Below are 54,458 nucleotides of genomic sequence, written 5' to 3' on the forward strand. Positions count from 1 at the left end.
AGGAGGGCGCCGGAGCCCGGGGAGGATCTGCGGTAGGAAAGGTGATGGAGCGAACACCCTCAGCAGCACAGCGGGGAGCGGGGACCAGCCGGGCGGGCGGCGCTGGCCGAGGCTGACGCTGAATCACCCAAAGCTCCAACGTGCGCTTGGCTCCACCTGACAAAAGAGATGAAAATGCTGCCTTGTGTTCTCATTGCCAGGCTTAGGGGAGGAAAACAAGGGGACAAAGCGGGGAAATCCGCGCTTCCCTGCGAGCGCCGGCCGGGCTCGGGCTCCTGCGCGGAAAGAACGAGTCGCGCTCCAACTTATATTAATTTTATTCACATTTCCAGAAGAAAGCGTCAGTGGAGTGCAATGACATGGCTAGTGTCGAACAGCTCAAGTATTTGGTTTAAAAGAGGCAAACGTTTCAGAGGCTGAACCCAGACAACTCGCTCCCTTCCCCTGCACGCGTTTCCAGTTCAAGCAACAGGAATTTCCAAAATAAGCTCGCTCGTCACGTGACGGGGAGGATGTCAAAATCTTTAAAGCTTTCTGTCGTGTAAAGCCCTCAGCAGGGCATGGCAGCAGCAGGCAGGAAATCTTCCACAGCTGAGCTGGCTTATCCCCCGGGCTCAGCGTCGGGTTTCTCTTTGGTTGTAGAGCGGTGCTGCCGGTGCTGCCGACGCTTCCCTGTCCTCTTCCCCGCGATTCACCGCCCAGAGCGGGATGGCTGCTGCTTCACAGGGACGATCGCTGGTCACGGCACAGAAAAACGTTAACAGGACCCTCTACCGAGGAGAGAAAAAAGGAGAAAGATGTGACCATTTTGGATTTCAAAACCAGGGGTATGGGAACAAAACCACATCCAGAAATAAGATCCATTTTAATTGAGAACTGAGAGTTCCCACGTGCACGGGAGGCTGTCACAGCTCTGGGTTGCTGCCACGTAACACATTCATATTTCTAAGTGACTTCTGGGTTCAGCGGGACCCACAGCTGGTTTCTGCTGATGCTGCACAGGCAACAAAACCTCCTAAACCAGGGGGCATTAACCAGTTTCAGCTTTCTTCACCACAGAGCTACAACTTTTGGCTTTCTGCTTCAAAGTGCACGTTTCCAACCAGACAAGAAGGCATCGGGCAATGAAAGGCACGTGCGGACCCCTGGCCCGGACAGGCCTGGCTCAGCGCCGCAAACAGCCAGAGCCGGGCCTGGCCAGGCCGAGCCGGCAGCAAAACAACTCACGGAGAAGCAGAACGGCATCAGCAACCAACGGATCCCTACGGTACAGGGCTACAAAATCAGCTGGTTTAGGTTGGTTTTTTGCCTCGTAAATATTAGGGAATTTTAAACACGTCCAGTGAAGACACTGGAAATCTTTCTGCCCTTGCATTATTGTGAAGCTGCTTGATTTCATTAGGATATAGCTATATTTGGAAAAGGAGTCAGTCATAGATGTGTGCACATTCTTGCTTGCTCTGCAAAGACAATTATTGGATTACCAAAAAAAAAGGCACGAGAAGCACATTCCTCCTGCTTCTATCCCTAAAAGGTTCCTCCTTCCTCCTGCTGAAGTGCTACTCTTGCTGTCATTGAACAAGCTCCAAGTACACATTTTCATCCCTGATCCAGCTGGCTTGGAAGCCTCCAGGATTAAAGATTTCTGTTTGAATAATTTCAGCGACTAGAATCTCATTGCTTGTTTCACCGATTCTGTTCATCCTCTATCTATATATAGTAAAAGAGATGAAACAATATTATATTTTGTTTTATTGCTGGAGGCAATCCGCTGTCCTCCAGCTCGGTTTCCCAGAGGAAGGAGGTAGAACAGAAAATCTGGCAGGACCTGCTCGCTGGAAACCAGAACAGAGCGAAACTGCCCCCAGCCCACCTGGCCGGGGCCACGCTGGGCAAAGGAGGCTCAGGGTTATTTTGGGAGCGGGTGGCGAGCCGGGAACAGCACAACCCCGCCACGGATCCTCCGCTCCAGTTGTCAGGGAACCATTTGCTGTGCCCAGAGGGCGAGTTGTGTCAGAGCCCGGGCTGTGCCGCCTGCGGTTCAGGTCTGTGCACTGGTGCCGGATGCGCAGAGCAGGATAAGGGAACGTGACTCTTTGGTGAATATCCTGGTTATCATACTAAAAATCTATTTTAATAAATTAAATTAATAACTAGTCCTTAACACTGCATCACATTTCTCTGCTGAAGTTGCCTGGCTGATATGTAACATTTTGTCTGTTAAATATCCCGCTAACCCCATGTCTTCTCTGTCAAAGGCTTTAACTCCTTAACACCTTATACAAAAATACAGAGTATGGAGACAAATTGCTCTATATATTAATCCAGGACTGAAAGGCTTCAGAGGTGTGGATTTGGCTCTATTTACAGTTTTAAGGAACTCAGGACTTCAGGCACGTCACACAGACCTTCTCAGGAGCCAGAGGGTTGGACAAGGGACACGGAGTGACTGGGGAAGGAAGACCGAGCGCGTTCCCTTTGTCACCGCCCACATGGTCACGGACAGCGCGTTCCTTCTGTTCCCGACCGGACAGCGCGTTCCTTCTGTTCCCAACGGCGCTCCCAGAAGCTGCGGGGCTGGGACTACGGCACAACACTGGTGACAGAAATGCCAGCTACAGGACGGAGTTTGAGGTGCCTACGGACGGATGCAGAGCCCTGAGAAACCCACGCAGCCCTGGGCAGGGGCTCACGGCGCGGCTGCCTCCTGCCCTCCGCTCAGAAGGGTGCGCACACATAGGATTCAGCCTGGCAGCTCTGAACGAGGGGTGAAAGGCTTTCCCAGCTAAGGTGGGTCTAGCTCAACTCCAGAACAGGCACACATCCATCAGGAAGAGCAGCCAGAGCAAGAGTGAGGAGCCAGCACGCTGCCGGGCACGGATGGAACATGGAGCGGAGCCCCAGCAGGGCCCAGCGCTTCTTCCAGGGCTTCCACGGGAAGAGAACAGCTCGGGAAGGGCCGGTGTGGAAATCCCTCACCCAGGACATCACAGTCCTGTGGGCACGTTCATATAATGATGCTCTGAGTTTGAGCAGAGCAAGAAATACTCATGCCCTGCTCCACCAGGAGAGCACGGACAGAACGCAGCCACAGGCTCGGCTTCCTCCCTGACATAGATCAATTCTCTCTTTTGAGAAGGAATTTTTCCCTCGTTTTGCTGTTTAAACCCCATCTCCCCTCCAAAATTGCCGGTGTGCTCTGCCTGCCTCGTCACTACAGCGGCAGAGGAGCCGCGTTTGCATCCACACTCACACGCTGGCTGCTGCTGGGCTTCCAACTCCTATTCCTAGCATTCACCTGACAGGGGAGGTGACGAAAACAAACCCATCAAATTCCCAGGTGCTCCCGACTGTGCCAATTTGCTGTAAGATGTTCCTGGTCCAAACAGCCAACAGGAGAATTACAGCTGACACACTGACCTTTGTCTCCCGTGGGAGACATTTCTGGAGGGATCCTTGCCCACCCAAAGCCCACCTACACTGGGCTTGTTTCCTGCTCGCTGGGGACATGAATGAGAACGTTTTACTTGTTACCAGAATGATGCAAACCATGGCTGGTGAAAACCCTTTGCCCACAGCACCTTCCTGCTGGGGCGTGAGCAGCCCGGTAGCCAAGGGCACGAGAACACCCAGGAGACACGAATTCAAAAATCAGTCCCAAAAACGTCAGCTCTGGGGTCTCAGCATTGACGGATACAGGTGAATTGCTCTGAAGTGTATCTTTTTCCTATTTTCTCAGAGTTTTCATATGGACAGACTATTAAACATGCTGGTGATAACACAGTCTCTCTTTCAGGCACTACCACTGGACACAGTGGTCACTTTACTCAGAGCTTTCTTCTCGCTGTCGCAGCTCCACCAGTGTTACCCTGGATTCCCCTTATAACCGGAGGTTTCTTCTACATCTCAAAAAGAGATTGATATAGCAAAACCAAATGCAATTACAAAATATAATAATATCCTCTTCTTGGAAGTGAAGCTGCCCCGTATTCCAGACTGTGGCAGGATTATTATGTCCTCAAAGTATTTTTAAGAAGTTCTACTCAAGTTCTTCTGAGCTGCAATCTGCCTGCTGGGCGCATTGCAGAGCCGAAGCCGGATCCGCTGGGTCCCGTGGGCTCTGCCGAAGCGCTCGTCTCAGTTGTCTTCTGCAGACTTGAACATGAGAATGGCGTTGTAGATCTTCAGGGCAGGACCCAGCTTGATGCTGAGGATCTTAACGATGTCGTTCTGGTTGAGGAGCAGGAAAGCCTCACCATCGATCTGCTGGAGGTGGAAACACACAATGAAATGAAGATTAACGTCAAGAGATAGGCAGGATTCTCACTTCAAGTGAGAAAGCGAAAAACACTACCTTGTGAAAACACAGGATGCTCCAGTTAGCAGCGAGTGAAATCATAGTGTATTAAGAAGAGGTTAAAAATTTACTTGGCTTTGCAAGAACATCCACAGAGAAAACACAGATATAATTAATATAAACCCCAAACACTGCAGGGAAGAAGCTGAAGATTAATGGACACAAACAATGTGTGTCTCCCTAAGTCATTCCATTAAAGTCCATTTACAGAGACTGACAGCGTCTCCTCCTCTCACTTGATGTTCACCAGTGCAGACGACACCACCGGACGCTCAGCTCATCCAGAATAATAATTCTCCTATGTCTGTATTCTTCACAACTAGAGCTGTTTTGGACATCAATGGCTGGTGGAAGAGGCTACGCTGAATAAACCCGGACAAACACACAATTATAGCAAAGAGCTGGGAGCCAGGAGATTCGGTTTCCCCTTCTCTAACCGCACGAGAGACCATTAGCGAGTTCCTTATCCCCCCAGCACGCGCACAGAGGTGACAGCAGCGCTCCCAGGCCACACACAGCATCCCCAAATTCTATCTGCACACTGCCTGGAGTCCACACCACCACAATGAACGTGTTAAAGTAGCTTGAGACAAATGGACTGCTGCTTAAATTAAATAATAGAGTCAAGAGAAAAGTGCTAGAGAACAGTCCTACATTTCAAAATGCTTTTGAGTCCAATATGATTACTATGCTTCATTTTCACTGCACTGCCTCAGAGGTGCTTATTTTAAACAGATCTTCCCTGAACTGGACCCAAAAACAAGTACAACCTCAGTGCCTGTGCCTTATTGTTCGTTTCTTTGTTCCATCTTCTTGGAATGGTTTTCCAAATTCTGTGCACAATTTGTTCTCTTCCCTCCTAACGTAACCGACCCCTCTCCCCGCCACGAGGAGCCTGCAAGGGATGCACTTCTCTGGAGCAGAGGCCTGATTACGGCCAACGGGCAACGCGGGCGCAGCTCTGCGGCCCTGCCGCTCGCACCTGAACTCTGGCCAAAGCCAAACCGCTCGAAGGGTTTTAATTTCAAACTGACAATTTGGTTTGAGCATAAATCTGAAAAGCAGCCCAGGCCCCCCTCATTTGGCAGAGGGAATCGTACTTTGAGGCTGCAGAAGGTATTAAAATAGAACGCGGTTATCTGCTCTCTGAACCAGAAAGCTGTCACCGTGTTCAGGGCCTGTTTAAATTATGGCCAGAAGAAATAAACCACATTGTGAACGGCTGGATTCGTTAGAAGATTTGCTAGTTACATTTTACTCACCATCTTCACTAGAAATCAGAACACACCTTTTACTATCAGCTACACCGATCGTTTCATTTGAATAAATGTCATTATTCCCACTACATTAATGAAACAGCAGCCCCCTGCACTGTCATGCTGTTAACAGTGCTTTCTGGGAGCCTCCATTTCTTTTGCTTTTTTTTTGGTGTGTGTGCATGTTTTTTAAAATAAGGGAAAATAGAACACAGATACAGAACTCCCATAGAACGCAGTACAGCCTGATCCACCCTGAGGGCAGCCGGCTTCGGGAGCCGTCCTCTGGTCCTCTGCCACAAACCCGCCCCGCGCCGCCACCCCTGCGCGCAGCGCTCGTCCTCGGCACAGAGCAGGCACAGCCCCTTCCCTCCAGCCGCAGAGCTGGGGTGACAGAAGGGAAGGGACATCTGTGCAGATTCATCAGGGGCTCATAAAGCATCTCCCAGCCACACCTGCGACGCGCCTGGAAGCCAAAGCACCCAACAAAGCCAACGTGTGGATGGTCCGAGTGAAGCAGCACGCTCACCCAGGTTTCCCAGCAGCCGCGGCGATGCCAGCACGCACCGCGGGTGGATGACCCTGGTCTTCCAACCGCCGCTCGCTGAGGAACGCTCCCCTCCTGCTCTCACCACGGCCAGCGATTCCTGGGAAACCCGCGCCCGCCAGCCTCTCCAAGAGAGGCACACGCGCTCGTTAGAGGGAGCAGATGAGATCCCATCGCCCCACTCCAACAGGACATCTTTATAGCGATGCCAAACCCTCTACACAATAGTCCAAGACAGGATGTTAAGCATAAGCTCAGTGATCGGAGCTGCAGGGGAAATTTAAAGCAGCAGAATGTAATTAGCTGTGCTCGATGCTGAAGCTGCCTCCCAAATGTCACGGGCACTGTAAGGACAAGTCTGAGCACGTCTGTGTTCTCTGGAGCTCCAGAGGAACGGGGCACAAACCCCGGTGCTGGCGGCACCGCGCGGGCCCCGGCCGCCTCGCCTTACCTCTTCCCTGAAAACAGACGCTTGCTCTTTGCAGCCCGGCAGACGCTGGATAAAGCTCACCACCTGCAACGACGTTTGGGAAAGAGAAACACGCACAATTAAAACAGGGCGTCATCGAGCAGAAACGCTGTGGTTCTGTATATGAGTTCTATAAGCAAGAATTTTTAAAACTTTGGTACTTACAGCTCTCTCATTAACGAAGGGTATGTATGAAAAACATCATTGGGCTGTTGCTGCAACCCCTGCAAAGCATATTCTGGCTACCTGTGATACTTCCTGTCTTGCCTTTGGAGCATTTATCTCTCTGTAACAGCCCAGTTCCTCCATTGCTGAAAAGGATCTTTATAAAGTATCAACAATATTTTTACAGATCAAAAGCCATATACGGCAATACTATTTTAAACCCATGCACAACTTCACTTTCTCTACAGTATTTCTGGAAAATAAATCAGGATTCAGAGTCTCCCATGATGACATGCCTTCGAGACCAGATAAATCAATGGAATGAGCACTGCAGGTTTACCAACGCACAGAAAGCAGGAGAGCCGCGGAGAAAAGGAGTTTTGGGTTTATTTAATCCCTGGTGGGCAGCACAGGATCGATGAAACCAACAGGATTAAATGAGTAAAAGTTAATTTTACATTTCACATTAGGGAAAACCTTTCTAAGCAGGAAATCTGTTACCATTTAGAATAATCTCCCCAGAGACATGCAAGCAGCCCTTGGGTTACGTTATATAACACGAAGCAGTGCAAGGAACAGCCCTGAATGCAGCGGAGGATGACTTAATACTTATTGTCTTCTCCAGCTGCAGCTTCACTGCTTCATAGGAGATTTGTATATCGAGGCATAATCAGATCAAACATCTCACGCTAATTGGATGCTCCCTCGCAGGACCAGCTCTGTTTCACGAGGCATATTCATTTGAGTTATTACAGATGTGACGTTTCTCCATGAACACACACAAACAGTTAGGAGGGGTCACTGTCAAACGCGAGCTTCCCTTCAACTCCGGATTGTCAGACCTCCTCCTAAATCCTGTCACCGCGTCTCCAGCTGATCCCGCACCTGACCAACGCTGGCTCCTCCGCTCCCTCTGCCCCGGCAGAGGCCGATTTCTGGTGAACAGCTCCGACTCCGTTGTTTCTGTTACGCAATCTGAAAGCAGAGCGTGTTTTGCCCTCATCTTCTGCTGGTGGAGACAGCCCCCTTTTAAAGGGAACCCCTAAAATCCACGTCTCCATCGGGCTGTGACTCCAAATTTTCTTCCATACAAGAGCGAACTCATAAACAAATAACAAAATATTAATTTCCTCTTGAATCCTGTGCCCCCATAATTAGAACACAAAAGCAAATCCTTCTGCAGGGTCTGGTACCTTCCAAGAGCCACTTGGAGCCCTGGGGGCAAGCAGATAAGTGCCCTTCAGAGTCTGCGGCACTGGGGGCTGGTGGAATGATCTGGGCTGCCTGGCTCCTGTGTCCTGCCCTGCGCAACTGCTGCTGGCTATTGTCACCCACAGCGAGTGACAGGCCCGTGATGTGTCCCAGACCTCGCCCGGAAGGACACGGGGAGCACTCTGCACCACACGAGCGGCCTTTAGAACAAACAGGAGCCCCGGGGTTTTCCAGAAATGGAGACAAGAGAGAGAAAGAGGAGAACACGGGAGAGCAGGGCGTGAGCCCGGCCCCGCGTTGCGCTGAGCGCAGTGACCGAGCCACGGCAGCTGAGCGGACAGGGACGTTCTGCTGCACGTGGACAAAACACCATGGGCTACAGAAAACCAACGTTCTGCGGTTCAATATCCCTCACTACCTGCGCCCTGAAAGCAGGACAGAAGCTTTTGACAAACAACAAAGCTAAAATAAAGCATTAATAACTACTCTTGTTGACGGTTCAGTGTTAGCAGAGTTTCTTCGCTTGAGGCCCCATCAATGCCACTGCTGCTCCGCCACTTCAGCTCTTCTCAGCCAATGGAGAATTGAAGCAACATTTTTTTTTCCTTAATGTGGGTTTTATAAAATAAAACCAGTTCCTCAGTCTGAAAGCAAAGGAGAATGTTACACCCCGCTGCTCTGTCTCACAGCAGCAGAGTGGCTTCCTTTGTGCAGCGGAGTTCAAAGCACTACCCAAAGGCAAATGTTTGCCCTGTAGGAAGACGTTAGGAGCCCAAATGCCGACAGATCAAATCCACTTTGGACTCACTAAAGCACAGACAGCCCTGCTGCTTTCATCTTCCAGACCTGCGGCTACGTTCACTGCACACGCTGATCCTGCGAGTGCTCAAACAGAGACCAAATTGATTCCTGTGGGAATCTGTGATGAGCATCATTTGCAAAACCAGATCCACTCTACTGAAACCCAAGCCAAAGACCTGTAATGACTTCAGCCAGTGCATCGCGGTGCTGAGACTCAGCCCTTTAATGCACCCTTCACACTCCCACTGGCAGCCGAGGCCTCGTGGGTCGCTGAGCGCACTCCGGTTCCGAACCGCTCTGCCCGGCGTGCCCTGCGTTCGTGCCCCACGGTCCCTGCCCACGCTCATCCGTTACCAAACTAATATCCCAGTTAAATTTACCCGGCGGTTGCTTCAAAGGTCAACTGCAGAGGACGAATTTTATTTGGCTTGTATCCCAACTCTCTTCTTCCATGAACCGCGTTTTATCCAAAAGAAAGAGATTGTGATTTTTCACGTCAGAGGATTAACTGCTTCTGCCTTAACTGACTTTCTAAGAGACCTTTTGGAAAAATTATTGGAAGCTTTCTCCACAGGACACTAACAGCAAAGCTTTCAGAGACTTTTTCCTCCTTGCTATGAATTTAATCCAAACTCATCTTCATCACAAAAAACCCACAAAGCCACAACAAAAAAGGACCAAGTTTTAAACCAGCCACACTAATTGCTCTGTCCCTTTCGCAAGTGCTGTGGTTCCCATCCCTGTGGCACTGCAATCCCGCCAGTCTCCGAGCGGTCCCCCAGCATCGGCAGCAAATGCAAGACTGGATTTCTCTGATGTAAGAGGCACTTAGGGAAAACGCACTTTCTAAAAGTCTCTGAAGCTCCTCTATAGGCCATGAAGAACAGCACCTTTTTCCTGCATCCCTGCAAGCGCAACATTACAGCACATTTCTCCTGAATTAAATGGCTTGCAATTAAGTGCCAGGATCCAAATCGTCACTGCTTCCCAAGCAGAGATACAAATATTACTTATGCCCAAGGCATCGAGGCAAAACCCAACTACTCAGCACACAAAAGACAGTGGCTTTTTCACACACCACCTAATTACAGGAGACACTTCCAGCGCTGGGGCTGCAGAGACATCCCCAGCCGCACAGCCGCTTCTGTCAGAAATCAGGTCGGGCTGGGGCAGCTGTGCTGGGGGAGCGGGAGGGAGGCACGGCAGGAATGGTCTGCACAGCGCGGCTCGGAAGTGTCTGCAATGTAAACGTGAATCAGCAGCAAAGTCACGGGAGAGGGAGGGAGATCAGGGGAAAATGCAATCTGCTGGCAGAGTGTTCCAGGCCTGAGGACTAAAAGATCAAGGGCTAAATAAACAGAAGGAGGGAGGGAATCTTGTTCAGGGAAATGAGCCATGGACACCAGGGGGTTAACAGGGATCCTTCCCCTCCCTCACAAAGGGACTTGGGTATAACTTCTAGCTAAGTCAGCTATTGCATATGCAAAGCAAATGGAAAAGCATTGCCTAGGAAAGGAAAAATATCCTCCAATCAGCACTCCAGAGGAGGAGGGCTCGGTCATTCCCACAGCCCGGGAAAGCGGAGCAGGGAACAGGTAACTCACCTCTTCCACACTCCATTTGGCCACGTGTTTGGCCGTGAGGCCCGAGACCTCCGGCAAGAGCTTGCAGTGCTGCTCCCAGCAGAGATGGAGCCGGTGGGTCGGGTTAGAGGCCAGGGAAGGCATGAAGATGGACTGGTGGAGGGCCTGCTGGAGGTCCAAATCCGTGTCTGGAAAGGAAACGAGACAAGTCAGAGCCAGGCTTCAAGTGGGAGCAATCACAGCAAAGCAGTAGGAAGGGTCACACTCTGGAGGGAAATGCAAGGCAGGGTGAGCACGGCTACTGCATGGCATTCCGAGCTCTCGGGGCGCTCTTCCCACCCTCCTGCGAGGGGGAAAAAAGAGATAAGATTGCCAGGCTGAAGGCTTTATCATTAGCTTCTTCCCTGGAAAATGATGTCATGCTGCTAACAGAGGAGATGTTTGCAGCATTTTATTGACAAGGTGGAGGAGTTCTGTAACAGCATCTTCGGCTGGGAACGGATGGCACCGCTCCAGCTCACAGCTGGAGCCAGCCTGCGAAGAGCAATCCGTGTGCCAGCGGCGGCCCGGGTCCCCGCAGACCCCGGCCAGGAGCGCTGCCCGTTACCTCCAGACATCAACTCCCTCCTCGCGTGCCAAGTGACGGAAGCTTTAGAAATCAAGGCAAAAAAAAGAGGAAGAAATCACCCCTCCCTAATGAGATCACTGGAGTAGTGCAGAGTCATGGTCCTACAGGGACGTGCCTGGTTATACAACAGGAAGCAAAGCAGAGGATGGAAGCAAGATGGGAAACATTCTCTGGTTTACAGCGGGTATCGGGTGCCGTTCCCTCGTCCCTCGCCCTGCCAGGCTGTGCGCAGGGTGCGCAGGCTGCTTGGCACCATCCCCTGACAACCATATTAAAAAACTCCCATTTGTTCCTGCCTTCCGAAAGGTTCGGCATCCCCAGAGTTGTACGGCTGTTTGTACAGAATTCCTGTTTTGTTCCTGCCTTCCGAAAGGTTCGGCACGCCCAGCGCCGTACGGCCACTGGGTTTGCCCGGCGCCGGCACAAAGGTTGTTAGGACGGTGTGTAAAGATCTGCAGGGTATGCCCGCCACTATGTGTAAAGCACAAAGGAAAACAGTATTCTAAAGAAAAAGCAAGTTTCCGTGATTTGCCTGCTGCTCACCAGGCCAAGTGGAAGCAGCGCTGGAGGTAACGCCTTATCCAGCCAAGGTCACTCCCCTGTCCCCAGCTGTGACACCTCACCTCAGCTCCAGATGTGGGACGCCATCACATACAGGTCTCTAATTTTGAGACCAAAAGAGGGAGGATTTTAAAAACCAGAAAATAAAGCCTGATGCTCCTGGTAACACGTCACCTGCCCCTCACCTGCCACCCCCAGCCCTGTCCCAGGAGGTCCCAGGTTTCACACGCTGCCACGTCCCTGCCGTGGGCACTGCTTCTATCACAATCTCTCTCCTATTCTTCATTAAATTCTCAGGGGCAAGCATCCAAACCACAGCCTGAACAAATTACTTTCCCTTTGAGAAGGAAGCAGGGTTCTAATAGTTTAAACAGCGATGGGGTGGGTAATTGTGAAACTACAGGCCAGTGCATTATTGTGGAGCTTTCTCCACCGACTCCACCGTTGTGCGAGGTGGACGCGAGGGCAGCGGAGAGCGCTCCGGGCCAGCTGCAACGCGCTCGGCTGGCAGAGTCCTCGCTCTCGCTGCACGAGTCAGCACTGCCTGAAAATGGGTATTAAAAAATGAGCGAGGCACCTGTCCCAGTTTGTGCCTGCTTAGCTATTTTGGATTGGAGACTTATTACTATGTTAAATCCTCCTAAAAGCCTGGTCAGCTCAGTTCTCTGAAATGGCTTTTTATAGTAAATCTGAAAGTTAAGCATATGGTTTGCCAAAGTGATATCAGAAAGCTTCTCTTCAAACTTAACCTGTCACGTACCAGAAAAAAAAAAAGGGCACTGTCCTTCCTTTTCATCCTTAGGAGAACCTATAAAAGTCACCACCCCAAAATGATCCAGGTTATGTTGCTGAAGACTCAGTGGGGTCTAACGAAAGGAGCTGATGGCCGGACCATGTGCCATGTTTTGAGCGAGTGTCCCCGGACACCCTGCCCGGCTGCCAGCAGAGCCGCCACCAGCGGCTGCGCAATGACAATCCTTTGCCCCTTCAGAAGAGCATCCGGTGGTACGAGACACGGCGCAAGCTTGTCTTCTCCGTTCATAAATACGAGGCTTCACCCTACGAAGTATTAAACATTTCACTCCTAAGTAATTTCACCCATCTTCCTCATCTTAAAAAAAGAAAGAGTACCCTTAACGTCACCTCCAGCAGGTGCTTTCTCTTGACTGTGAAATCAGTGACAGAAAGGCTGTGAAGTTTTAAATGTGACTGTGGTATATTGCACATACATGCACACACACGGAAAAATAAAGAAAATTAACCAACCTTTGCCATTGCTTTCCTGTTTCACCAGCTGGAACTTTATGTAGGCATGTGAGCAGGCAAGCCTGAAAGCATCAATGGCAAAACATTTCAGAAGATACACAAACTGAGGTAACTTTTCTCTATACAGAGGTTAACAGGACTTAGAATCATAGAACCATTTCAGTTGGAAAAGATCCACTTGCAGGAACCAAAGGATTTTCCCTGATCTCTCACTCTAAACTAAGGTCTGTGCTATTAAATCCATGGCTAGAACTCAGATTTGAGTTTACTACAGGAAAGAGAGGGCCTGAAATAATGGGAGGAAGGGAGGAGATTTACCACGTCATTCTAAAACCCTATGCTGCAAATCTCTGATCAAACTGCGCTGTTCTATGTTATAATTCACATTTGTATTTCAGATATAGCAGCAGCATCGAGAAACGCAGCTGTTAATGCATGAAAATCCACCACAAAAATCTTATTTACGTTTTGGGTTTGGCTTTGATGTCTGCAGAGGAATCCTCTTCTCCCCAGTCTCTCTCCTGACTGTTTTCAGAGTGCTCCGACGGGCTGTGAACGCTGCTCGGACACGACTTGTCACCGTCCTGCGAGGATTTGCTGCAAAGACATGTAAACGACGGTCGCTGAGCTGACACCCTCTGCTCCCTTCTCTGCAGGAGAGCAAAGCTCCTTGCAACGGAGAGTAACAACCACCATCTAGCGGCAGCAGCTTTCCTCTCCATCACCGCTGGCACCGTGTAAAGCGCTTTTCCACTCTTCAGTGCGGATTGAGAGAGATTATGTGAAATAAATCGGTCCCTGTGAGCAGAGGCTCTGATCCCACCAGCTACAAGAAGCCCGCTGAAGCATGTGTTATGGGGAAATGTAAGATTTTTGAATCTTTGATACATCGGGATAACATTTAAAAGTCTCCATGGCTGAGCTGGATGCATGAACTGAGCTACACAGCTGCCCAAGGAAGGACAAGCAGCAGGGTGCTACCAGACTTGCACCCTGAATTCAGACCTCTCGCTATCAGGAAATGAAACTTAGAAGAGCAGAAATATATTACAATTCTAGAGTATTTATTCTCAAGGAACTCCAAAGCTCCTGAGAGAGCTTTATGGAAACAGTGCAATTGAAATGCAATCAGTTCTGGTGCTGAGATAACAAATTGAGACCCCAGTGCAATTCTGGGACGGGACAAGGCAAAATTTGGCCATGGATGTTGGGGAGGGGAGAGAAATATTGCTTTATGCTGGCCAAAGGTATCTTGAAAATGTTATAAATCTAAGCAAAATAAATGAACTTTAAAATGTATAAGCCTTCATATACAACACAGACCAAAAGTGTTGCTGGAGCTCATCCTAGCGACACTGGATTTGTACAGACTAGAGGTGACAATAATAAAAGCCATCATGTCCAGGTCTGTCCCGACACAATTTAACTGCCTCCTGCAGTCCGGAAAGTAATGCACAAAAGAACAGAAAACACCTGAAGGGCTCAACTGGTTTGCCAGTGATCCACACGGGGCCGTTACACCTACCAGCCGACTCCGGGCTGGACTGCAGCTACAGTTCAATAGTGCAAAATAACCTTGCTTGACAGTTTTAGGACAGGAAACGAAGGAAAATAATATATCTTAAATTGAAACAGCAAGGAAAAAATTTATGGAGACAGAATGCAATTTCCTTTGTTGGAATGTGACCAGAGCGGGAGGATTAAGGAATCAAGAAACCCATTAAGGCACATGAGGGTATAAAGGTGCACTGCTCTGTGTTAACAGTGTCTGGGGCACGGGTCAATATTTCAGACAGGTGAACTCAACGCTCTGCTGCTTCCCTGCCAGCTCCTGTGGTTTCCAGCCCTACAAAACGCTGTTTGCTCCCCAAGAACAGGGCTCAGCTCACCCGGACTGCGGAGAGTCCTCCTGGGAAGGCTCTCCCGCTCCCGGCAGGAGCGGGGCAGGCGGCTCCGGCCTCCTGGCTTTCGGCAGGCTGCCGGGGGAAGGCCTCTCCCCGCTCAGACGGTCCTGCAGCGAGCCCTCCCTGTTGAGATTCACATCGGAATACGGGCAGCCAACTAACCTGGGTCAAAGGAAAAAAGAAAAGCCAGAGATGACCATGCAGGTTTTTAAGCTGTACAGGCGTACCAGCCTCAGGCAGACGTGTCCATCAACAAATCCAGCAACAGTGAGGACAAAACCCCTCTGGGAGATGCTGTTCCTCAGTTCTAGGTGTGGAAAACCAGGGGACTACCTGGCAGAGTCACCTCAGAGAACAAGCACTTTTCCTCTGTAACCCGCTTGTCTGAACAATATTTCATGAAACGAGAGTCCTGCAGCTTTCACTCTGAAAAATTCAAAGCTCTTTACCGCATTATATGCTACAAGATCTCCAGACCTCCCATCTGAAATGGTTTCTTGCTCTTTAAAGTAGTTTAATCAGGGAAAACGTTCATTTTCCAAGAGCACATTTCAAATCAAAAGGCAGAGCACAAAACATCAGCTATATCTCCTCACTCTTACACTCTAATAACCTACCCCGCTCTCTCCCTTTCTAACTGGCTCCCTGAATGCTGTTTGCGTATATTAGTTTACCAAAAAAAATATCTTCTGTTTAGCTGAAATGTAGAAATTGGAGTGAATTAATCTATGTTGGATTGCTCTGCAGTTGCAATGATTCTACTGGTATAAACAGAATTTACAATGAAACAGCACATTTAGACACAAGAGGGAGCTGCAATTGCAGTTATAACTATCCAGAGTAAACACCCTGAGATGATTTCAGCGCAGGTGCTTGTTGCTGTGTTATTATTACAGACAGCAGTCAGACAGAACCCGTCTAAGACCTCATATACATACGTATAATGTGTTCCGTATCGCGGTCCCCTGACGTGACCGATACCGTGGCAGCCTGGAGTAGGACACGCTTGTCCCACCGTCCCCGCTCGATCGACAGCACCTGGCAACAAGAAAATTGAACAGATTTGTCAAATCCCTGCATCTGAAGAGCAGACTGCACTTCAGAAAATTATTCAACGTGACAATATGATGTCAGCTACTTTACCTAGAGGGACTTGCAAAGCATGTCCAGTTTTTGCACACCAGCCTACTGGATGAACATCGGGGCTGTCTGCATCAACCCAGAAATCGTAATTACGATCCCAACCATCGAAATGAATCTAAAAGAAGCACAGAGTCTGGGTGAGATACAGCTAAGGACATGACTCAGCTTTTATTTTAACTTCCCCCTTTGTTTCACCTTCTCAGCTTGGGGCTGATTCATCCAAGCTTTCAGTCAAGCACAGTTGTCCTTTGTGCTCAGTGTAACTGTTTGTTTTCCTGACCCCTGCATCTATGTTTTACAGAACACCCAGATTCTGGTGACACCGTCAAATCCCAGGGCTGCAAGCAAGCACAGACTAAACCTATGCAAACAGAATTGCTTATTTAATGGGTTTGTTTTCTGAGGATCCCAAAACACCATAAAAGTCAACGAGTTCAGTGAGTTTTGTAGTGAAAAAGCTAGAATCTTCTGCTGGATGAAGGAACTAGTAATAGCGCAGATACCAGTCAGGCTAACAGAGACCAAGGGGCACTGTGGTTTAAAGGGTTATCCATGCAGCAAAGTTTCAAATGTATGAACTGAGTATCGCACTACGATATATTGGCAGAACTTGACTTTCGCTTGTAATCACAGCGATGAAACCGAGAATCAAATGGCTGATGGAGAGTGAACTCCATTCCTGCCCACACCACCGTCCTAGGAAAAACACGTTAGGGAGCTTCCAGCACATGAATGCTGCCATCACACAGAAATCACTAAAATGCTATTTCAAAATAGTTACATTAAAACAGTAACCAGCAATAGCAGGCAATTCCATCAGATTTCAACAGGACAAAACAACAGGAGTCATTTCCAGCCGGGCAGGCCTGCAGGCCAGATCATCTGCAAGGGGCCTGTTCGCTGCTCCCTATACTAAATGGGTATATTTTCTGTACTGCCAATCGCTATATTCCTCAGCACAAGGGCCCTGCACTTTGAAGCAAGGTCATACCTTAATGCGATGGTCGTCTTTGTCAACTATTGTCGCCACTCTTATCAAGATGGGATTTCTTCTGTCCACCGCCTCTAACTTCATATTAACTTGGAAGCCGTGGGCAGGACGCTGTAAAAGAGGATTGCGAGCAGAATGCTAAGAAGTCTGGGTGTTCAGAGCCAGGCACTGGCTCGGAATAAAACGCACTGAAGTTTTCAGCAACCACTCCAACGCCTCCGCAGCTCTGGCTCCTGATCCCGCAGAGCAGACCGCTTCAGAGGCTCGGAGCAGACCTTCCTAGAGGATTAAGCTGTCTGCTTGTCCTGGGAGCAGCTCCAGCGGCCCAGTGTCCCACTCGCAGCCTCCAACCTCTCAAACCGCCCTGTAAAATCCCGCCATGTTCTTTGGCCTGATGAGGGCTCTTTGCAGCACCCACAGATGTAAACCTCTTAGTAACAGGCGGCATTTACCAATTTGCCATTTATCTTTAAATGACTGACTGCAAAGTCCTCCTCTGACCTCCTCAGCTGGGGGTTATGCAGCACTGGATTCAGAACACGTCCTGCTTCGCCTCTGCATGCAAAGGTCAGGGTTTTAGCAAGAAATGATAAACTGTGTCTTTCAACAAGATCAGGTTAATGAAAAGATGATTATAATCACTCTTCCCTCACAATCTTCCTCACCCTTCCTCACTGTGGGATGTTACGAGCACAGCTCAGAAAAAGGCCAGGCCTAGGCTGGGGAAACAAATGTGTCCTAGTGACCAGTTTCACTCCCTTTCCTGCTCCACTTGTGCTGCAGGATCGAAGATGTTGCCTTCCCAACCCTGGAAAACCTTAGTCCAAGGGATGTTTTCGAGTCCAGCTGTGCTGCAGGTAACTGCAGCTGTGGCCTTACAGGTCTCAGAGAGGCAGAACCAGCCAACACCCGCCTCGCAACCTGCAACAACTCAACTGCACACCTGCTGCAATCCAGCAATTATCAAACTGGCCTGGCTGCATTTCTACCTCCCTGATCGCTGCTCCTCCCCGGTCCCAGGCAGCTCACCAACACAACGTGCGGGAGGGCGGCAGGGACCAACCTGCAGCGCTAACTTCATCGACTGAATCAAGACAAGTGTCACGATGGCACAGAAAAGCTTCTAAACATATTGCAACCTTTACAAGGTAAGTCAGCAGTGTGGAAGGAGCTGCTATGAAAAAAAACAGCTTTGAAGTAGGAGGGGGTTTTGGTGAAGTTATTTTAAAGACTTTTGTTTCTGCTCACAGTGAGCTTCCAGATAAACGCACTGAACTCCAATGCAAGAAACAAAAGCTCATGCTCCCGAGGTTGAGAGAACCAACTTGGGATTTAGTCTGCAGGATGATCTTAGTCCAGTCGTGTAGTCTGCTGTGTGTTCTGTTTGAGCAGCAGGGAGAGATGATCTTAAACTAAGGCTCGAAGTAAACACCCGGTTTCACCCTCTTGGCACAAACATGGTGAGACACCATCAAATAAAGCATCTAGCAGGAAAGAGCAGACAACAGCAGCTCCCCACCCTCCTGATCAAGGACAATCAGAGAGATTCACCAACCAGTTTGAATGCTCTTGCTGGGGCTGCCTGGGAATTAGTTTCTTCCAAGTATTTCTCCCAAGAGAAGGCTTTGGAATCCTTGTATCCTGAAAAAAAACCCAGAGAATTGACATTCAAGTAAGAAAGCCCCACATTTATTTTTACAAACAACAGAAAGGCAGCTATGTAACACATGGCTCTTATGCTAATTTAGCGCTGGAAAGCGCTCTGTTTATTCATACCCACCACTGGCAGCACCAAAGGTTTCCCTGCCTTCCACCCAGGGCCTCAACCCCGACCTCAGACACCGCGGGGGTTCCCTCCTGTCCAGCTTCAGCAATTCTTTTTCTCTAGAGAAAGCTGCCAATCAAGAGCTAGTCAGAGGATTCTGTGACTTGCGATGGCATCATTACATTAATTTCCTGTTTTATTAACTATTCCGTGTGTCTCTGAGACTGCAGAAACTTCTCTTTTCTTGCTACCTACTCACCCATTGCTGAGTAAAACCAGCAGTCTGGAGATAAAAGGCTCCATCGCCATTACCACCACCTCAGACACCTACATGGGTGTGCTACTCTAACAACAACAGGATGCCTCTGGTAGCTACATCTAAGAAACTCCTCTATTATTTCCCCTTCCTACTTCAGTACCATTTCCTTTTGGCAGGAGGGCGCAACGACTCGCTGCGAGGGCAGTCTGCAGACTGCTGCACGTAAATCTCTCAGCAGAGAAATCAGAACCGAGTGCAGATTCTGCCGGGGGCACAGGTAACCGCGGGATGATGCGACCCCCACAGCCTTGATGCACGTTCCAGGAGCAGGATCAGATGTGGTGGTGATGAAGAATAAGCACTCACACGCCCTTCCGCGTCTGCAGCAAAGGCACAGGGGCTGGTTCCTCCGCTGCTGAGGACCCTGTGGTGCCGCCCGCTCTGCTACACCTGCTATGCAGTAAGGACAGAGATTCTTGCTCCAGGGCTGTCAATCTCCAAACAGCAGACATCATTTTTTAATGTTTGTTATTTTGAAGGTGAACGAGCACTTCCGAGGCCCGAAAACAACACTGATCTTCCTGTAGGCTCTTGCCCCTTTTCATTTGCCAACATTCTCTTCATTTACTGAATTCCAGTGCAGCAGAGATGCAGCTTCAGTTACTCTCTCATTTCCAGAAATTCCATCTTATCTATGAAACTAAGATACTGACTCCTCTTTATTCCAGCTCACCTTAAAGGAAATGTTGCAAATACCTTAAAGTTCTTTCCCTTCTGAAATCAAATTCAATTACAAATTACCAAACCCCACTGCACTTTTTGAAAGAGCCATGAAACAAAACACAAGAGAGCGGCACGAAGTATGAACAGTAATAGTTTTCAGTCAGTAAGGAGCATGGAATGGAAACTGCAACTTGCAAATACGTAATTTAGTGGAAGATAAAGCCTGCAGGTTTTTTGACTGAAATAAGTCTCACTTTCAACATACCAGGTGGTGTTGTCAGTGGGGTTCCAGTTTCTTGGCAGTAGCCAACAGGACGAATATACGGGCTGCTCGCTTCACACCTGAATCAAAGAGGAAAGCTGGCACCAGTGAATATTAAAGCAAAAAGAAAAGCAGAATTTCAAATGCTGTCTGATACGCTTTGCTGGGTTAGCAGATGCTTTCAGTGGGTGTGATCACGGTGATCACAAGCATTACCTCGGCAGAATCTCTCACGCCAAGTTTTCAAGGCATCCAAGCTGCCACAATGATAGGGAAATACAGAGAATAATGTCTGGTGCTTTAAAAAACCAACAAAAAGCACCTCCACAGACCACAGCAACCACCGCTCAGCCCCGATCATCCACCCCAAAACGCAAAGGAAGCACAGAAACAAAAACCAAACCGTTGTCCCAAACTAAAATACCATTACGAACAGGAAATTAATGTTAAGGTCTTTGCCAGGAACTGCAGATTATCCACTAATTCTGGCTGAAATCTACTGGTAGCTTGTCTGGCTCCCAGTTTTATCGCAAGTTTAGATCTTTGGAGTCCTGAAGGAGGTGGCAGGTCAATGTGAGACAGCCCCTTTTGTCACGTCTGCTCCAAGGAAGGGACCAAAGCAGCCTTTCAGATCTAGGAAAAAACCCGAGTGCTTTCAGCCCAGCCCTACGCTGCAGCTTTGTCTGCTTGCGTTTCCCATTAGAATTTCCAAATTCCAAGCGAAACACGGCATGAGAACAAAGGTTCGTGGTCTAAGATGGTAAAGGAATGAGATCTGAAGTCCTGCAAATGGCGACACCGGTGTCACAAAGCTCTGCATGACGTATTTATGGCAAAGAAAGAAAAGACCAACTTGCCACCAAACTGGTGCCTGTGCTTAAAAAAACAAACAAGAGAAGGTGGGGACACGGAACACTGATCAAATCAGTGCCGGTTTGATAAGCGTGTGCCTTGTGTTGCTTACGCAGCCAAATTCAAAGAATGTTGCTCCATTTACGTAGGTTGGGTGACACGAGCACTCCCGGACCTGACCACGCTGCGTCTCCTCAACACGCCCCACGGGGCTCGGCCTGACGAGCACCCACACAACAGGGAAGCTACCGGGCAGCTGGCACTTTGTAAAAACCCAAATTAACCATTCAGATCCTTGAAAACTGATTTAAAACCCCAACTTCAGTGACAACATTTAAAATATTACATATTACCCTTACTGGAAAAGTGAAACAAACCCCAGTCTATTTGCAGATATATATTAGAAATAGCGTCTCTGTACCAGTAGTCGTAACTCTCATCCCAGTTATCGAAATGGATCAGCAGGCGGTTGTCCACCATGTCTGTGACGGTTGCAACGCACAACAGCGATGGGTTCTTCTTGTCCACGGCCTCCAGCTTCATTCCCAGGCGAAAACCAGAGGGTGTGATGGGCTGGGGAATGGGACGTCAGGAAAGGGAAATCAGCCACTGCCTAGGGCAACTACCCCGCTTCAATTAACCTTATAAACTCATTAAGAAATGAGGCTGTAACCCCAAAACCTACAGCCCAAACCACACTATAGTTAATAGCAAGAGGTCTAGAGGCAAGATTTTCACATGTTCTGGCAATGGTTGTTACTATTCCTAAAAAATAGCCGAAAATTGCAGGTCTGGCCTTAGCAGAGGAAAAGTTCGAGAGGTTTCAGGGAACACAGGCGGCTCAGCAGCAGAGCCGCACAGCCGGGCCCCGGCCCTCCTGGACTCCAGATCCAACCCGCCAGAGCACGACACGGAATGGGAACAAGTGTTGTACAGGAACTGAGGGGAACAGCCAAAAACACCAACAGCGGGTGCAGGAGGAGAAATGCTCGAGATCCATCGCCTCTAATGAATCCCATGGTGCACATGAGTGTGCTGCTGGAAACCAGAAATTATTTTGGAAATCATTAAATTAGAGGAGAAGTGACACAAATATCTTGACTGGAGGGACACAGCAAAACACTGTTGCAATATATTTAAGCAATGGGAGAGTAAATCTTTTCCTCCAGTATTAAGGAGAAAGGGAAATACAAATTCTCTCTCTGAAAAGCTGGTGACTGGGAGAAGGAAGAGAAATTGTACTCGTTTCCATCTTAAAAATCAATCACGGCAGGAAATAGCTTGCAGGGGATTGTACCACGGCTGCACCTCTGACACGGGCGTTTTAAAAACACGTAAATATTCTGGTCAAAACTCACTTAGCATCAGACCCGTTTCAAACATCTTGTACTCAATATCACCACTTACAGTGCTGAGGGTCTTAAAAAGGCTTTTTGGAGCTGCTTGAGCTTTGCAGTTCTTCAAATAGGAAGTCCAATTAAATTCTCCTTCCTTGAAACCTAGCAGGAGAGATAAAAAGATTGTTCTACACAGCCCCATTACATTCAGATTGGTTTTTCAGAAATGGAAATTACCTGGGAAGAATATGAACTGTGCATGATAACCGCCCTCCTGCAGTCGTCGGGGTGCTACACTTCAGCTAAAACAGCTCTCTTTTCCAGTATAATGTCCAATCATTAATCTCAACCCTGAAATGTTTCCAGGAAATTGAACACAGGCAAGAAGCAAACTCTGAACCCCAGAGAGACTCCTTGCGTTAAATGCTCATCCAATAAAAAGTTTCTAATCTGCCTAACACTGTCAATCTTTGGGAATATCAAAAGGAAGCTGTTCTGTCCTTTGGTGGTTCGCTGTCTTAGTTGCACCGCTTCCCTCGAAGCCTCTCAATGAAATCCAACTAAAAATGAAACGTGCAGAGCCAGGACAACTAGTTCTTAGTAGAACTTACGGTTTCTTGCACACCATTCTATTTCTTTTCTCGTACCTTTAGGAGGGAGCAGCTTATGCCCTGTTTTTTCACACCAGCCGACGGGATGGACGTCTGAGGAATCAGCGTTAACCCAGAAGTCGTAGCACTCTGGATAACCGTCAAAGTGCAGTCGCAGCCTGTACCCTTGGACCTATAACGACAGGAGCTGTGATTACCATAAAGGGTTATGAAAAAGCTAAAGCGAAACACCAATTAAACACTCCCTTGATATTTAGATCTCTAGAGAAAAGTAAATATAAGATCTCATTTATTTCTCAAAATTCTTCCTCATTTATGTCTCCTGGTTTCCATGCTGCTCCTTCCTCAACAGCTGAAAATAAAACTGGTCAGCGTAACTCCCCTGGCCTCCTATTGCACCCTCAGGCCCATATTACTGTGTGGCAATATCTGGAGTATAAGTGCAGCCCAAGGGCTTTTACGTCTGTACCAGATCAACACAGGCTCCACATAACGGAAGCAGCGTCAAAGCATTTTGACTTGCTTATATTTATGAATTCTTAGGGCCTAATTGCACTGTTTTTTCATATTTGTTCATTGCATGCTATTAATAGGTTAACTATTGTGAGTTACAATTGCGAAAATCTGTCAGTAGGGTTTCAGGCATAGAGGTTTAACTATGCAACACTATTCCCTCAGCATCACCCGGAACATCTCCTAACCTTGAAGTGTTATTATTCTTACATGGGACTTTTGGAATCAAAAATAGGAAGAGCAACTACCTCAGCCACTGTGAGAACGCAAAACCGAGATGGGTGTTCAGGATCCAGCCCTTCCAACTTCATGCCAACTTTAAATCCATTGCGACCTTGTGGGAATGATTGATACTGTGAAGGGGGGAAGAAGGAAACATTTGTTTTTAAGTCCTGAAGTCAAATATCTGTTGCAGAGCAGTCATCAGATATATTTAAGGCTTCGAATTTTCAGCTCAGAGAAGAAAATTCTACCACCAAATGATTGCTGCTTGAATAGACAGGTAGAGAGATCAATAATGACATTTCAGATTTACTTCTTATTCTAATTAATCTCTCAGAAACACTGAACCATGAGCCTGTTGCAATCAGCTACGACAGAAGGACAGGGAACTGCTGGAGAGAGTCCAGCGCAGCCACCAAGGTGCTGAAGGGAGTGGAGCATCTCCCGTGTGAGGAAAGGCTGAGGGAGCTGGGGCTCTGGAGCTGGAGGAGACTGAGGGGGGACTCATTCCTGGGGATCAATATGGAAAGGGGCAGTGTCAGGAGGATGGAGCCAGGCTCTTCTGGGTGACAACCAGTGACAGGACAAGGGGCAATGGGTGCAAACTGGAACACAGGAGGTTCCACTGAAAGAGCTGAAAAAGCAACTTGTTGGGGGTGAGGGTGGCAGAGCCTGGCCCAGGCTGCCCAGGGAGGTTGTGGAGTCTCCTTCTCCGCAGACATTCAAACCCGCCTGGACACCTTCCTGTGGAACCTCAGCTGGGTGTTCCTGCTCCATGGGGGGATTGCACTGGATGAGCTTTCCAGGGCCCTTCCAACCCCTGACACTCCGGGATTCTGTGAACACATCTGTGTTTTTCATTTGTTTGCAGCTTTAACCCATACTAAACATTTGGAGTAGAGTTAAAGGCTTAAGAAGAAATGTGAAGCGGAACTGCGAGCGGCTCGTTGCACCCACTGCAGCTCCTGACTCCTCATCGCACTCTGCAAGATGCCAACAGCCCTTGGCTTGGAGAGCTGAACTTTCCACGTGGGCTGGTGCTCTGGAGCGCAGAAGCAGCTTCACCGAGGCCAAACTCCTCCTTTCCCACCTTCAGACCGTGGATGAACACAACTACCACCCTCCCTCCACCAGCCGCTTCTCACCAAGACAACCCGCAGCATTCGGAGTTAACCGAGCTGCAGTGTTCTCCAAGGGATGGCTGCACGGGGTGCTGTACAACCACAGACAAAGCAGGGGACACAGGAAAGACATTGTGCTGTCCCTCTCCACCGTTATTTGTAGGTTGCCTCACAGCCCCTTTATCCAGAGCTACCCAAAGCAGTTCGACACAGTTACAGTGAGATGCAACCAGCATTTTTACACCCTGCTTTGGGATGAGACTCACAGGGCAGACGCTTGTTTCCACAGCGCTTCGGGGCTGGAAACAAAACCGCGGGGGTTTTAGTGCCTGTTTGCACTGAAACAACTCAGAAAACAACCTCTGGCTCTAGGGCAGTCTCCAGTCCTACCTCCGCTGAGCAACTCTGGGATGTTGCCTGAGAAAAACATAGCAAGAGAGCTGAAAAAACTGCCAACCTCTCTGAACAGTTTGAGGGGAGCAGCTGGCATCCGTTTCTCTTCTAAGTAGGAAGCCCAGTTCCATACCTTCTTCTTTCCAGGAACAACTAAGCAATCAAAAACAGAGAGAAAAATGAATGTTCTCCTCAGATCCCCCTGCTCTGCCCTCTCCTCCCTCTCCCACGCGCAGCCCAGGGCGGTTCTGCTGCGGCACCCCCAGGGAGGCAGTGTTAGCCCACCCGTGAGGGAAGCTCGGAATTCCAGCAGCAGGAAAACTGTGCTCATTTCTCATTAAATTATACATACATATATATATATCACAGGTCAAATTAATTGTGGCTCCCAGATTGCTGGCAAGCTGCCCATCGAAAGGTGCCACTGTAAATATGGATTAGATATAATAATTTAAAATGGTGGAAAATGATTCCTTCTCCTGATATTTCACAGAGGAATAAGGGGTTAGATATAAACTAAAAGACAGCAAAAAGAGGCATATAACTGCAGCTGAAATAAACCTAAAATAAAACACATGAAAGACCAAGTGCATTTTTGTTCAGTCACAAGGGTGTTTTTCTATATACATATACACACACATATATTTATAAGCTGCTAATACCACAATGCGTCTACTAGAGAGGCAGCTACCAGCACACAACAATGGAAACAACAACGTGGGCAGGTGCTTGGATTCATTCTAGTAGGACCATGTTCTAAATGCATATTAAAAATCTCCCCCCAGTCTACATACACTAACTCCTTTAAAGCATATGATTATAGCCTATGGGTTAAATTTTTTAATCACATGTTGTTTACAACTGAGTTTCTATTTAGCATTTGCAGTCTGGGGCTGTGAAGCTCTCCAAAGCCAATGGGAAAAAGGTTTTCACTGGCTTGGGTGAGCTCTGGATCCGGCTGTCTCCTCCTGCACCCTACACTGCCCGTCACGCAGGCAGATCGCGCATATTCTGCTAATATATTTCATATGACTGACTGCGGTATGAGGGTTATGGACCTACTGAGCTATTTGGAATGTGAAATGAGCTCTACTGTCCTTTCCTCTTCTCTTTACTATTATTCATTTTATAATAGCTAGTAAAAAAAATCTATAAACATTAAAGAAAAGAGACTATGAGCTTAGCTCACCTTGTTTTATTGGTTTAGTGTTTCTGCGGCTTTTCATATTATTTGATTTATTCTTCTCCTAGACACAGATATGTTAAAAAAAAGTTTAGCAATATTGGTTTTTTCCTCCCTCTTTGATCATCTCACAATGCAGGTACAATAAGGATGTAACGAGTAACTAACAGGACTATTAGCCAGCATTACTTTCTTGTGAATAACCCTGCAAGAGCATTAGTAGGGTATGTTGCATATATATCTTTGATCCTGCAGTATCCCAAAGCGCTTTACAAATTATTTAATACACGCTACTAAAGTTCGTTTAAATGTGGCTACTGAAGAGCAGCCTGGGCCCAAAATCTCCATGACAATGCACAGGATTTGCCTTCTGCAGTGCAGGACTTCCTGCCCACATCAGCAACACCACTGTAATGCTTCACGTTCCTTTCAGAGGTTCTTATGCCCATCTGTGCCAGGGAGTGGACATAGAAAAAAATCAGTTACAAAGGCCCGGCAGAAGCTTCAAGTAACTACCATCAGAGATGAACAGCCCCCGAAACGTGGCCTCCCTGCGTGACAGTCCCGGCCAGGGCGCCATTCGCGTTTCTTCTGTGGGGATTTCAAACTCATGTTTAATTCACCCAGGGTTGTCATTTCTCACCAAAAAGGGCAAAATCTGAAATGCAAAGCTGCCTGCCAAACACGGCCCAGAAGAGACGGGGGCAGAGGAGGAGAAGTGGGGAGAGACAGAACGTGAGGACTTCCGAAAACTTAGGTACTTTAAAACATCTTCTGCACGTCACAGAGAAAAGCTGAGCAATAGGTGAGTTAAACTGTTCGTGACATCAGAAGTTTCAGCCTGCGCTACCAACAAACACCTACCCGGCACCTCTGCGCTACAAAAGCGCGCGCAACAGAGCGCAGGTTTGCACAAAGAGAAGTCCCCGACGGGACTTAATGAAAGTTAAGAAAAGATGAGGTCAGGGCTGAGGAACTTGTACTCATCTGCCATTAGCACAGGTCTCTAGTAGCGCAGAGAGTGTACACGCAAGTACCTAGTAACAATAAAAAGCAATCAAACTCTGTGGTTTGACACCAATCTTCAATATCATATAACAGTACTTGACTGTAGTTAGATCAAGTATTTTTGGAGGTGTTTTGATTACTGTGAAGCACACTCGGTGCGCAGGGCTATGGCTACAACTGGAGAGCTACAGCCTGAAATCCCGACTTCACACGAGCTGCTCACCCTTCTGACTCCTCAGGCTCCAGAAATGCTCATTACTGATGTAAACCAGGATCAGACCCCAACCATTCTCATGGCCACGAACAATCTCCCTCAGTTCTGCTTGCATTGCACAGTGAAACCTGAGACACAGAGCTGTCCCTGCTCTCCACAGCTCTCTAAGGAAAACACAAGCAGCCTCATTTACCTCATCCTCATCTGCGTTTTCCTCATCATCCTCAGACTCCAGCAGCAGTCTTCTCTTCCTTCGGAGACGCTTGACAGGTCTGTCAGCCTCATTCACCTGACAGCCACTGCTGGTATTAAGATTTCTACTATTTCCCCTGTTTCTGCAATCATCTGGAATGTCTCTTGTATCACTAAACATCCAAAATTGAAAACAAAAACAAATTAAAAGTGCGACAATCCTCCTGCAGTGTACCCAGCAATTCTGCACCTCTTCAGGAGAGTGAGGATGGCTGAGAACCCAAAGCGAATCGAACTGGGCAGATACTTGTCTTTTAAAAGCACTCCGAAGTACCAGCACAGCCCTCACCGACAAAGCAGCACAGGAGGGTTTTTAATTTTGCCTTTTTACTGCTCTACAGGAAACGAAGACATCCTCCTCATCTGTAGGATGGGGAACTAAGGCATCAAGCACACAACAGCACTTCTGCAGGCTGGGAAGAGAAACGAGGACCGAGCTCTGGAGAGGAGCTTTGCTGGGTGCGGGAGCCTCACGGGTACCGGGCCGGTCACCGACAGAGCTGCGCAGGTGATACGTGCTCTGAGTTCTACTCACAGCAACGCTTCTCTTCAACACAATGTCCCCTTTAAATGTTTTTAAACACAGACCAGGAAGAATGTGGGGTGTCTTTACCTGTCCCTGTGCTGCTGGGAGCCCGGCTGAGTCCCGAACTTGCCATTCTCAAAGCAATCCATGTGCTCACAGGTTTGGAAATGGGAGCAGGGCACGTTGTCTCTGGGCACTGCAGAAGCAAAGAAAAAGCTCTTAAATTAAGATGCTAAAACTTTGTATTTTTAAACACCTTTCATGCCATCAGTTCTGTCAAAGTCCTTTATAAACTTTCATTAAGTGAACCTCGGTATCCTATGGTGAGAGAAGTAATTATTACCTGCGCACTGACACAGAAAAACCCTTTTACGTATAATATTTTCATTTCAGAGAAACCCTGCCCCCGGTAAAAGCGATAAAGGGGGATATAATCTCAAGGCTACGATCAGGACACAATGACAAACCTTTTTGTATTTCTTTATTCCTAGTAACCCTCTAACTTGAAAGACAAACGTCAAACAAGCCCATCTTGTTTGGATACTTCTAACAGTTGGTTAAGTTTAAAAAATTCAGCCTTTATATATACTTTGTGCATATGAAAATCCTTCCCAGGCAGCCTCTAAAAATAGTACATTATTGATGGGAGAACAGAAACTATTATTTCTATATCTAGCAAGGGATATATATCAATCTTTCATCTGCATAAAAGCATGAAAATCTAAGGAATAACTACAATATATCATTTATGTTTACTTGCTCCTGTGATTTGAGTTCTTCCTAGTGCAAATTAATTTATGTTCAGTATTTTAACAAAACAAAATTGCAGCGGTCCTCATGAGCAGGCACCTACACTACCCCGAGGTACCTCACATGCAGGTTGTGCAGGGGGGCTCCCACTTACACATCTTTCCTACTCCGCATTTAGTGGTAGGTTTGTGTGCGCGCGTTCCATCGGCCCATTTCGAATGCCTCATTAAACACGTTAGGAGAAAAAAAGAAAACAACCCCACACTCCATCACATCACACAATCCAGAACGCTGAGACGTGAGTCACTCTCCTCTTTGTTTAAAGCCGTTTTCATAGTCTCCTGAGCAGTGCTTGTACTCGCTCTGCTAAGACGACTGGCATTTTTCATTTACGTTTGGTTGCTCCCTATAGCCCGACGTGGCTGTGAGGGTGCTGGCTGCAGAGCACACGCACGCCTGTGCCTTCCACGACCTAAACCCTCTCCCCGTGCCACTGGGACCAATGATTCCAGGCACGGAAAAGACAAAACAGGGAACACTTACAAGAACCAAGAGCGTGGAAGAGCTCTGCTCAATGATCCCACTGATCTATGGGATGCACTCGGACTACAAGCGTGTGAAGAATTTTAGTGCGAAGTGTCCGTGTAAGAGCCGGTCTTTGCCTGATGGACTGAAATCTCCTCAGCTCGTGCAGATGAGAATGACCCAAAATCAGCAGAAGCGTAAGCAAATCTCTGTAAGTGCAAGCGAATCCACACCAGAGAGCTCACAATGAAGTTTGAGATGAGACAAGCGGGCAGGGAAAGCAGGTCCAAGGCATTCCTACCCAAAACAGAAATAGTTCCATCAAAATCCTGGGGAAGTCAACTGGCAGATGCTTGACCAGGCAGGCAACGAGAGATCGTTCTCTTCCCAAAGAAGAAATGCAAGAGCTCAGAGACTAACATACAAATATTCTGCTCTAAGCAACTGGTTTCTGGATAAACAGAGTAAGAACAGGTCTACAAAGAACTGAGGTTTTTTTTGTCCATTACATTGATATGTGTGTCCAGTAACATGCTTGTATTATCCTGTTAAAACTCAGTTTTTCCCTAATTTTAGTTACGGCAGCCTCAGAAACCTCAAAAGCCTTGTGGCCAACAGCGTGTCTCTTGTGGCGAGCCTGGTCAGAGGAGACGCTCACGGATGATCCTGCAAAGGTAACCAACGCTACTGGGGGTTCATCCCGAGCACTCTGGTCTCAAGGGCGCAGAACAGGCAGTTCAGTTTAATGCAGACTCAGGCTCAATCGCTGTCGTGACAAGTACATCACCCATGTTAGGGAGAAACATCGATGTCGTTGCTGGAAAGAAGGGGCTCCAGCTTCCCAGAACCACCACTGAAAGAGAGCCCAGGAGTTCAAGCTCAGCGTGAGAGCGATGTTTGACCACACGGACCAGCCTAGCCCAGACTGTTCCACAGCCACACTCACCTTGCACGGAGAGCACAACGCGTGCCCCAGGTACTGTTATGACTAGGCGCTAATTCACTCTAAATACGCCTAAAAATATTCCGAATGAGACAGTGACTCACTGCACACGCTGCGTCAGGGAGCACCCCGCTACTGAAACACGCATTTCAGTCACACCTGCTTCTAGAAGCTTTTGCAGAAAACTGTATGTTCTCTTCCCCAGCAAAAGGCTCCCCTTCCAAAGCAGCGCTCGAGGCAGCGGAAACACCGACAGCAGCAGGAGCAACGCTGGTTGGGCTGGCATTTACTGCTGAGGATGAAAGAGTTCTTATGGCTTCGGATTCTACTTCAGTCATGATCTCTAGCAGTCCAAACTCATTTAAACGGAACTGCAGGTAACAGAAGCAGGTCCTCATCCGCTCCCCCTCAGCCCTTATACACAAAACTCCAGCTACCTACAACCCTGCATAGCGGTGAAGAACAGCGGCACAGAGGCCAGCGAGAGCGAGCTGGGGAGGGCGGGAAGGGAGCGACGCGGAGCGGCAGCCGAGCTGCGGTTCAGCCAAAAGCTGGCCATATATTAACATTTAATGTAGCCTTGTAAATCTATAAACACTCATTTGTAGCCAACATTTTTAAGCCAGTTTCAGCAAGGGTTAAACCATCCCTTTTTAGATATTATTCTTTGCATTCAGGCTTTAAAAATAGAGAAGCTCAGACACCAAGACCATGTGCAGAGCTCCCTCTGGGACGGGGGTTTGGAAGAAACTTGGAGAGAAGGAATTAAGTTGTAAAATTTACTTAAAACTGGGGCAGGAAAACTGTCAAAACTCACAATGTAGAAAATAACCTTACACTAACCAGAGAAGACCTGATACAATAATGGCCCTTTTTCATCTCCGTATTTTGTAAATCTAGTAAAACTCCTAGAAAAATGTGATAAAGAAACTACTTTCCTTATAATGTTCCCTATCAGTAGAATCTACAATAAAATCAAGATAGCCCAATAAAAGGAAGCAATCCATGCAATTAAAAACCAGCAGAAACTAACTTGAAACATTCTGAAGAGCTGTCGCCAGGCACGAACGTTCCCATTTGTCCCCATTTGTGATTGTTTTTCATCTTTAACATCTTAAGACTCAAAAACGTGAACGCAAAAGAAGATACAGCAAAACTAAGATGAGTCATTCAGTGCCAAGTCACAGATTCAGATTTATGAAGTGATAAATGACTGCCACGCTGGCAGAGATAATGGCTCATAATTAATACGCTACCACCCAGACCTCTGTGCTTTATCTTTTGGTAGGGAATCCACAGGCAGAGGAGGTCAGAAATGCTCAGGTTTTGATCCTGCTTCTGTCGCTGAACCACCGTGCAGCCTTGGGGAGCTGCTTCATCATTAGTGTAAGAAAACAGCTGTGGCTTTTAACATCCATCTCGTCTCAGTTAGGAGACAAAAAGGAAAAAAGGCACAAGTTCATACAAACAAACAGAAGTGTGTAGGTTAAACGGGTGCACAGGGGTTCACTGTCCTTCTCCAGACACCATCAAACCTAATGGGAAGAGAAACATTTCCACAGAAATTCCATTTCAGATGCTGCCAGGTTGATTTCCAATTACATGAGGATTTCAGTATCTGGATATGAGACTAAAAGTGAGAAACACAACAGTGCAATAAACCCAAAGACTGTAAATCATGTAACATCACCCAAATTTGCAGCCCTTCTGGCTACGCCTCCACGTACCAGGAGGCAAAACTCCATCCAAGAAGCACCTGGCATCAAGAAAACGATCTGACACTGAGCTGTTCTGGGAATAACCGACTCACAAATCACCTTTCTTCCCCGAAACCAAATGGGAAACCTAGCAAAGCCGGCCATTTAACTCAGTGTAACATATGTGCGTCCAAAGCGAGCTGGCAGCCCAAGCTCCACACAGCCCCGGTGCCCCGCTCGATTCGGCCGCGGTGTCTCACACCCACCGCGATAGATCCGCCAGTCGCCCTCAAGACGTTAGCGGAGAACTGAACTGCAATTTAAACGGAAACAACAAAAATCATGACTCCTCACAGGGCACAACTAATTTGGTCTCAGGAGCTGCTCTGAACACTTACCAGGCCAGACACAAAAATCATTTGCCTGTCCTTTGCTGTGATGATGACTGATGATACTTTACTCACCCATCAAAAGCGATTACTCACCTTGGGCAAGTAATATTTTGCAAGGCTGAACTAATACCATTACCAAAAAAAAACCAAAACAACCTCACCTCCAGGAACCCCATCAGTCAGGGGCTGAAATGAACTTTCAGATCCTGCAATGGAACCACACCAGTGCCTCGAGAGAAAGCGTTAGAAGCCACCGGCAAGCGTTCAATAGTGGGGAGAAGAGTTAAGGGCTTTCACCATCTATGTCAGTGAAAGACACAAAAAAATGTAAATATAAAGGTCAGAACTGAGGAATTCCAGGCTCCATACATTGTACTTCCTATTAATTTTTGTTTCGCACACCCAGGGACTTCTCCTCAGGGCCTGAGACCGTGACCCTACTAACCCCAGTCCCACCAGTATGACACTCGCACACACCAGTGAACACCACCCAGCGCCACACCATAAAACCCACCAAATGCAGCAGCCTCACCCAGACACTGGAACTTCCGCCGCTTCTCAGTCCGATCAGATTTGTACAGCAATAGATGCAAGACATAAACACTTTCCATCACCCGTAATCAGAACTGTTTTCACACAAAACTTAATGACCTGTAAGGAAGCTGTAAGATTTGATATTCGAGATAAAGTCAAAATTGCAGCGCTGGGGGAAGAAAAGTGATTCTGCTAATGGAGAACTAGCAGCTCAGTCACAACACTGACGTGTTTAACTAAGACACAAAAAATCAATTCTGCAATAAAATATGTCCTTAAAGTGGAAGTAGTTACTGAAAACACAGAATCCCAGAGTGTCAGGGCTTGAAGGGCCCTGGAAAGCTCATCCAGTGCAACCCCCCTGGAGCAGGAACACCCAGCTGAGGTTCCACGGGAAGGGGTCCAGGCGGATTTGAATGTCTGCAGAGAAGGAGACTCCACAACCCCCCTGGGCAGCCTGGGCCAGGCTCTGCCACCCTCACCCCCAACAAGTTTCTTCTCAAATTCTGGGGTTCTGTGATTCTGTGAGATGGAGCAGCGGTGACCGTTTCCATGCCTGGGATCACCTCATGGGACAAGGGCACTGTCCCGCTACAGCCACAGCACAAATCAGGCTCATGGTTCACGAGTACATCCTCTACCTCTGCTGAGATCTACCATGCTTCGGTTAGCAGGACTCAATCAGAAATTAAAACAAACAAACAAAACCACAGACAAACAAATAAAAACCACAGGACATGAGCCAAAAGATGCTAAACCTAATAATAAAACATCCATTCCTGGGAGGTGAAGTATTTTGCCAATAAGTTGAGCCATCCTCTGGAAAGTAATCTGCCTGTCTAACGGCCGATGCTCCTGTACTGCCTTAAAATTGCAGGAAATAAAGAACTGGTGGTAAAAACGCAGCCAGCATGGCTGAGGCAAAGAAAACAGGGCCTTGGGCTGGGAGAAGCCAGCGGGCCCGGAGTCCCCTGCGGAGCACGTGTGTAACCACTCGCCCACGGCAACTTAATTATCATGGCAATAAAACCACAAAGGCAAGAGAAATTAACTCTGGCCAAGAAAAGTGGAACTGGACGGGCACGATCGGCCCGGGAGTCGTACCCAGTTGTCATCGGCAGCTCGAATTCAGGCTCCGTTTCCACCTCTGTGCTCACAACACGTTACCATTTATTTAACACACGTTCAGCCTTAATGGGATTATTTGCAACGTAAAGTGCAATCAATTTTAGGCCAAAACTAGAGCACAGAGGCCAAAAATGTCCTCTGTTTTAATTTCATCTGTAATTACTATAAGACTACAATCCAGCAAATTACCCTGGGGACTCTTACTAATTAGTATTACATACCTTACACCGCCAAGTAGAAATAAGGAAAGGACTGTCCCCACCCTCCAAAATACATAATCTAGACAGATGGGACAAAGAGGAGGGCAGCAATACACGGATGCTAACGAGACCATGTCGGACTGCTGTTAATTGCTGCGTGGTAGGAAATCTGCAGCCTCGACCACCCGTTTTCTCTTCCTTTACTTCTACTTTTTATATAACACGACATGAACCAGAGAGGCCTTACGCAGTTGAGCACAAAAGATGAGAGCTCTTTATCCCTTAATCCCAATTACAAACCAACGTGTGTATGTTTTCGTTCCTTTTTTAAACTTATCTGGGCAATATCTGAATGCATTAGAGTAAATGTTTTCATATTAATAACCTAATGCAGTTCCTTCTGGCACCAAGTGTCGCTACAACTGTCCCACCCCTTTCTGCTGAACACCAAACCACTAAGACTGACCCACACCGATCTCTACCCTGGGCACTGCTCAGTACTTCTACAGTATCACATTTATCCCTCTATTTATCTGGCACTGTCCTTCTGTCCATAAAATCTTGATATTAGTTCTAGTTTTTGAGTTTGCTGTCAGGAAGTTTGATGATGTTTTCTCCCCTCATGTAAAGAGCTATTTTCAAACCAGTGTTTCTGCTCTTGGGTAAGTCTCAAAAGTCTACTTCCAGTGCACTGTATTGCTATATATTTTCAAAACTATTTGAGTTTCCAGGCTCCCACGCAGCTCACGCCGGAGCCGGGCTGGGTCACTCCGGGCTGCGCCGCTACCGCCTGTGGACTCACTGGAAACGGGCGAAGGAAACACCACAGAACTCTAAACGTTTCGTCCTTTTGATCCGCAGCCCGTGAACAACTTAAGCTCATCTTCCGCACAGCTCCTCGGCTGAGCTTTACAGCAGACCCTCTCCTTCACAGTGCTTTAAAACGCACTTTCCCCACCCAACCGGGAGCTTTAACCCGAGGGGTTTCCCTCAGCGCCCGGAGGAGAGGAGAGCAGAGGAGACCCCCGAGAGGGGCTCGTCCTCGCCGGGGGCCGAGCTGTGAGGGGCGCGGGGCTGTCCCTCAGCCCAGAGGCGCCATTTCCCCTCAGACCCCGGGGCCGAGCCGAGACGGGCCGAGCGGAGCGGAGCGGAGTGGAGCGGCCCGGCCCGGCCCCGTCGCCCCCGCCACAAGATGGCGGCGGCGGCTTCCCGCGCTCCCGCTTCCCCCCAGCCGCCTCCACTCACCCCGGCCCAGCCGCCCGGCGCCTCTCTCGCCTACCGGGGCTTTTTCTCTTTAACTCCGGCAACAATTCGTGCCCCGGCGGCGCCGCGGGAGGGCGGAGCGCATGCGCGGCGGTGCCGCTCCGGGCCCGGCTGAGGCGGCGCCGGGGGCAGGGCGGGGAGCTGGGGCTGGGACCGGGACGGGACCGGGAAGCACTGGGACGGACTGAGACGGGGCTGAACTGGGACGGACTGGTGCTGGGACGGGGCTGAACTGGGACGGACTGGCGCTGGGACGGGGCCACCAGCTGGACAGGGAGGCAGTGGGGCCAGCAGGCACTGGGATCGGACAGACCGGGACAGGAGCGGCGGCAGGTGCGGGTCCCGGTGCGGGTCCCGGTGCGGGTCCCAGCGCGGCCCCACGCCGGGTCCTGCTCTGCTGGGCCGGCCCGTGCGGGCTCAGGCGCGTTCCCGGGGCGTGGGAGCGGGGACACAAACCCCGTCCCGCAGAGCGCGATCCTGGGGCCGCTCCATTGCCCGCGGTAACGTGGCAGCGTCCCCTCTGCCCAGCGTCTGTCACACTTGTTCTTCTCATTATTTCCCTTTGTATTTGAATACTGAAACAATAAAAGAAGTGGCGGTAAGATATTTTAATGATGCTTTGGGTCTGTTGTTTCCTGCCCCGTGGTGAGGAAGGAGAGCAAGCAGGCCCCATGCTGTGACAACTTAAATGTAATGGGATTTCATGGAAATAATAAGATTCGAAACGGCTCATTTGAAACACACATCACAACATTCCTCATCCCTCAAGCGAGGCACAGAAAGTACCCATCTTTAAAATCAGAAAGAGATGCGTTTCTCACCTTGTCTGCAGCAGCGGGCTCCCGACCCGCGGTGCTTGCGGACGGCGCTCGAGCGCTCGCCGGGTCCAGGTTTGCGGGAGCTGAGAGCTGGTGAATCACTAAACTCCCCGTGTTTATTTAGACTTGTATTTTGGTTTTAATTGCAATAATTGAGAGGTACCTATTTCGGGGCTTCTCACAACTCCATGCCACACAGATTTCTGCTTCCCTTCCTTGGACTTGGCCTGGACTTTATCATTGGCAGATTTTCTTAAAGGCATTTTTCAGCCAATTATCCCGTTAGCAAACACCTTGCCTAGCCTGGTTCGTTTCTATACTAAGATTCAGCAGCAAAAGGGATTAGAAATGTTATTATATGAGCCTAAGATGTTAAAGCACTAAATATATAGAGCTGCAAAAGGCTTTTCCTTCTAAAGAAATCAAACATCACTTCTGCAGCGCATTCTCATAGGGCAGCGGCAACGCGACACTGGGTGAGACCTGAGCCGCCCTCCCACCCCGACCCCTCCGGAACCCCCCAGAGAGCTCCTGTGTGGAGAGCAGCTCCTACGATCTGCCACCCTTTCGTCTTTTCCCTATGGAAGTACAAGTTTCAAATGATCAAATTACACAGAATCACTTGCACCTATGAAGTCAACATCCAGCTGCGAGAACAGCTGTTTTAAGTATTGTCAGTGTGAAATTTCCTGAAGAAAAGTTGCTGATAAAGCCATAAAACCTTTTTCCCTCCTCCCCACCCCCCCTAAATAAAAACCTCACAAAATCTGTTTTGCCCTTCATTTCTCAGCCCGTTGCTGGCAGGCAGAGCAGGGTGCTGGGACGGCGCTTTATTCAAAGCCACGTGTGCAACAGACGAGCTTGTGGAGAGATCCCTTGCAGCGATTTGCCAATGGACCCAGTCTGAAATGGGGATATTATTCAGGAATATCTAATATTTATTATTCAGGAATATCTGCAAATCTCCCGCCAGAGCGGCTGCCCCTCCTCCCCACCCCCAGCAGACGAAACCCAGCGAGCCACAGCACCTCATGCAAACACCGCCAAATGTCGTCAAGCAAAAATAGTCTTTATTCCGATTTCATGGAAACAGGAGTCACTGTACTTTGCAAGACAAGGAAAAATAAAATAAAAAATCTTAATATAAAACAAGGATATTGTCACAATACCATATATGGAACTATACTTCTCTTCCCTATGGATTACTGCAAGTACCTATTTTTTCCTTTTGACTGTACTATTCACAACTTTGTGAGCCCAAAACCAAAAGTAGTATGAACTGAAGACTTAGCACTTCCACTACATGTTGTACATCGAGGGGCAGAGACTGTTGAAGCCATCGTACCTACCCAGCTGTGCTCCCACGAACCCTCCGAGCCGCCGTGCTGCCTCTCCGCAAGGCTTTTCCTGGCAAACAGGGCGATTTTGGTGCTCTAGGAAGAGTGAGATTTAGAGAAACCTTTCTGTCGGACAGAAAGTGAGCGGAACAGCCTTGCGCCAGCGAGGGAGCACGGCAGCTCGCGGCAGACGCCGTCAGGGTTGTTCAGAACATACAGCATCGACGTTTCTACTTCAATCACTTGTGCTACAACTACTGAACATGTACAAAAGACTTTTCCAACTGTTCCAGGTGTGGTTGCAGCAAGATTAGGACCTGGAGCGAGACCTTGACCGTGATCGGGAGCGTGACCTAGAGGCAGACCTGGATCCAGACTTGGACCGGGATCTAGGCTTTGAAATAGATTTGGACCTGGAACGAGAATCTGATTTGACACGTGGTTTTGACTTGGAAACGGACCTAGACCTGGAGCGAGACACCCGGTGTGCAGCTCCATCCTCTCCCTCCCCTTTTGCCTCTTTTTTGTCAGAATCTGGTTTTGGACGCTCCTTTGCCTTGGAGGCTGACCTGGACCGCTCGTGGCTGTCCCTCCTTTTCTTCTTGCTACTCGCTTTGCCGTCTCGCTTGCTGCGCCTCTTGCTTTTCTCACTCTTGCTGCGGCTCCTGCTTCTACTTCTGCTCTCCTCCCTGCTCCTCTTCCTGCCTTTCCCTTGGTCCTTGCTGGGGCTCCTGCTCTCGTCCCTGCTCCTGCTCCTCGCCTTGCTCGTGCTCTTCTCCTTGCTCCCGCTCCTCGCGCCCTCCCTCGCCCCCGCCCCGTCCTCACTCCTGCTCCTACTCTTCTCCTTGCTGCGACTCCTGCTCTCTGCTTTCTCATCGCTGTTATGGAGAGCGCCCTCAGATTTGTCTTTACATTTGTTTCGGGACTTCTCTGCACTCCTGCTGCGGCTCCTACTTTTATCCTCTTTACTTGGAGTCCTGCTTTTCTCTTTCTGGCCTCTGCTACGGCTCTTGCTTCGACTACGGCTCTTGCTTCTGGAACGGGACACAGACCTGAAAGCAAAAAGGCAGGAGACAGCTGCACTTTAATGTGGCTTGGATTTGACTGGCTCTTAAATGCTGTGCATAATATGGCAGGGAAAAAACAGCGTTCCTACAGCAAATCTAGGATGCTGCTTCTCATTTGAGTGGGTAGCCCCGTTTCTTCCGCCACACAGACATACCTGGATCTCGATCTACTCTTGGAGCGACTACTACTGGCACTGCGGCTCCTGCTCTTATGAGAATGTCTGCTGCGAGAGCGAGACCTGGAACAAAAGCAACCAGCGTCACGTTAGCGCGTGCCCACGGGAGCTCACGACGCGCGTGGGCAAAACCCACGGTACTAAAGCGCCTTCCACGCAGCCGAATGGCGAGAGCGCTACACAGTGAAGTCAGACTCGGAGTGCCCTTCTCCCCACCGCTCAGCCCCTGCGGCCGGCTCTGGAAGTCGCTGATCCGGGAGGAAATATTGCACCCTTATTTGAGATAAGGAAGCAAAAACCTCTTTCAAGTCAGAGCTTGGATACAGCGAGAGACTGGGACAGAGCTTTGAACGCAGGCTTTGGTTTAATGTTCCACGAACAGCAGGAGTTTGCCTGAGTTCTGGTGACAAGTTCTACCCCAGAATGGAAAGGAGAAAATAACTCAGTGTGGTGTGCTGAAGCAGCTCTCGATCCTATAATGAAAGCAGCAAATCTCTAGGAAACAGGTGAAGGTTTCCAAGCTGAGAAAGAAGTTAGTCCTGGTGCTTATATCAGAACACAGTGTTCAGAGCCAAAGCGTTAGAAGCACCTCCTGTTTCATCCTGCAGGCTCAGCTGCACCTGCCGGGCGGCCTCATCCTGCGAGGGCTGTGGACCAGCCGCGCCGGGACGAGCGGCACGGAGCGGGGGCTCACCCAGCACCCTCTGAACAGAGGCCTCGTTGCCCTCAGTCACTTCCAGCAACTCACAAATCCTCAGAAACTTTTTGAGGACTCTGAACTCCAGTATCTGTGCAATTGCAGCTAGATTCGGTGGGAGCTGCGGCAGGAAGAGACGTACCTCGAGTGGCTTCGGCTTCTGGAGTAAGAGCGGCGCCGCCTCGATCCAGGTCTGTCTTCCACTAATCTAATCTTCCTGCCATTTACTTCTGTCCCGTCCAGCTTTTCAAGGGCTCTTTTCATGTCAGAATACGATTTGAACTCAATCACACCTTCATTTTTCCTTCCTTTGTGTGCATCTGCATATGTCACCTCCCCTGCCTGACGCATATAGTCCTGGAGGGAGAGGACAGAACAACCATCGCCTCGAATCCAGAGCCGGGCTCCCATCTCCGCAGCAACGCTCGCTTAACCCTCCTCTGTTCACATGGAGGCCAGCGAGGGTTTAACCAAAGAGCATTTGCAGTGCTAAAGCCAAGTAACACACCAGGATTTCACCCAGTCTGTGCGATTAGAATCAAGGTGGTGTCGATAGTTTGGAACTAAATGATAATTTAAGGTCTCCCATCTCAACTCTTAACAGCAAATATGCTCTGGACTGTAAGTTTCAGAGTAAAGAAGCAATTAAAGAAATAAAACACTTGCTCCCTAAATCTTGTTTCCAAAGGTTCCTTGGGAAAGGTGATAAACTTAAAGGTCAGATCTGAAGAGGAGAAGCCCACAGGCAAGCGGGCGTCCCCTCACCCTCCAGCTCGCAGGTCCCGTCCTGCAGGAGGAAACCCCCTCACCACCCACAGCTGACCTCGTCCCCACTCCGGCTTCCCCCTCACCACCCACAGCTGACCTCGTCCCCACTCCGGCTTCCCCCTCACCACCCACAGCTGACCTCGTCCCCACTCCGGCTTCCCCCTCACCACCCACAGCTGACCTCGTCCCCACTCCGGCTTCCCGGCTGCTCCGTTTCAAACCCGGAGCGCTCTGTCTATCGGGGCCGCTGCCCTGCCCGGAGCAAACCGTCCGGCGGGGCCGTGCTCAGCACCCGCGGGGCCTGGCCGCAGCGGAAACGGGCACGGAACTTGGGCTCAGGCCCTTTGCAACCCAGCGACTCCCACCTTCGGCTGACTGAAAGGAAGGCTGTTCAAAAGAGCAGCCATGGGTCCAGCAGAGGATTAATCATGCCATGCTCTACTTAAAACTTCCCATACCAGAAGCAGAGAAGCTATTGCCGGTGTGAAGCGTTAACAACAAAAGGCATTCAAAGAATCTCGGTACGTACCTGAACTACTGTTATATATTCAATTACAGACCAGTTTCTACTACGTCAAAGTTTGTTTAGACCAAATTTTACACATCCTTAAAAGAGAACCATAAAAGAAAATGTTCTTGTAACAAGTGTTTTTAACCATTGCTAAGTTTGATAAGGAAACACTCTCTTTTGGGAGCTACTATTGAATTCCGCTCCCTGTCCTGCCCCCCACCCGTGATGCAGATAATCACGAGCCAGCACTTCACCTCCAGCGCACCCTGCCCAGGGTCCCGTCCTCTCCTGCGGGCTCTGAGAAAAGAGCCGCTTGGAGCAGGGGTTTTGCGTGACTGCTCATCTGGACACATCCTTGCCCTGGGAAACTCTTTAAAGCAGCTTTACATGATGTGGAAATTCATAAGAGAGGCTGTGCAAGAACAACGCGATCGTTTCCAAATAGCTCTAACACTTCACAAGTTGATGAATAAAACCCAAAATGACGGGGTGAACTCCTCCATCCCTAGCGAATCCTACCGCTGGCACCGTTGAAGTCTGACAGGGCTTAAACATCAAACACAACCTGTACGTGGTGGCGCTTTGTGTCAAGGCAAAAAGGCTATTCCAGCACCAGTGACACCGAGCCTGCACCTGCAGCTCCCAGCGTCACGTTAATTACTTGCTATGTGCAAACACGCTGCCACAGTGACTTGACGTGTGTATTGCTCCCCAAATTGTACACATACGAGCTCACAGACTTGTTAACAAGTTGGAGTCAAGAACACAGGTGGACACCAGCTTCCCTTGTTGAAAAATAAGCTTTTTACCCTTTGTGCTCTTTAATAGAGAGGGTAAAGAAAGGGGCCTCATACCTTAAGATCTTGCCAACTGCAGCGGCTTGACAGATTTTCCACAATCAATCTGTATTCTGTACGGGTCGGAGGACCGTACTTATCTCTTCCGCTTCTTCTATAACCATATCCACCTTTAGGAGGTGACAAGCAGACAGCAGCACTTGAACCGGGGGAACGGAGCGCTCGCGCGCCCCCCAGCCGCCCTGCCCGCGCGTCCAGAGGCAGCAAACGAACCCACCCGCCGGTCCGAGCCCATCCCCTCGCACAGAACAGCCACAGAAGAAATTACTCAAGCACATAATTAAAACAACGCGCACAGCTATAATTACATTACAATTAGCATGCAATTAAGTTTAAGTTATCTTTAAAACGGTTCGAGAGAAGAAATCAAATTAAGCCAGTTTACTAATGTTACTTACATTGCTCAAAGGCTTTCTGAATATCTGACCTGAGCAAAGCTTTTCAGGCACCTATTTCAGATTAATCTCATCTGTCTCTAACCCCTGGGGTCCTCACCACCCAGGTCTAATGGGAAAAGGCTGCGGTCGTCACGTGGCTTCCTTTTATTTTTTGGTCAGCCAAGGGCCACAAAGGTCAGAGAGCCACTCATGGAAAGGTAACCCCGGGTCAGCAAATGGGACGGGCAGTCATCTTAGCCTCAAAGGACTCTTTCAATTAAAACATTGAGGTCTTTGTTAAGTCTATGTTCAACATCACAGAGCAAATAAACCATTTAAATAGTTAAACAAAATTATAATAATAAAAAATGGTACAAGAAATAGTGTTTATTAATTTATCAATTAAAATAGTTTAATACAACAAAGTTAAGAAATATTCAGATCAACAGTTACATTTACAGTTACAGAACACTATTCACAACTTCATAGCGTTTCCTTTTAAAATTACTTTATTTAAAATTACTTTTATTTAAGATAAGTCGGGACACAAATGCGTGAGTGCTTACTGCGTCCGGAACCGTACGAGCTGTCGCGGCGCGGGCCCCGGGCGTGCTCCACGATCACTCGCTCCCCGCACAGGTCCTTCCCGTTCAGCTCGTACACGGCGTCGTCCGCATCCCGCACGTCGTCGAACTCCACGAAGCCGTACCTGCGGGGGACAGGAGCGCGAGCGTAACCCCGCACGGGGCTGCTGGCCTCTCTCGGTCCATTTTAAGCTTTCTTGGTAGCTCCCCAGCCATGGCTCCAGCTCTGCCCATAACGGGACCTGAATCAACGAAATATTTCACAACCACTCCAAACGCTGCAAATAAATTTGCTGTTTCTCACGCGAGTGCTGTTGTTTCAGGGAAGGAACAAGTGTGATTGATTTATAACAACTGAAACAATCATAGTTGTTATAAAACTGCTCAAATTGGACCTTTCTTCCCTTCAATACCAAAAATAGAGCGAGCGAGCGCAAACATTTCAACGAGATCTCGCCCTAAAACCGGGCTGGCCCTCAAACACCCGCCGGGCTGGCCCCCAAACACCCGCCGGGCTGGCCCCCAAACACCCGCCGGGCTGGCCCCCAAACACCCGCCGGGCTGGCCCCGCCAACCGAGCGCCCAGAGCCGCCCTGGGCTCCCAGCAGAGCCGGACGAGCCCCTCCAGTCAACACCGTGCCCCAACTCTCAATCGTCTGCTAAGCGCTGCTAAAAATAAACCATGGAGAGAGTGAATTCACTTCTGAAGTGAAATTAACAATGAGTTCTCCTGGCCAACAATGATAAAATCCATTTTCCACTTGGCCTTCGTAAGCAAGGCTTCAGGTTGGGTTTCTTGTAAGAAGTAAAGATGCCAACACGCGTGAGGCTTCGAGTGTTGGGGGAAAAGACACCACAAAAAAGCAATTTATTTTCTCTTGGAAAATTCGCACTTGAACGCGTTGAGCAGGACCCAAACCCTCCAGCCGCCAGAACACACCCGTGGGGGGGGGGGCAGACACCCACAGCCGCCGGAACGCACCCGTGGGGGGGGGGGCAGACACCCACAGCCGCCGGAACACACCCGTGGGGGGGGGCAGACACCCTCAGCCGCCGGAACGCACCCGTGGGGCGGGGGCAGACACCCTCAGCCGCCGGAACGCACGCGTGGGGCGGGGGCAGACACCCTCAGCCGCCGGAACGCACGCGTGGGGCGGGGGCAGACACCCTCAGCCGCCGGAACGCACGCGTGGGGCGGGGGCAGACACCCTCAGCCGCCGGAACGCACGCGTGGGGCGGGGGCAGACACCCTCAGCCGCCGGAACGCACGCGTGGGGCGGGGGCAGACACCCTCAGCCGCCGGAACGCACGCGTGGGGCGGGGGCAGACACCCACAGCCGCCGGAACGCACCCGTGGGGCGGGGGCAGACACCCTCAGCCGCCGGAACGCACGCGTGGGGCGGGGGCAGACACCCTCAGCCGCCGGAACGCACCCGTGGGGCGGGGGCAGACACCCTCAGCCGCCGGAACGCACGCGTGGGGCGGGGGCAGACACCCTCAGCCGCCGGAACGCACGCGTGGGGCGGGGGCAGACACCCTCAGCCGCCGGAACGCACGCGTGGGGCGGGGGCAGACACCCTCAGCCGCCGGAACGCACGCGTGGGGCGGGGGCAGACACCCTCAGCCGCCGGAACGCACGCGTGGGGCGGGGGCAGACACCCTCAGCCGCCGGAACGCACGCGTGGGGCGGGGGCAGACACCCTCAGCCGCCGGAACGCACGCGTGGGGCGGGGGCAGACACCCTCAGCCGCCGGAACGCACCCGTGGGGCGGGGGCAGACACCCTCAGCCGCCGGAACGCACGCGTGGGGCGGGGGCAGACACCCTCAGCCGCCGGAACGCACGCGTGGGGCGGGGGCAGACACCCTCAGCCGCCGGAACGCACCCGTGGGGCGGGGGCAGACACCCTCAGCCGCCGGCCCTGGGCCCCCACCCGGCGCTCCGAGGACAGACCCAGAGCAGCCCCGCTGCTGCCACAGGGCCTGGCAATAGGGGGTCTGCCCCCCCAAGTCGGGCTTTGGGGGTGTTGCCCTGGCTCACCCTTGTGGGGGGCCTGGAGACACAAGGGAACCCCCCAGGGGACACCCGCTCCCCACGGGGTGGGGGGGCAGACACCCGGCCGCCTGACCCCCCCCCCAGCACCCCGATAACTGAAGCAGGGACCCCGCCGTTGCCATGGGAACACAGGCGTGCTGCCCCCCCAGGGCACAGCGGCCCAGGCTCCTGCCCCCGTTGCCATGGGAACCCAGGCGTCCTCTGCCCCCCCATCTCCACACCGCCCCAGGCGCCCCTTTCCTGTCCCCAGAAGCGACTCAGGTGCCGGGGAGGACCCGCCCGACCCCGCCGGACGCCCAGCCGGCCCAGCCGTCCTGCCCGCCCCTCCCGCCGCCCCCGGGTTCGGGCCGGGCCGCGCTCCTCCGGCGGGCGGCAGGAGGGGCCGGGCCGGGCCGCGCTCACCCGTTCTTGAGATCCACCTCCAGGATCTTGCCGTAGCCCTTGAAGAACCGCTCCACGTCCCGCTCCCGCGCCTGGTAGCTGAGGCGGCCGATGTAGACCCGCGGCATCGCGCCCGGCGGGACGGGCACCGGGACCGGGACCCGCGGGGCGGGGCGGAGCCGCAGACACGTCACGGCGCCGCGCGGGGCGGGAGGCAGCGATAAGTGCGGATACGTCACGGAAGGCCACGCCCCCCTCTGTGGACTCGCGGCTCTTAAAGGGGCGACGGCGCCGTGTGGAGGCTCTGAGGGGGACAGCGCGCGGGTGGGCCCCGCCGGCCGTGGGGGTCCCCGTTCCTCGTATGGAGAGAACGCATCGTCCCCCCTTCCCCATATGCAGGGCACTTATGGAGGTCCCCACTGGCCAGGGTGTGAGTGGGGTCTGCCTTCCCTATGGGTCAGGGAGCTTATGGGGTCCCCTCTCCCCATATAGCAGGTGTTTTGGGGCTCTCCCTTCCCCTGGGTTGGGGAGATGGTGGGGATCCCCCTTCTGCATGGACACGGTGATGGTGGGGGCTCCCTACCCATGGGTCAGGGGGCTTGTGGGGTCTGCCCACATGTCATGTGCTGTGGGGGCCCCCTATGTGCCACAGTAGTTATGGGGTCCCCTATATGGCAGGGCTTTGTGGGGTGCCCCCCCAATATGCCAGATACTGATGGGCTCCTCCTTCCCCAAGTGCAGGCAGGGATGGGGGTCCCATCCCCACAGCCCAGGGTGCACAGGGGTTCCCTCCATGGTGTCCCCCATCCCAGGACACCCCCAATCACACCAAACCCCAGCAGAGACCCTCGGAACCTTCCAGCACCAGCAGCCACCGCCCCCCTACCCCCCCATGACCGAAAAACTGATGCGTGCAACACCAGCCGCTGGTTTTCCAACCACGATCCTGCTCCTCTGACAAGGAGAGTTAAATCTCATTATTTATCCCTTCGTGCTCTGGTGTGGGAGTAACGCTGGGGAACATCTTGTGAAGTAAGAGAGCTCTCTAAAGCTTGTTAGGTTTTATTGGCGAATCAAATAAACAAGGTGGATAAACCTTTGCTTTAATTTTTTCTGGTTTGTGTCATGCTTAATAGTGCTCTTAATGATCTCAGAGTCATTGTGTTGCTTTTTTCCCTCTTTATTCATCGGTTGGGAAAACTCCGGGGCACCCGATGCTGCCCTGCCTGCAAAATATTGGGGGGTTTCATAGTGGTGGGAGAAGGGACAGGAGATGCTGGCAAGGGTTGTATTTAGTGGCTTCTTGGTTGTTTTTTGCCTAAGGGAGGTTTCAGTGCGCGCGGCTACAGGGGATCAAACAGCTCTAATACACCCAAGCAAACCCAGCTGCTGCCACCGGGCTGGGAGGTTTAATTGCACAGTGGTGTTTTCCATCGCACGTCACCCCGGGGAGGTCAATGAGCCGCTCGCGGCTCCTCCCGGCCACCAGCAAAAGGCACCCACACCAGGCTGGGCACAGAACGTTTATTGGCAGCATCTTAAAATATATATATGTATATTAGACATTGATTTCCAAGAGGTTCTCGTCACAATCAGTGGTGGCAGCAGCAAAACTCAATTCAAGTCCAAGTAATGCAAAAACCCTCCCCTTGTCCCCGCTGTGAGCTGCTGCGCCCGTCCTGTCCCCGCCGGGAACGCCACCGCCCAGCTGTGCCGGGGGTGACTGGGGGGCACTGGGTGGCTTGGTGTTCCTTTTGGTTTCTGCTATTTGAGCTCATTTTTGAGATGAGGTGATGCCGAGGGCTGGAAAAGCCTCTGTGCCCTCGTCCCCAGCCGGCACCGGTGGCCCCAGCGGGGCCGCCCGGGGAAAAACGACAAAAACGAATTTTAAAAGTTGGTATTTCTCTGCAATTCAATGTGGGGAGCGGTCACTTCGAGGGGGGACGTGGAGGTGGCTCAGGAGCTGCAGCAGCGCCGGGGGCAGCAACCAGCCCCGAGTGCCCGGCAAAGCCACCCCAAGTCACCAAAAATCACCTGGAGGGACGGTGCCAATGGCAGAACAGCCCCACAGCTGCTAAGCCAGGCGGGAGGCGGCTGCACAGCCCCGAAAACACAGACGTGAGGGGAACCGCTGCTCCTCAGACACCCTGAGCTGCACGAGCTGCTGCCCTGGGTTCCCTGAGATTTCTCCTGCATCCAAACTCGCCCCAGCTAAAGCCAACCCCCCTCCAGGTGCCGCTGCACACTACGCATCCACGCAGAGCTCGTAAAGCTTCGGGGGGGCACATAGTTAAAAAAAGAAAGCTCAATGCACCTGGAGGGTTTCCCCGTTTTCCCCTCAGCACCTCTGGTCCACAGGCGCAGCGGCTCGGCCGTGGGAGCAGCCCCGGGGCGCGGGTCAGAGCAGCAGGATCTGCTTGGAGCACGCGAAGGGTTTCATGGAGTTCTCCAGCGCCGCCCTGTAGTCCTGCAGCGGGACCGGCGCGCAGGCCGGCGCGCCGAGCTGGCCCCTGCGGATGAGCTGGAACAGGGCGTCCATCATGCTGCTCACGCTGTCCCGGTCTGCGCGGGAAGGACGGGGCGCTCAGCGCCTGCAGCGGCGCGGGCTGGCGGTCCCCGGGCAAACACCAACCTCCTCTAAACCCCAGGTCCCTCAGCCGCTCCCATCACACTTGTGCTCCAGCCCCTCACCAGCTCCGTTCCCTTCTCTGAACTCACTCCAGCACCTCAAGGCCTTTCTTGTTTTGTCACGACACAAACAGTACCAAGGAGGACCGTACCCATCCCATCCCATCCCATCCCATCCCATCCCATCCCATCCCATCCCATCCCATCCCATCCCATCCCATCCCATCCCATCCCATCCCTGGGCTCACCCTGAGCATGGTCCCTCCTCCACTGGCTCATCCAGAAGCCGCGGAGCCGCACGTCCTGGAAGATGAACGCTCTCTGCGGAGAGAGGGAACCACACGCCCTGGTGGGACCGGTGTCCCCGCAGTGTGACGGCAGCGGGAGGCGGCAATGAGGGCCCCTGTGCATTCGCCAGCGCTCTCGTTAGTGAGCTGGGGCACAGGGAGATGCAGAGAGGCGACTCCGAGCTGTGGACTCGGGACAGGTTTGGTGCTTGGTGTCTGCGGGGCCGCCTCCCTGCTGGAATCCACAGCAGCCCAAACCCTCCATAAATGGAGACACCCGCACTGGGAGGCAAAGCAGTTCATTCCATAATGACCCCATTGGTCGAAGGAAAAAGGCTGGAGGCTCTGAATTTGCAGGCAGGGGAGAGCGAAGCCCCCGTGCAGGAGCCGAGGGGACGGGGCATCCGCAGCGGGGCACAGGGGACGTGCCCCGAGGGGAACTGAACATCCCAGAACTCACCACAGGCACCACCACGGGCTGCTTTGCCATCCCCCCGTAGGTGACCATGGTCCCTCTGGGCCTGGAAGAGGAAGCAGGTATTTGGTTATTGGTCCTCAACGCGCAGCTCTGACCTTGCGGCCTCTCCCTGTGCCACATCCAGACCCTGCACCGCACCGGCGGGGCTGCTCGCCACCAGGGCCCCCAGCCACCCCTCAGCCTCTGTCTTCACTCATTTCCCCGCTCCAAAACCACAGTTACGCCAACATCAGCCAACGAGACCTCCGGCCACCTCCCGCACCCCAGGGAGCTCTGGAGCAGGACAGCCCGGACCGGCCGCTGCCCCCGGGCCACCACCTGCCCCACTCACTGCAGGTGCCGCAGCATCTCCGTGGTGCTTTTGCCTCCAACGCAGTTCAGTGCAAGCCGGGGCTTCGGGGTGTTCTGCAAGAGTTTATTAAGAAGGTTCTCAAATTGTAGGGCTCCTTTTGAGGATGAGACTGTGGTTCTTGAGCGAACAACTGCCTTAAACCCCCAAATGGGGGGCAGCTAAGAGTTATATGGCTAAAAATCTGGCCCTTGTGGCACCATCAGAAGCCCTGAGGGCGTGGGGCTAAATCCTCATCTGGAGAGAGGTTTGTCCTTCCCACCGTCCCGGCACCTTTCCCCCCAGCGCAGGTCAGCCCTGGATGGTGGCTCCAGCGGGATCAGCATCGAGGTACCTTAAATATATCTTTCATCTCTGGCTTTCTCAGCATCTCCTCTGTGATAACGTGGTCTGCGCCCAGGGCCACCAGCCTCTCCACCAGCTTCGGGAGATCAGCTCTGGGGAAGGGAAACACAAAAGGACTTCAGAGCCAGAAAGCAGGGTCACCTTTTCTTTTCTGCTCAGACGTGTTTGGGGACAGCAGGGCAGAGGCTGGAGGAGGCTCAGAGGAGCAAACAGGGAGAAAATCCCAGGAGGGAAGGGCAGGAGACCCGGCCCCGCAGGACACCCCGTCCCCTCCCTCGACTCACCGGTCCCGCACCACATTGATGGTCTTGATGCCAGAGGCTTTGGCGATCTGGATCACCGCCTGGCCCACGCCGCTGTTGGCAGCGTTCTGGATGACGGAGTCTCCTGCACGTAAGCACATCCAGGTTTTCATTGCAGGAGTGACCAGCAAATCCACCCGTATTTCTTTCACAGAATGGCTGGGGTTGAAGGGACCTCTGCAGGTCACCCAGTCCAATCCCCTGCTCACGCAGGGTCACAGCGCAGGTTGCACGTGGCTGGATTTGAATGTCTCAGAGAAGGAGACTCCACACACGCTCTGGGTGTGGATCCATTGATCACATCCCTCTCAGCTTCTCCAGCTCAACAGCCCCAGCTCTCTGTGTCTCCTCATCAAAGATGCTCCAGAACCCCCAGCACCTTCGTGCCCCTCCCTGGACTCCCTCCAGTGATTCCTTGTCCTTCTTGAACTGGGGAGCCCCGCACTGGACCCAGACCTGCAGGTGGGGCCTCCCCAGGCACAAGGGCACATTGCTGGCTCAAGGTCACCCCCTGTCCACCAGCACTCCCAGGTCCTTCTCTGCAGAGCTGCTTCCCAGCAAACCACCCCAACCTGTGCTGGTGCCGGGGGCTGTTCCTCCCAGCTGCAGGACCCCACACCTGCCCCGGCTGGGTCTCATCAGGCTCCCCTCCGCCCAGCTCCCGGCCCGTCCGGATCCCGCTCAAGGCGGCACAGCGCCCTGGGCCACCAGCCGCCCTCCCGGCCAAAGCCGCGGGAGCCGTACCCGGCGCCAGGCGCTCGAAGTCGGCCAGCATGCGGAAGGCCGTGCAGGGGTTGACGCTCAGCGTGGCGGCGCACAGCACCGGGACGTCGCTGGGCACCGGCAGCAGCGCCTCCTCCGGGAACACCCCCTGCGTCCGCCACGTCCCTGGTCCCGGCGGCGTCGAACACGGGCAAGGGAAGGAAAGACACACGATGAGACCCCAACTCACGCCGCAGCCTTAGAACCCATCGCGGCAGCATCGGCAGCGTGTACATCCCCGAGAGTGAATTATGAAGAGTTTTCCTGTATGGGTTCAGACAAAATATCGCGAGAGGCAGGGGACGGATCCCCCGCTGCCCGTTGAGATTCATCACCCTGCAAATCTAATTATGTCTCAGTGGGATAACGGGACCGGGGCTCCCTGGGCACAGGGCTAATGGAAATGCTCCCCACCCGATGGATGAGCCCATATATTCAAACCCAATTTAGTTACATTTACTCTCTCTTTATTTATAGCCAATTTACCCCCCTTATATCCATTTACTTTTTTAATGTTTAAAAATATCCCTTTTGGACGTTAACTAGATAGCTTGCCTTCTCCCATTAACTGAAAAAGCCTTTTAAGAAGAAACAGGCCAAGAACCGGCTGTTACACTCAACCAGAACTGACGATTTTTCTGGCCACTGGCATTTTGGAGGAGCACAGGAGACATTTGGTGGAGAAGAAACACCCGTGCTCTCCCATCAGAGCACTGCTAAGGAGAAAACTACATAACGAGAGAGAACCACGACCTCGCACAGGCTGGGGGCTTTATCCTGGCTCTTTGAAGAAGTTTTGAGTCCATCTGACAAAACGTGGTTGTTTCCAGAGCACCACAGGTCACTGCGACGCTATAAAATGGCACGGAAGCCCCATAACGGGCTTATGCCAGGAAAAGTAGATTATTTTTAAATTCTAAGTAAAATTCTAGATAAAGTTTAGCATAAGCAATAGCACCGCTACCGCTCCTCCTGCCGGTGCCCTGCGCCCCTGCGTTGCACGTGTCCCTTTCCCTGGGGACCGCATTGCCCCCAGGGCCCCTGCAGCCGAGCAGCACCCCTCGCTGTGCCCGGGGATCGGGCACGGAGCTGCTCAAACACCATTAGAAATGAAGAAACACGGCAGAAAGAACGAAACTTCAACCAAGATACAGACAGGCAAGAACTGAAGACGCCCTTGAGCAGCTCCAGCAGTTCTCCCGATGCTTCCTGTCTGAGACAATCCAACACATTAGATTCATGATTAGACTAACAGGGCACTAAACGGGCTCCAACTGCTGCTTCCCTCGCCTGGAACATTCTCTAATGGAGCTTTTTTTTCATTTTAAGCTACATCCAATTAGCTGTAATCGCTGTAAGTGTGAGGGGCACGTGGCTCTACCCACACCCAGCAAAGACGGTGCTTTGGACAGGGTCAGTTTTGCTCCGGGACCCCCAAAATCCCTGCACCAGCAACTGATGCACCAGCTCACGCAGGGTCACGGCCAAGGGTTCGCTCTTCGTGCAGACCTGGGCAGCTCCCGGCAGCCTCGAGCATCCCCAGAATCCGAGAAGGTGCCCTGCAGGGGTGGATGCAGGAGAACCGCACGGGCAGGGACACACTCACCGAGGTTGTTAACGGTCAGGATGACCCTGTCCCCGGGTTTCAGAGCCGTCACGCGTCGCCCGACCTCCAGCACCTCCCCAACGCCCTCGTTCCCGCCCACGGCCGGCAGCGGGGGCAGCGTGGGGTAGGTCCCTGCGGGGACACCAGGTGACACATGGAACCCACCACAGCCCGGCCCTCCCCATCCACTGCACCCGCACATCGGATCCTGGGGCAGTTCTGGGCCCCTCACACCAAGAAACCCTTGAGGTGCTGGAGCGAGTGGAGAGAATGGAACGGAGCTGGTGAGGGGCTGGAGCACAAGTGTGATGGGAGCAGCTGCGGGAGCTGGGGGTTCAGCTGGAGAACAGGAGCTGAGGGGAGACCTTCTGATCTCTGAACTGCCTGAAAGGAGCTTGGAGCCAGGGGGGTCGGGCTCTGCTCCCCAGGAACAAGCGCCAGGAGCAGAGGAAACGGCCTCAAGTTGCGCCAGGGGAGGTTGAGGTTGGATTTAGGAACAATTTCTTCCCCAAAGGGCTGTGGGGCATTGAACAGGCTGCCCAGGGCAGTGCTGGAGTCACCATCCCTGGAGGGCTGGACAGACGGACAGGAGGTTCTCAGGACAGGGGGCAGGCACAGGGGTGGGTTATGGGTGGACTCAATGCCCTTGAGACGCTTTTCCAACCAAAATGATTCTGTGATTCTGTCTCAGGAGCCACCTCCAAACCCCCCAACACATCCCACCAGGAGCATCTCAAAGACAATTAATACACAAAAAAGATGCAGCCGGTGCGTCACCTTGGATCACATTGATGTCGGCGGGATTGATGGGGGATGCCAACATCTTGACATGGACATCAGTGTCCCCCAGCTTGGCCACCTCGATGTCCTTTAGTCTGAGAAGGGAGACACACAGGAAAAATGCATTACTACAGGCTTGGCTGGTGCTTCTGCACCTTGGTTTAAGCTGGAAAGAGATGCCCATGTCACATATGTGTGTCAGGCTTAAATTAAACAGCATTGTATTCTCTACCCCATCTATATCGTCGTATCCTGGTCTCCTCCAGCAAAGAACTCCAGCATCCACCCATAAAGATAGATTTTTGATGGAGGCCACTAAAAGCCAACAAACCAAGCAAAGTGACGCTCACTGATATTAACAAATCCAGCAGGTTGCATAAAAAGCCGCTGTTTCAACTGGCCGGGGATTTTCCAGCTCGTCCTGCCCCGCTTTAGTGTGGGTATTTTCAGAAATCCGCAGAAAAGAGAAGTCCTAGAGCGTGAGACCGGCCTTGCACAAGCGATGGGGCGAGGGCAGCGAATCTCAGGAGCCCTCGGGGTGACAAGAACCACTGCGCAATTAAATGGTGAAAAGCAAACGCAGTCATCCATCCCCAGAATTCCCCAGAGGTTTGGTGTCTGGATGCACCCCCATCGGCACCTCCCGCGCCCCTCGGGGTTCAACAAGTCCTCGAGGTCTCCTCCCTTTAAAAAGAAAGGCTTAAAGTCTAGATAACTGTGACTGCCTCCTTGCAAAGCTTTTCAGTGGTTTGGTTATTTTGGAAGGAAAATCCTGCACCAGCCGCTGTTCCCCAAAACCACTTGTGGCACCGCTCACATGACACCGGCTTTGTCCCATAGCCGGGAAACCCCCCCAATGCGATGCAATCGAGGACGAAGTTGGGGCGCAGCGATGCCGAGGGCTCAGACCTCCCCACTGTACCCCTACAGACCCTCCCGCACCCGCACCCCCGCTTCGCCCCCCCGACTCCTGCACCCCCCACTGCAATTCGCTCCGGTAGAGCCCCCCCCCCGCAACCCGCCCAGGCACCCCCAGCCGGCACCCCCAGCCCGCACCCCCGTTGCGCTCCGCCTTACTGCACGACCGCCGGGGGGTCCCCGTGCCGCTCGAACAGCAGCCCCCGCGCGCGGGGCCCCGTCCCGGCCGAGCGCGCCCGCACCGGGAGGATCCGCGCCCGCACCGGGAGGATCCGCGCCCGCACCGGGAGGATCCGCGCCCCGCGCAGCGCCCGCGCTGCCGCCCGCTCCATGCCGCTCCGGTCCCGCTCCGCTCGGTTGAGCCCGGCGCAGCCGCCGGTGGCGTCACGAGGGTAGCCCCGCCCCCTCCGGGTCGGCCCCGCCCCCTCGCTCGCCTTAAGGCGGCGCGGCCACAGCAGCGATGAGCCGGGAGGGCTCTGCGGGTCCCGCTCCGGGGATCCCGAAACATCCTTAAAAATGCCGAATGTGCCCGTGTCAGCGCGGCGAGGGCAGCGGCAGCGCCTTGTGCACACCACGCCGGCCCCGAGGCCTCGGCGGTGGTCGCAGGAGCATCCTGCAGAGCCCGTAACGGAGCCCTGGAGGATCCTGAGCGCACCCGCGCCCCGGACGCGCCGCCACCGCTGGGACGGGCCGTCCCTGGGAAGCAGCGTTTCAGTCTGACCCCGGCAGTTGGATAACGAGGCTTCGGCGGGCTCGAAGGCGGCAGCGTCGGGCGCTCTCTGCCGGCGGGGCCGCCCGCGGTGCGCTGCGCCTGCACGCG

General features: G+C 51.5%; 3 protein-coding genes across 14 annotated transcripts; all 3 read right to left on the reverse strand.

Moving 5' to 3' along the window:
• Positions 1–299: 299 nt before the first annotated feature.
• Positions 300–35,654, reverse strand: LOC136112351 (lethal(3)malignant brain tumor-like protein 3). 10 transcript variants are annotated; one of them, XM_071799209.1, is made up of 23 exons: positions 35,539–35,654; positions 32,964–33,093; positions 32,593–32,731; positions 28,212–28,320; positions 27,540–27,711; positions 26,131–26,188; positions 25,294–25,365; positions 25,006–25,094; positions 23,454–23,558; positions 22,729–22,864; positions 22,152–22,243; positions 21,166–21,317; positions 19,896–19,972; positions 18,439–18,524; positions 16,884–16,994; positions 15,893–16,007; positions 15,688–15,787; positions 14,735–14,911; positions 13,311–13,442; positions 12,846–12,907; positions 10,412–10,578; positions 6,612–6,674; positions 300–4,266 (listed from the first exon to the last, which is right to left on the reverse strand). In XM_071799209.1, the coding sequence occupies exons 4-23, from the start codon at positions 28,271–28,273 to the stop codon at positions 4,138–4,140; spliced, it is 2,157 nt and encodes a 718-aa protein (XP_071655310.1). In that variant the 5' UTR covers positions 28,274–28,320; positions 32,593–32,731; positions 32,964–33,093; positions 35,539–35,654; the 3' UTR covers positions 300–4,137. The 10 variants fall into 10 exon arrangements, 7 of the variants coding, with proteins under 7 accessions (XP_071655310.1, XP_071655312.1, XP_071655311.1 ...); XR_011735827.1 differs by lacking the exons at positions 32,593–32,731; positions 32,964–33,093 and having other exon boundaries at positions 300–770; positions 2,409–4,266; XM_071799211.1 differs by lacking the exons at positions 32,593–32,731; positions 32,964–33,093 and adding an exon at positions 29,418–29,696.
• Positions 35,655–37,422: 1,768 nt separating this feature from the next.
• SRSF4 (serine and arginine rich splicing factor 4) lies at positions 37,423–45,377 on the reverse strand. Its single transcript, XM_065857315.2, has 6 exons — positions 45,205–45,377; positions 42,731–42,873; positions 41,785–41,897; positions 39,794–40,008; positions 38,934–39,017; positions 37,423–38,763 (listed from the first exon to the last, which is right to left on the reverse strand). The coding sequence occupies exons 1-6, from the start codon at positions 45,309–45,311 to the stop codon at positions 38,022–38,024; spliced, it is 1,404 nt and encodes a 467-aa protein (XP_065713387.1). The 5' UTR covers positions 45,312–45,377; the 3' UTR covers positions 37,423–38,021.
• Positions 45,378–46,693: 1,316 nt separating this feature from the next.
• On the reverse strand, positions 46,694–53,954 carry MECR (mitochondrial trans-2-enoyl-CoA reductase). Of its 3 annotated transcripts, none has more exons than XM_065857396.2 (10): positions 53,798–53,954; positions 52,718–52,815; positions 51,941–52,072; positions 50,317–50,460; positions 49,555–49,657; positions 49,260–49,362; positions 48,908–48,981; positions 48,559–48,619; positions 48,060–48,132; positions 46,694–47,745 (listed from the first exon to the last, which is right to left on the reverse strand). In XM_065857396.2, the coding sequence occupies exons 2-10, from the start codon at positions 52,761–52,763 to the stop codon at positions 47,582–47,584; spliced, it is 900 nt and encodes a 299-aa protein (XP_065713468.2). In that variant the 5' UTR covers positions 52,764–52,815; positions 53,798–53,954; the 3' UTR covers positions 46,694–47,581. The 3 variants fall into 3 exon arrangements, with proteins under 3 accessions (XP_065713468.2, XP_065713469.1, XP_071655173.1); XM_065857397.2 differs by having other exon boundaries at positions 53,923–53,941; XM_071799072.1 differs by lacking the exon at positions 53,798–53,954 and adding an exon at positions 53,071–53,613.
• Positions 53,955–54,458: the final 504 nt, after the last annotated feature.

Source organism: Patagioenas fasciata, chromosome 25 (genome assembly GCF_037038585.1).
Source record: "Patagioenas fasciata isolate bPatFas1 chromosome 25, bPatFas1.hap1, whole genome shotgun sequence".
NCBI lineage: Eukaryota > Metazoa > Chordata > Aves > Columbiformes > Columbidae > Patagioenas > Patagioenas fasciata.

Bases quoted from the DNA above. Each gene is read 5' to 3' on its own strand.
- LOC136112351 (XM_071799212.1), bottom strand. From the start codon at position 28,273: ATGGATTGCTTTGAGAATGGCAAGTTCGGGACTCAGCCGGGCTCCCAG. The intron at 14,912-15,687 runs GTATGTATATGA...CCTTTGACCCAG, and splicing joins CGATACGGAACACATTATAC to GTTAGTTGGCTGCCCGTATT. The intron at 4,267-6,611 runs GTAAGGCGAGGC...TTCCACCTCCAG, and splicing joins CGTCTGTTTTCAGGGAAGAG to CAGATCGATGGTGAGGCTTT.
- SRSF4 (XM_065857315.2), bottom strand. From the start codon at position 45,311: ATGCCGCGGGTCTACATCGGCCGCCTCAGCTACCAGGCGCGGGAGCGG. The intron at 42,874-45,204 runs GTGAGCGCGGCC...TGTCCCCCGCAG, and splicing joins GAGGTGGATCTCAAGAACGG to GTACGGCTTCGTGGAGTTCG. The intron at 38,764-38,933 runs GTATGTCTGTGT...TTTTGCTTTCAG, and splicing joins AAGAGTAGATCGAGATCCAG to GTCTGTGTCCCGTTCCAGAA.
- MECR (XM_065857396.2), bottom strand. From the start codon at position 52,763: ATGTTGGCATCCCCCATCAATCCCGCCGACATCAATGTGATCCAAG. The intron at 49,363-49,554 runs GTGAGTCGAGGG...TCCCTTCCCCAG, and splicing joins ATCAATGTGGTGCGGGACCG to AGCTGATCTCCCGAAGCTGG. The intron at 48,133-48,558 runs GTGAGTTCTGGG...CTCTCTCCGCAG, and splicing joins AGCCCGTGGTGGTGCCTGTG to AGAGCGTTCATCTTCCAGGA.